Source organism: Taudactylus pleione, unplaced genomic scaffold, assembly GCF_031769625.1.
Source record: "Taudactylus pleione unplaced genomic scaffold, aTauple2 ptg000634l, whole genome shotgun sequence".
NCBI lineage: Eukaryota > Metazoa > Chordata > Amphibia > Anura > Myobatrachidae > Taudactylus > Taudactylus pleione.
Window position 1 is genome coordinate 3,920,807 of NW_028285036.1, and position 72,089 is coordinate 3,992,895.

The following is a 72,089-nucleotide window of genomic DNA, read 5'->3' on the forward strand; positions in this document are numbered from 1 at the left end:
TATTTAATGTATATTGTTTTTTAATTAATTTCTTGAGTCTTTTTACCAATCAATATATATATATATATATATATATATATATATATATATAGCAGGAAAAATGGAGCGCATTCCGTTCATTAATAAAGCAGCAGGTGCAGGGTCAAATGAAATCCATATACACATACAGTCCCAGATATTGGAAAAATGGGATCAGGACCAGCACACCACAAGTTTCAAAACATGGTAATTTAATGAACCATCTCAAAGTGATATCAAAATACAGCCATACAAGGTATAAGAACCGACTGGATTGAATACATGACGGGTAATCTCAGCCAGTGATACATGTACAGCATGGAGAACCTCAGATAGGGGGACATCGGTCTGTTACATAGAACATTACATGGATTAGTGATACAACATGTATGACAGTAATCAGGAGAGGCTGGGTATACATGACCTCAGATAGCATAGGCAAACGCAGGGGGGGGTTTCCGTCTGCCTGGAAACCCCCTCCCCAACACACACACGACCACAGTAGAAATAGTAACAGAATAGAATTTTGCTAGTGTTGCATGTTCTTCTCAGTGTCACAAATGAAATAATTAGCACCACCTGTGGATCTTTTAACATGTATCAGACAGTAATAAATAACCTGTGCACCAACTAGGAGATCTGGAAAACATGCACTATTAGGGATGCACTGATATAGAGCCCAATATGTACACATATGTCCAGGGCAGTGCTAGGTTCTTCTGCTGCTCCTCCAGGCTCCCGGACTTGCTCTAATGGTCTGGAATGGTGCTCACATCTAAAATAAAAACATCCAGCTCAGGAAGGATGGCCCTACAGGCGCATCTAATGGCTTATTGTGATCTCTGGTCCTGTATATGCTGGAATTATGATACACAATACACTTTGTATGACGCATATTAAAACTGGTTGAGTACTAATTCTGTCCTCTTCATGGACCAGCCACACTCACTCTAAAATCAAGCATTTGGAAACCCCCCTCTAGACATCCTGCGTTTGCCACTGAGATAGGGGGATATCAGTCTGTTACATAGAACATTACATTTATTAGTAATATAACATGTATGACAGTAATCAGGAGAGGCTGGGTATACATGACCTCAGATAGGGGGACATCAGTCTGTTACATAGAACATTACATTTATTAGTGATATAACATATATGACAGTAATCAGGAGAGGCTGGGTATACATGACCTTAGATAGGGGGACATCAGTCTGTTACATAGATCATTACATTTATTAGTGATATAACATGTATGACAGTAATCAGGAGAGGCTCGGTATACATATTATCAGATAGGGGGATATCAGTCTGTTACATAGAACATTACATTTATTAGTAATATAACATGTATGACAGTAATCAGGAGAGGCTGGGTATACATGACCTCAGATAGGGGGACATCAGTCTGTTACATAGAACATTACATTTATTAGTGATATAACATATATGACAGTAATCAGGAGAGGCTGGGTATACATGACCTTAGATAGGGGGACATCAGTCTGTTACATAGAACATTACATTTATTAGTGATATAACATGTATGACAGTAATCAGGAGAGGCTCGGTATACATATTATCAGATAGGGGGATATCAGTCTGTTACATAGAACATTACATTTATTAGTAATATAACATGTATGACAGTAATCAGGAGAGGCTGGGTATACATGACCTCAGATAGGGGGATATCAGTCTGTTACATAGAACATTACATTTATTAGTGATATAACATATATGACAGTAATCAGGAGAGGCTGGGTATACATGACCTTAGATAGGGGGACATCAGTCTGTTACATAGAACATTACATTTATTAGTGATATAACATGTATGACAGTAATCAGGAGAGGCTCGGTATACATATTATCAGATAGGGGGATATCAGTCTGTTACATAGAACATTACATTTATTAGTAATATAACATGTATGACAGTAATCAGGAGAGGCTGGGTATACATGACCTCAGATAGGGGGATATCAGTCTGTTACATAGAACATTACATTTATTAGTGATACAACATGTATGACAGTAATCAGGAGAGGCTCGGTATACATGACCACAGATAGGAGGACATCAGTCTGTTACATAGAACATTACATTTATTAGTGATATAACATGTATGACAGTAATCAGGAGAGGCTCGGTATGCATGACCTCAGATAGGGGGACATCAGTCTGTTACATAGATCATTACATTTATTAGTGATATAACATGTATGACAGTAATCAGGAGAGGCTCGGTATACATGACCTCAGATAGGGGGACATCAGTCTGTTACATAGAACATTACATTTATTAGTGATATAACATGTATGACAGTAATCAGGACAGGCTCGGTATACATGACCTCAGATAGGGGGAAATCAGTCTGTTACATAGAACATTACATTTATTAGTAATATAACATATATGACAGTAATCAGGAGAGGCTCGGTATACATATTATCAGATAGGGGGATATCAGTCTGTTACATAGATCATTACATTTATTAGTGATACAACATGTATGACAGTAATCAGGAGAGGCTCGGTATACATATTATCAGATAGGGGGACATCAGTCTGTTACATAGATCATTACATTTATTAGTGATACAACATGTATGACAGTAATCAGGAGAGGCTCAGTATACATATTATCAGATAGGGGGACATCAGTCTGTTACATAGATCATTACATTTATTAGTGATACAACATGTATGACAGTAATCAGGAGAGGCTCAGTATACATGATCTCAGATAGAGGGACATCAGTCTGTTACATAGATCATTACATTTATTAGTGATATAACATGTATGACAGTAATCAGGAGAGGCTCGGTATACATGACCTCAGATAGGGGGACATCAGTCTGTTACATAGAACATTACATTTATTAGTAATATAACATATATGACAGTAATCAGGAGAGGCTCGGTATACATATTATCAGATAGGGGGATATCAGTCTGTTACATAGATCATTACATTTATTAGTGATACAACATGTATGACAGTAATCAGGAGAGGCTCGGTATACATATTATCAGATAGGGGGACATCAGTCTGTTACATAGATCATTACATTTATTAGTGATACAACATGTATGACAGTAATCAGGAGAGGCTCAGTATACATATTATCAGATAGGGGGACATCAGTCTGTTACATAGATCATTACATTTATTAGTGATACAACATGTATGACAGTAATCAGGAGAGGCTCAGTATACATGATCTCAGATAGAGGGACATCAGTCTGTTACATAGATCATTACATTTATTAGTGATATAACATGTATGACAGTAATCAGGAGAGGCTCGGTATACATGACCTCAGATAGGGGGACATCAGTCTGTTACATAGAACATTACATTTATTAGTGATATAACATATATGACAGTAATCAGGAGAGGCTGGGTATACATGACCTTAGATAGGGGGACATCAGTCTGTTACATAGAACATTACATTTATTAGTGATATAACATATATGACAGTAATCAGGAGAGGCTCGGTATACATGACCTTAGATAGGGGGACATCAGTCTGTTACATAGAACATTACATTTATTAGTGATATAACATGTATGACAGTAATCAGGAGAGGCTCGGTATACATATTATCAGATAGGGGGATATCAGTCTGTTACATAGAATATTACATTTATTAGTAATATAACATGTATGACAGTAATCAGGAGAGGCTGGGTATACATGACCTCAGATAGGGGGATATCAGTCTGTTACATAGAACATTACATTTATTAGTGATATAACATATATGACAGTAATCAGGAGAGGCTGGGTATACATGACCTTAGATAGGGGGACATCAGTCTGTTACATAGAACATTACATTTATTAGTGATATAACATGTATGACAGTAATCAGGAGAGGCTCGGTATACATATTATCAGATAGGGGGATATCAGTCTGTTACATAGAACATTACATTTATTAGTAATATAACATGTATGACAGTAATCAGGAGAGGCTGGGTATACATGACCTCAGATAGGGGGATATCAGTCTGTTACATAGAACATTACATTTATTAGTGATACAACATGTATGACAGTAATCAGGAGAGGCTCGGTATACATGACCACAGATAGGAGGACATCAGTCTGTTACATAGAACATTACATTTATTAGTGATATAACATGTATGACAGTAATCAGGAGAGGCTCGGTATGCATGACCTCAGATAGGGGGACATCAGTCTGTTACATAGATCATTACATTTATTAGTGATATAACATGTATGACAGTAATCAGGAGAGGCTCGGTATACATGACCTCAGATAGGGGGACATCAGTCTGTTACATAGAACATTACATTTATTAGTGATATAACATGTATGACAGTAATCAGGACAGGCTCGGTATACATGACCTCAGATAGGGGGAAATCAGTCTGTTACATAGAACATTACATTTATTAGTAATATAACATATATGACAGTAATCAGGAGAGGCTCGGTATACATATTATCAGATAGGGGGATATCAGTCTGTTACATAGATCATTACATTTATTAGTGATACAACATGTATGACAGTAATCAGGAGAGGCTCGGTATACATATTATCAGATAGGGGGACATCAGTCTGTTACATAGATCATTACATTTATTAGTGATACAACATGTATGACAGTAATCAGGAGAGGCTCAGTATACATATTATCAGATAGGGGGACATCAGTCTGTTACATAGATCATTACATTTATTAGTGATACAACATGTATGACAGTAATCAGGAGAGGCTCAGTATACATGATCTCAGATAGAGGGACATCAGTCTGTTACATAGATCATTACATTTATTAGTGATATAACATGTATGACAGTAATCAGGAGAGGCTCGGTATACATGACCTCAGATAGGGGGACATCAGTCTGTTACATAGAACATTACATTTATTAGTAATATAACATATATGACAGTAATCAGGAGAGGCTCGGTATACATATTATCAGATAGAGGGACATCAGTCTGTTACATAGATCATTACATTTATTAGTGATACAACATGTATGACAGTAATCAGGAGAGGCTGGGCATACATGACCTTAGATAGGGGGATATCAGTCTGTTACATAGATCATTACATTTATTAGTGATACAACATGTATGACAGTAATCAGGAGAGGCTCGGTATACATGACCTCAGATAGGAGGACATCAGTCTGTTACATAGAACATTACATTTATTAGTGATATAACATGTATGACAGTAATCAGGAGAGGCTCGGTATGCATGACCTCAGATAGGGGGACATCAGTCTGTTACATAGATCATTACATTTATTAGTGATATAACATGTATGACAGTAATCAGGAGAGGCTCGGTATGCATGACCTCAGATAGGGGGAAATCAGTCTGTTACATAGAACATTACATTTATTAGTGATATAACATGTATGACAGTAATCAGGACAGGCTCGGTATACATGACCTCAGATAGGGGGAAATCAGTCTGTTACATAGAACATTACATTTATTAGTAATATAACATATATGACAGTAATCAGGAGAGGCTCGGTATACATGACCTCAGATAGGGGGAAATCAGTCTGTTACATAGAACATTACATTTATTAGTAATATAACATATATGACAGTAATCAGGAGAGGCTCGGTATACATGACCTCAGATAGGGGGAAATCAGTCTGTTACATAGAACATTACATTTATTAGTAATATAACATATATGACAGTAATCAGGAGAGGCTCGGTATACATATTATCAGATAGGGGGATATCAGTCTGTTACATAGATCATTACATTTATTAGTGATACAACATGTATGACAGTAATCAGGAGAGGCTCGGTATACATATTATCTGATAGGGGGACATCAGTCTGTTACATAGATCATTACATTTATTAGTGATACAACATGTATGACAGTAATCAGGAGAGGCTCAGTATACATATTATCAGATAGGGGGACATCAGTCTGTTACATAGATCATTACATTTATTAGTGATACAACATGTATGACAGTAATCAGGAGAGGCTCAGTATACATGACCTCAGATAGAGGGACATCAGTCTGTTACATAGATCATTACATTTATTAGTGATACAACATGTATGACAGTAATCAGGAGAGGCTGGGCATACATATTATCAGATTAGGGGGTACGTAGTATAAACAAACACATATAAATGGGTACATGGTAATACTTTATCATCACACAGGGGAACAGACTAAACAAGCACAAATAATAAAAGACTGATTCCACTTTTAATGCCACATAAAATATTTATACTGTAAGAAGCTTAGACCATAAGGATCAGTAATATAAAACATTGGATATTTGGCATTATTTGGTTACATTCCCTAGTAAGGCCTATATAACAGCTGCCGGTACCTCCTCAGTGACCTGTGACTCCCATCATAAACCAGTATAAATTATACGGGGGCCACACTCAGCGGCATCACTCTCCCTACAGCGCTGCGCACTATCGGCGCTTCCAGTCTATGCCCATATTCATTTCTACATCTTATTGTAAAGTTTACATGTAATTATATATATATTATACACATATATATATATATATATATATATATATATATACACTGACACCATCCAGCATAGTGTACACAGTGATGTCCTCTTACTGATATATTCACAATGGTCACTTGTTATAATTACATACAGGCCATAATGTGGTGTCATAACGAGGGTGGATTATAATGTTATTATTACATTATAAAGCACAGATATGCTGGTAATAAGTAGAGATGTGCACGGACCCCTGTGTTTTGGTTTTGGCAAAAACCACCCTCAAATTTTTTAGTTCGGATTCGGTTTTGGATTTCTGTAAAATCGATAAAAACAGCGAAAATAATGTCATTAGGACCTGTCTGCATGCAATCCAAAACCTAGATACGGTATGTAGATCCGAGGTCTGAACTTACACAGACCTGAGCCGGGACTAGATTCGACCTGGAACATCTATAGTTGTGTTTGTTTGTTTTTAAAGGGATAAAAGAAAGGGACATCTTTAGTAATAAGGGATAGTGGTGTTATAACTTATAAAGGGGGCTGTATATAGAGGGGGCACTGTATAATAATCCCCTTTTCCCATTAGAGTGAAAGCTCTGCCATGAGCAGGACCCTTTCTGTTCATGTCTGCATCTACATTGTCTACATCAGAGGTTCTCAAACTCGGTCCTCAGGACCCCACACAGGTCAAGTTTTCCAGGTCACCTAGCAGGTGCACAGGTGTGGTCATTACTCACTGACACATTTTAAAAGATCCACAGGTGGGATAATTATTTCACTTGTGATTCTGTGAGGAGACCTGTAAAACATGCACTGTTTGGGGTCCTGAGGACCGAGTTTGAGAACCTGTGGTCTACATCAGAGGTTCCCAAACGCGGTCCTCAAGGCTCCCCAACAGTTCAGGTTTTAGAGCTATCCCTGGTTGAGCACAGCTGACTTAGGCCCTGATTCAGAGCCGGACGCTATTTGCGGTCGTTCGTTCAGAAAAAGGGGGTGGCTATTCAAATGAACCGTTCGCTCTTTGCGGTCTGTTCACGCCTCTAAGTCTGAACGAGCGAACAAAACTTGCGGTCGAAATTTTGAAAAATATGCCCCTTGGCCGCTCGCACCATACGTCATGTCCACTATTTAATAGATTAATCGAGTACATCGAACAGCGTATGAACTGCTCGCTATTCTTGTGGCTGGTTTTTCCTACCGCTATATTGCGAGCAGTTCAGCCTTTAAAACAACCAAGTGACGTGGTCAATGACGCTGCTGTATTAATTATGCACACCCATAAAACGCCCGTTTTGACCTTTAAGCACGCCTGCGTTCTGATTTCCACTCCCCGTTTTCAAGCACCTTCCTCTGTTACCACCCACATACGCCTCCTTCTGTCACTCAAAATAGCAGGCATTCGCTATATAACGAACAAACGTTTTTCGGCCGCACTGACTGGTTCGCGCATGCGTATTACAACCCGTACGCATGCGCAGATGTGCGAACATCGCTCAGAACAAGCGAACGGCCGCTTACGAGCGGCTCTGAATGAGACCCTTAATTAGTACCTCAGTCAATTTGATTTTGTGCTCAACCAGGGATATCTCTAAAACCTGAACTGTTGGGGAGCCTTGAGGACCGCGTTTGGGAATATCTGGCCTATATTGTACATCCCTGTTATATATATTCCCTGCTTTCTCCCGCTGCCCTGCACTGCAGAGAACTGGGGCACCTTATAAATCAACTTTAATAATAACAACATACAAGAAATTTGTAATTATTGTTATTACTGTGGATTCTGACAAATGTCAAGTTAATACAGTAAAGCAATAATGCTGTGAATTGTAGTCCAACTCATCTTGTATTAGGAGGAAAAACATAGCTGGGGACTACAATTCCCAGTAGGAGGAGACCTCATAACAATATACATCACAGCCAATAGAAGCAAGCGTAGTACTGATACAGCAAATGGCTGATAGACATATTGCAGCCAATCACAGCTCTCAGTGAGTCAGAGATGAAAAAATCCCACAGACATGTATATTTATATATACTGTATATATAATGACAGTGTCTATGGCAACAGATTTCTTATGGCAGTTTCTCCCAGCTCCTGACTCCCCCAGATATAGTTATACTACCGTCCCCTACCCATAATGCAGCATGAAGGGGCTCAGTGAAGGTGGCAGTGTAGATGTGTAAGTGTCTGATGGGGTAACACAGAGAATAAAAGGACATCTGTCCTGCCTCATAATCCAGATATATCCTCACTCTGTCACCGGGGATATTGTCAGGTAACCGGATCACTGTACTGTCATGTATCACTGAGTACTGATTATTATTATACCACTTACACACACTCCAGGACTTGTTATTATTACCAATGACTGACTGCAGTCCTCTCCTGTCTATACTGGGATAACACATCCCCACCTTCCACTGCTCTGATTTACTGACATCCACTTCCCAGTAATGTCGCCCTGAGGAGAATCCCCTGGTGCTTATTACCTGAGGACACTGAAATCTCTCTGGTGTTACTGGGTGATTCTCGTTTATATGTGACAATGATGCAGTTTTCCTGTCACCTGATATCTGTATATAATTACCAGCTGTGGTTACATCCAGTAATATGTCTGTAGGTTCCTGCATATAGATCCCTGTATTTATACCTGTTATTATATCAGATAATGTGTGTAATGTCCCTGAGATGAGACCCACACCTAGATCTCCTGCACCATGGACCTGGTTATCATGTCTCTCTGTGTCCTCAGTATCACACAAGTCACCGGTGTCTGGTTCCTGTAAGACAGTCACTGGGTCACACATGTTACAAAGCTCCTCAATGTGACGCATCTTCCTGGACAGCTCATCCTTCTTTATTTCCAGCTGCTGGATCAGATCAAAGATTGAGAGTAAAACGCGCTGTCCCTGCCTGGAGATCTCACTCAGGACTCTCTTCTCCAGGTCTTCCAGCTGTCTCCTGATGTCTCTAAACAGGGCAGTGACTGTCTCTGTTACACCCATTGCTTTTCTATGATCTACTCTCCTGCGCTCCTGCAGACTCTGGATGCTTTTCTCAGTATCTGCTTTCTTTTTGGTCATTTTCTGCAGAAAATTTCTCAGGTTTTCCTTCTTCTTCTCAGATGCTTTATCCAGTGTCTCCACCAAGTGCCCCCGATGTTCTCCGGCCAAACTGCAAGACACACAGATACAGACATCGTCCTCAGTGCAATAATACTCCAGGATCTTCTTATGGACGGAGCATTTCCTGTTCCCCAGGGAAGTGGTGGGATCAGATAAGACATGTTCTGCTGACTTGCTGTGTACTCTCAGGTGTTTATCACACAGAGAAGCCTCACACAGCAGACAGGATTTAGCAGCAGGTACAAGAGAGTCCACACAGTAAGTGCAGAAGATCCCAGTCTCCTCCTGATCTGGCCGAGTAGACAGGAAACTCCCCACAATGTTACACAGAGTTATGTTCCTCTGCAGTGCAGGACGCTTCTGACACTCTGCTCTGCATTCAGGACAGGTATAAACTCCAGACCCCTCCTGTGTATCCAGCACATGATCAATACAGACCTGGCAGAAGTTGTGGCCACATCTCAGGGTTACAGGATCTGTATAAATGCTCAGGCAGATGGAACAGTCCAGCTCCTGTCTCAGATCAGCAGACGCCATCGCTGTCAGCAGGAGAGAGAAATGAAAGCGAAGTCTCTGACACTCAGATACCAGTGAGGTCACATTCTGCACACAGGGTGAGGCTGAGCTGTCACTGAGATTATATCTACAGGCTCATTTATTCTAAGGGACACAGCCAATATGTAAAGGGCCACCATGCAGGTAATGTACTTTGAGGTGCCAAAAGTCATGTGATCGGTGCCTAGTACACTGTAGATCTTCCTCTAGCTCGTCAAAGTGCAGCAACTCACAGTGGCATCGATTCTACAAGTGGCAAGTGGACAGAAGACCTCTGGAAAGATGTTGACCCATGCCATCTGGATAGCTTTCCACATATCCCTGATATTTGTAGGTGAATGCAGGGTCAGACTTGCCCACAGGGGTACAGGGGAATCCCCCGGTGGGCCCCACTGCCTGAGGGCCCACACCCTCCTCTATTGATCAGGTTCAAGACTGTGCACTTGAACTATACATTATACATATGTTACATTATACTGCACAGGACTATGGTGTATTTTCTATAATGCATGGCTGTTATTGATCTGGTACATTATCATACATGCACTAGTAGTATTTACTATATATAACGTTTTAAGGGGCCCAGTCCATGCACTCTCTAATGGTTAGCCAAGCCTCTGTGGAGGCTGCCCACACCCCCTCTAGAGGCTGGCCACACCTCTATATATGGGCCCCTATCACTGCCTTTCCCTGGTAGGCCCTTCATTCCCCAGTCCGACACTGGGTGAAGGATCTTGAGTGCAAATGGACCTCTTCACCACATCCCATAAATGCTCTATTGGGTTCATGTTGGGTGAATGTGGTGGCCACACCATTCGTCGGAACTCTCCGGAATGCTCCTCTAACCAATTCCAGGTAACTTGGGATAAATTACATATTTGTGCTAGTAGTGTAATTGATGCAAAGCGACCTGCGTGTTTATAATATATGCGTATATAATAGTGATATTCAGAATAAAGTGTAACAATAAGAAATAGAATAAATATATAAAAAATAATAACAATTTATTATGGGTGAAAACATAAAAAGTGAATAAAAACATTTATGACCAATTTGATTGACTATGAACTCACATAAATACAATAGCAGCAGAAAAATAAAATAAAGAATGTTTATTTGAGTTTCAAAAGTTCATGAAGCAAGTAATACAGGCTCCCAATGCACTTAGGCCCTGATTCAGAGCCGGACGCTCTGACCAGAGCGCTCGCTCTGAATCAGGGCCCACCTCCATAATTATGGAGCGTCCTCCTGGACGCTCGTATAGCTGTGGGTCACCACCCACAGCCTATACGAGCGTGCAGGGTGATGGTCGCGATGGTCTTGACCATCGCCACTGCGAACCGAAGCCTGCGGTTGAGTTTCTCAACCGCAAGGCCAGGAGTGATTTTGGCTCTATCAGAGCCAAAATCACTCCCACTGACATCACTAGTGATGTCAGTGGGGCCGGCTTCTGACGGTAGGTGTTCCCTTGGGAACGCCCCCGTCTGGGAGGCACGCCCCTGGCACACCCACCAAAGGGGGCGTGCTGTCAATCAACATCGACAGCACGCCCCCTTTGATCAGACACAACGAGCGAAGGAAAGTCCTTCGCTCGTCGCGTCTCGCGCATGCGCACGACGAAGCTCCCTCCGTCGTGCGCATGCGCAGTGCACACCATCGACCCACTTGCGAGTCGACAGCCGCTCGCGAGTGGGTCTGAATCAGGCCCTTAATCTCATATAGACTTCATCAAGGAGATACTGTTCATTGGGGTATCTCTACTTATATACCCCATGAAAAGGGACTGACTGGATCCATATTTAGGCATCACTTCCAGTTCCCGTCTCCATCCCAATCACCCAATGTTAAAAACACATGTTAATATGGTGTCATACATATGGGAACAAGAGAGCAAGTGGCTGCTATAACTATAATGGCAAAAATCTCATTAGAAGCTTGTATCTGGTGAAAGAACCCGGTGAACTTGTATTCTGGGTCCCAATGTCACTTCTGTCCATGTGTCTCGCTACATACGCCCGGTCCCCTCTCCGGCCACAGCGTCTCTTCCGCATATGCGTCTCGCTATATCTGCCCGGTCCTCTCTCTGGCCGCGACGTCACTTCCGCCAGGATGCTCTACGTAGGTCTCTTCCTCCATCCGACTCATCATTTCCTGTTGTCATCTCGGTTATTCGCGCACGCGCACTCGTCATCCTCGTGTTTTAGTCTCCGTGCGCAGGCGCCACATCAGGCGCCATCTTTACTTCTCCATATAATCAGCACGATGGAGATTGTTATGGACGCCATATCCGCCCATCCGGTCCATGAACGTCATCAGGATAGATGTTTTTAGTGGAGGTTATTTAGGAATCTAATCAAATAATAAAAAGTCATTAGTTCACCTGTGTTATTATTAATTATAGCTAAAAATCGGTGATTTACATCATATTATCATGGGTGTATAATGCTTTACATAGAAAGTAGCTGGAGCATAAATAAGTGTATAATTTGGAAAATACTGTAATTATAATCCATATAAGGTATTATTCACATAAATATATTAGTGCATCTAACCTTGGGGCACAACATAAAAATTAATAGGATAATTGATTAAAGCACAGCATAAAACTAGTAAAATTATCAAAAGTAATAGAATAATGTTCATAAAATTAATTAAAAGATGATATACCGGGTAGCCACGCCCTCTATAAATGATTCAAAAGGTAGCAGTTCTTTCAGGATAAAGTTAAGTGTAGTTTATCAGCAAGGTACGTAAGTATATAGTCTTTGCACTGAATGTTCAAGGTTAAAGATTCCCTTTTTAGGTCTTCTTCACTGGGTGTTCAAGGATAAAGGTTCCCTTTAGTTTATCTTCGCCAGACTGTTTCACTCACATGTGGGTTATAACATCTACTGTACCTGGTATTCCTAGGAGGTCTACCATCCCAGTACTAACCAGGCCCAACTACGCTTAGCTTCCAAGATTGGACAAGATTGGGCATTAACACAGTGGTATGACTGTAGACGTTATACTCTTACCTCATGTTGCCACCTTCCTCCTCGTCCGTGTTCTGTTGGTCCTATAGGAAGGGAGCTATCTCATAATTTTCATTGAAGCCCAAAGGGGCCAAGGTATTGAGTTAAAGAATCCAGTACATTTCACGTCTTGATAGTAGATTGCTCACATCTACTCCTCTTTCTCCCAGTTTAACGTGTTTGATAGCCTTGAACATAATTTCCTCCGGTTACGAATGATGTACTGTTGTAAAGTGCTTTGAGATGGCATGTCCTTCTACCTTGTTCTTAATATTCCTGTATCCTTAGTTTTAAGTGTCTCTTAGTTTTCCCTACATATTTCATCTTGCATGTACATTCCAGAAGGTAGACGATGGATGTGGAATTGCAGTTCATATATTCTCTAATCCCGTATTCTTTAGAACTGTTAAAATTGGTAAAGGTTTTCCTTTGTGGGTGTACAAATTTGCAGATGTTACATTGGCCGCATTTATAACATCCCACACAACTTGGAAGTGAATCTTTTTGTTTGGGACTGTCATTGTTTAACCTACTTGGGCCAAATTTTCTTTTAGGTTTTTGGATTTCCTGAAGATAATCTGCGGTTTAGGGGGTAACACTTCTTTCAGTATGGGGTCCATCAGGAGAATAGTCCAGTGTTTCTTAAAAGCTTGTCTGATTTTATTCTCATGTCCGTTGAATGCCGTTATAAAGGGGACCATTTGGTTTTCTGGTTTATTTTTAGTTTTATATTCCAATAAAACTTTCCGGTTCAATTGTTTTATTCGATGCTTCAATCAGGAGGTTTTCTGGATACTCCTTCTCTCGAAATCTATCCACTTATTTGTTCTTCACAGTTTCGGCATTACTGCAGTTTCTTTTTATCCTGTGAAATTGGGAGTATGGAATGTTATGTTTCCACTTATTAAGATGACAACTTTTAAAGTGCAAATAACTGTTGGTGTCTTCTCCTTTGATGAAGTTTTTTGTTACAATCTTGTCATCTTCCCCTATTAAAATCAGATCTAAAATTTCAATGGTTTTAGCTTTAAAATTGGAAGTAAATTTGAGGTTCATATTATTGTCAGAGATAAAAAATAAAAACTGTTTAAAAAGTTATTCTGATCCTTCCCAAATAATTAAAATGTCATCAATATATCTTTTATAGAATTTAATGTTTTACTTGAATGGGTTGTTATTATAAATATAGTTTTTTTTCCCAACATCCCATAAAAAGATTAGCAAAACTAGGGGCAAAAGTGGTCCCCATTACAGTCCCACAGATTTGCTGATAAAACTGGTCTAAAAATATAAAATAGGACTTCCGGTGGGCGGGGCATCTAGTATGGCCGCTTTTTAGTCTGGCTCCCTGCAGTAGGCCCTAAATCTTGAGAAAAAGGAAAACTATAAATATAGCCTTAGGCGCTGACTGGAGACACTTAGTAGATTATCCCCCTGCAGCTGTTAAAAAATGGTAGCAAACCAACAAGAAAAAAAAACAAATAAACTGAATCGATGAACAGCGCTGGAGTGATGAATAATGTGATGAAAAAATGTGTGTTCTAGAAAAATGCCCAAAAGCAATGCAATAAATCACATTTAATAATCAAAACAATCAAAAAAATATAAAGACATTAATCAAATTATACCATAAAAAACTCTAAAAATAAAAAACAAGTGAAATATTATAAAAACACATATATAAACAACACAATTGCTGTGTCCACTGTGGTTAAATGTGGACAAATAGAGGGCTGCAATCTGCAATGTTAATCTCTTGATATCCCAATATTAAAAGCGAACATAGATGAATAGTCAAAGTGTCGCTGACAGCACAGAAATTGTAGTTATGAAGATGTGGTCCACTTAAGAGTGGATATAATAATTGATTGTCCCGTACGTGAAAAAATGCAGTCAGCTTGCAAGGATACTTAGTTGGCTGAAAAGGGATACAATATTCAGCATATAATTGTATCTCACCCTTGTTGGAGTCAGCTGGAAGAAATCCACAGAATGTATAAAGATGGAATCAGCGTGGTGCAAATACCTCAATCCCCATGGATAGCCCCCTGTGGGGCTTCTAAATCTAAATCTTGAGACATCCTTTCACACAATACCAATTTAAGGCTTGTTGGTATCTTCCTAGTGTTCCCGGGAGTCTGGGGATACCAATATTACCTGGGAGCGATAGTTATTTCCCCGGAGTCTAGCCATCAAACCAGATGGCCTGCATGACCACCAAGAGCCTGTTTGGCATGAATTCACCCTGAATGTTGCTAGCTTCACTTGAGAAGTATCCCTTGTGTGGATTCTGAACTTGGGGTGTTACCTACCTGTTGCCCATTGGATTGTTGCGGTCCCAGCACTGTTGACACCACCTAGGATCTGTGGGGATCTCCTGGCACTAGCAGGACCCCGTGGCACGGATGAGCACTTAAGTTTTCGAGCACGCCTTGTGTGTCCTGGTGCTTCCAAGCTGCGGGAAGATTATTGGCTGCTACTGGCTTTGGTGGCCGGTCCCTGCTGTGGACACGCTCTCCCTGGGCTCACTACAAGTTATCCGGATTGTGCCTCATTTACTTACCAGCGGATGAGCGCTGAAGATTCCGAGTGTGCCTTGTATGTCCAGACACCTCCAAGCTGCAGGAAGACTATTGGCTGCTACTGGCTTCGGTGGATGGTCTCTGCCATAGAAGCCTGCTATCTGCACTCACTCCTAGACTGAGCATCCTTCATTTATCAACGTGTTCTTCTAATCCTGGGGTGGCTGGTGACTCTCCTCCTCCGCTGGATCAGCTGTGCCCCTGCTGCAGGCCTTGGTTGCTGGGGCAGTCCCTCCAAGCCTCCTCACCTGGCATGCTGGTCGGTGAGTCGGGGGTGTGGTTCCTCATCTGCTGCCACAGGTCATTGCTGTCGCTGGCTGATTCGGTGCTGCGGATTCTGGTCTCCTGCAGGATCTGCTACGCAGAGGGGGTCATCGAGAGCTGCACTTGGCCATCCTACCGGTCTGCCTAGCGCTACTCAGGAGGCTGCTGCTGAAGATAGGGCTCTATACATGCTGGCCGCACCTCTGGGATACCCGTATGGCTGGCTGAGACAACCTGATTGCCAGGACTGTGGAGACGGTCGCTGATTATCCCTATCTTGGTACTAACCTTATGTGTCATACCCCACTTTTGTTAATGCCTTTTTAATTTCTATTTTCTCACTCTAATCCCTTCCCTCCTAGTATGTTATCCCTGCTTTCCCAGCCTTTCTCTTTTCCACCCCTGGTCTTCTTAAACCATTTTCTCTATCTCCATTCCCATTACTCCTTTTAGTCTGAACACCTTCTGCAGTTCCTTGAGAACGGAGGAATATATACCGCTGGGATGCTAATACAGTCTGTGACTTTTTTTTTTTTTTAAGTTGCTAGCTCAGTCTGTGCTGCAAAGATTTTTCTATTTGTAATCCTGCATTGCCATCTAGTGGTGAGATATGTAATTGCAACTTTCTTCTCTGTATTTGCTTGTATTGTACTGTTTAATAATACAATCTTCTTCTTTTGAGAACCCAGCTTTACTAAAACTGTTGTAAGATGTGAGATATATATTTTTTTATGTGAGGGTTTGTCATTTTCACTAACAATAAGCACAGATTGATCTACGTTTGGGAGGTGCGTATCTTAAATTGCCTTGACCTGTTCTTTGTCAAATACAAGGCACTTTGAAAAATCGGCCCCACCTATAAATTCACCCTCAGTCACGATGGAGTGAAACAAGGCTAATGTCAATAAAAATTCCTCTGCTTCTACTCCAAGCGGCTCCGAGGACCCAACAGGACTGTCTGGTTCTCCTTCTCTACCGGTTATTGCTTTAGAGTGCCTTCCTCTTGAAGATATGTCCAGAAAAATTACCCAAATCATGATGCCTCTAATTGTCAAGCATTTAGATGATATGAATGCAAAATTAGACGCAACTCTGGCCAAAATAGATACTCATACAGCTCGTATAATTACATTGGAGCAAAGCACTAGTGATGTGGAGGATAGGTTACAGGAGGTACACCAACAGGGCTCCTCTCACCACACTCTCATACAGGAGATGCATGATAAAATAGACAACTTGGAGAACCGTCATAGATGGAACAATCTCCGATTCATTGGTATTCCAGAGTCTATTACTGGTGCCCAGCTCCAGTAATAGCATAGATCTCCCTATAGCCTTGGGTATCACAGCAGAGTTCTCTACACCTCAAATTGAGAGAGCCCACAGACTAGGTTCAGATAATCGTCCAATGCAAGGCAGACCTAGGCCAGTGATTGCAAAATTCTTGGATTATAGGGCAAAAGAGAAAATTCTCTACCATTACCATAGAGCACAATCCCTCACAGTAAAGGACCACAATGTCCTGACATTCCAGGACTGGCGGCAGTGTCACAGACAGTGCCAGATTAACGTCCACATGGGCCTGGAGCTGAAATTCATGAGGGGCCTATTGTGTGCCACTGTTGGGGGTGTGACAAGTGCCACAGCAGTGTGACTGGTGATGTGGGGTCATGACCAATGTGGTGTAGGTGCGGTTTACATAGGGGTGTGGCCTGTGCTGTGGGTGTGTTTAGTTCCATGGAAGGTATTGCTGGCGCCTACCTTAAAACTAAGCGGCCACTGTTGGAAATCTGCCACTCTCTGTCCTTCCCTCCAAACACCACTCTCAATTTATATATATACATTATATATACACATTGGGCTCAATTCTATTAAACGCGAAGTGAATAGCGCGGGGAATCAGCTTCTGGAGCTATTCAATTCATCGTGCTGCTAAACCCGACCAAGGATCTCTTCTCACATCCCTCCTGGGATGCGAGCAGAAATCCGACAAAAGTCCAATGCTGTTTTCTGCCCTTAGCGCCAGGAAAACAGCATCGCAACGGGAAGTTTAGTCGGAGAATGCCCATTCTCGCGCCTAAACACGCCTAAATCTGCTAAATACTGATGCCAAACTACTTGCTAAGATAATGGCGGATCGCTTGCAGGTGATGCTGCCGGATTTGCTTACCTCACATCAATTGGGATTTGTGTGGGGTCTCCAATCTGTGAGGGGGATGCGGACAGCTATAGCGGCGGTGGCGGCCATCTCGGGTGTGGCTAATACGAGGGCGTTCAACACCGTTTTATGGCCGCACCTATTTGCTATACTGTGCTCAATGTCATAAACGACATTGAGCACAGCCTGCTGGGGACACACTAGACGATATCGCTCAGGGAGCATATCGTCTAGTGTGTATGCACCTTTAGATCTACCATATAAGCTCTTATGAATTAACAGAATTGGAAAAAAAATTGTTGAATAGCCCCAACAAATAATATGAAATCCTTGGAAGTGTTGATTGATATACAAATTGCGCAAATTGTCCTTGAAAAGGTTCTTGCATAAAAAAAAAAACAGAGAAGGAAGAGTCCCATAGCAAGAAAGAGAGAGGGAATTCCAGAGAAAGTCCACTTTTAACCCTATAGGCAGCAGGGGGACTTTTGTAAAGACAAATGCGAAATTAATTAAAGAAGATTTAGCAAAAATATGTGATACTACAAAAAAAAGAAAAAAACAGAAAGTTGATATCTAACATTTCTAAAGCAGAGAGAGATGCAATATAAACATTTAAGGATAGAAAAGAGCTTACCATTAAAACAGCTGATAAGGGAGGGGAGTAGTGGTATTATGGTGCACACACACGGTCAGATTTCTTTAATTCTAGAGGGTATTACATTTATTTTGGTAAATGATCACTTTACCTTTAAGGATTGCCATTACATTCAGTGCTATGGTACAGCGATGGGGACTAGGATCGCCCCCAGTTTCATGAACATTTTCATGGGCTTGTGGGAGGAGTCCCATGTATGGCAGGAAATGGGGGTGGGCCTTCTCGCGTACCATGGATATATAGATGATATTATATTACTATGGAGCATTGGTAAAAATAAATTCTATGCCTTCCAGGAGAGTCTGGACAATAATGCCTTTGGTGTTGTATTGACTTATATTATCAGTGAGGTACAAGTTAATTTTTTAGTTTTAACTGTATACTGTATATTAAGGATTTGAAGATTTGCATAAAAAAATTTTTAAGCCCACTGATAGTAATTCTTTTAGAAGCATTGACAGTAGCCATCACCCAAGTTGGTTAAGGGGAGTACCCAACTGTCAATTCTGTCAGATTAAACATAATTGTACCAATGAGGGGATTTATAGGGAACAGATACAGTGTTTGAAGGAACAATTTCTGGAGAAGGGATGTAAAAAGGATGTAATAGATAAGACCCTTCAAAACATAAATAAGATTAAAAGGGAAGATATTTTAGTAAAGAAGTTGAAGAAACAAGAAAAAGATTTCTCCATTTCCTTCGTATCCACTTTTAATAAGGATTATAGAGAGTTGGAGGCTATTCTAAATAAGTATTGGCATATTTTGAAGGTGGATTCGATCCTTAAATATGAATTACCAGAAAAAACAGTGGTGATTTATAAACGAGCACCAAATTTAAAAAACTTGTTGGTTAAAAGTGTCATGTCACCACCAAACAGAATGGGTATGAGAATCACCTCTAAAGCTTTTTTTTAGATGTGGCACATTTTTGGAGTGTAAAAATGTTGCGAGCAGTGAAGGGAGTAAAATAGAAAGGTTCACATCACGTGTCACTAAGAAGATTTATAAAATTAACCAATTTTTAACTTGCAACAGCAGTGATATCATATATGTGATACAATCTAGCTGCAATAAGCAGTACGTTGGCAGAACTAGCCGTCCTTTTAAGATTTGGATTTCTGAACATCTAAGGAATGTTCGCAAGGGGCTAGAAACTCGCCATACAGTCTTCACACTTCACACGGTTGTTCAATCAATGATAGAGGGGCCTACTAATCATTACTAAAAAAATTGATGGAGGTAATTAGGTTTAAACTCGCATGGAGTTCTATCTAATTACCCGAGGAATTAATCATTCCTCCTCTCCATAACTATCTATTTAGAAAAGCAGCTGGATACAGTGCTGCGCATGCGCTGTTACATTCACAAAATTGCCCCCTCCCATCCCCTCCGCTCACCTCCCTGTCCCCCACCTACCTGGCTGCTGCAGCCGCCTCCAGCTCCGTCTGCTGTTCTGACACTGTGTTCTCCCGGCAGAACACAGTAAAGTTTAACCACTTGCCTGGCATGGACGTAATTTACAGTCCACACCAGACATTTCTTTATCTGTACTGGACGTAAAATTTCATCCAGGCAGATAAACATGAGGGCTGCTGCAGGAAAAGCATCTTCCCGCAGCTGCTGCTCTCAGAGGGACCTTCCGGTCCCTCTGCTTGTCAGCACCCTCTCCCCCTCTGTCTGCTGTGCTGCCGATCACTGCTGATCGGTCAGCAAAGCAGGACCCCCTACCCAGCGCCTGCAGAACTGGGTAACCGCTGGGAAAAGTAAGTTATCCCCCCCTCACGCCCCTGACATACTTGGTTCCTGTATCCGGTCTCAAATTGAACGTCACAATGGTCGCAATGTTTCTGATGTTTCCGATATTCCGATGTTCAGTTATTTTAAAAAACGATTTATTTTTTTTACATATCTTAAAAAAAAAAAAAAAATTTTAATTAAACCATTTTGGATAAGTTAAAATGGATGCTCCTCACCTAATTCACTCATTAAAAAAACACGACAATTTTGGAGCGTTTTTTTTTTTTTTTTTTTAAATAGTCAGTTAAGTGGTTAAAAAAAAATGTTTAAAAAAAAAAAAACTTTACTGTGTTCTGCCGGGAGAATACAGTGTCAGAGCAGCAGACGGAGTTGGAGGAGGGAGTAACCCGCTATACGCCACCTGGGAGTGGCGGATAGTAACACCATCAAATTCCGAAAATAAATAATTTTCGGAATTTGATGAATAGCCTAATTTCCATATCTCCATACTAATGTAATTATGTATGGGAGTGTGGAAATTAACGCAGGGGGACTTAACCAGGAGAGATCAGTGATATCTCCTGTGTTAAGTGTGTTCATGAATACTAAAATAACGGTAATTAAGGAAAATGTCCTTAAAACCGTCATTTTAGTGTTGATGAATAGGCCCCATAGTAAGTTTTAAAGTAATCGAATGTGTTGAAAAAAACCGGAAACAAGGTCATTTAAAAACCATGTTTGCTATGGCTGAGATGAAGTGGAATCATGAACTTAAAACCTTACAACCGAGAGGGTTGAATGGGGATTTTGAGATGAAGTGGTTCATGTAATACTTTGGGGCCTATTCATCAACATAAAATAACGGTTTTGAGGACATTTTCCTTAATTACCGTTATTTTAGTTTTCATGTCCGCCTGCATTAATTTCCACACTCCCCATACATTAGTACATTAGTATGGGGAAATGGAAATTAGGCTATTCATCAAATTCTAAAAATTATGTATTTTCGGAATTTGATGGTATTGCTCTACACAACTCTCAGGTGGCGTACAGCAGGTTATACTTATCTGCTGTCAGCTGGACGGGTCCTCTGCCGGCTCCCTTCTTCACTCTGGTCACTTCTCAGGCTCCGTCTGCTGTTCAAACACTGTGTTCTCCTGGCAGAACACAGTAAAGTTTAGAAAAAAAGTTTTTTACTTTCTAAACTTCACTGTGTTCTGCCGGGAGTGTCAGAACAGCAAACGGAGCCGGAGGCGGCTGCAGCAGCCAGGTAAGTGGGGGACAGGGGGTGAGGGAGGCGGGGTGGGTTTGGGGACACACACATGCGCGTTCTAAACCTAATTACCTACAGAGAATTTTTAGTAATGATAAATAGGCCCCTCTATTATAAATGTGTTGGTATGTTTACTGCATCAACAATTGCCTATAAAAATGATTGGATACTAGGCTGAGGTCCACTTTGTAATAATTAAGACACGTATAGTGTCACCTATGTATAAAGCTGGAGGTGTAATTAGTAGTACATATGAGATGCTTTTGTGCTAGAATTTTAATATGTATTATATGTCTTTCATTGAAGATTGCTTAGTAATATGCTTTGTGCAATATACAGGATATCTTCTCCTAGGATTTCAGTAGGTGTTTTGCATGAAGGACTGCCCTGTAATATGCATTATGTAATAGATAAGATATATTTCTGCTATGGTTTAAGTTATACAGTATATGAGGAGGTTTCCAATGGGGTGTCCCTGTAATATGCATGTTGAATTGATACCAGGAACAAGCATAGCAGATCTGTAGGGAACATAAATGGAGGGGGCAGTTTCAACTCAGCTGTGCCTTGACAAAGACCCATGGAGTGTAGAAACGCTTCTTCATGCAGCTGACTAGAACGGTGGCTATACACAATTTTCTTTTATTACTGTATGATCATCATCTGAGGGGAGACAAGTGGAACGAAAAGCCGGAGCTGACAGGTGGCAGCTGTCGGATGAGAGCCGTAGCGTGAAGGACCTTCATACTAACTGTTGCACATGGAGCAGGAGCTTCCTAGACATCAGCCGAGTGCGCGTCATTGGGAGTGCTGGCAGTGATGGGTAGGTCCTGGGTGAGAGCCATGACCAACAGGACATCTACCATCCAGGTGAAATACCATCCCTGTTATCACCAGGTGCTATAGGATTTCTCCTGGAGCAGGCACTCGCACCGCTAGACTATATTCTTTGTGCCATGTATGTTGGGTCCCCACAGGTCCGGTAAGCTTTTTCTTTTCATGCAGCGACTTCCATTTGGGATATAATAGAAGCATCATTTTTAAGGATGATATATTTTAGGTTGTTTTATCAAAGACTATTTTTTATTGAATATCATCATCTTGAAGTTTTTTCCGGTTTTGAGTATATATCTCCTTGATATTAAAATATATTGGTGTCATCATCCTTTTTGCATTGGGGAGTTTTTCCAGTCCCATATGTTCAGAAGGAGTATTTGTTCATATACATAGAATACCGCCTAAGACTATTTGGACATTAGGATCTCATTGCTGCAAGACTGATACAGTGTGTATATATTTTGTGTTCGGAATCTTGATTGCTGTAGCTGAGCACCGAGCCTCCCTGCTTTCTGAAACTGTGATGATTGGCTGTTCAGCCTTTTTAGGGATTTACCTTTCACTTTGTGGGTTGTAATCAGTCTGATCCTGTCAGTCCTGGCATTTACGTGCATAACTGCTCTGTGCTGCTTAGTGGAGCTCATTTGTCTGTGCTATTTGAAAGATCTGTGAGCATTTCTCCACAGTGCAATTCATCTGGGTTATTAAGTTTTCATCTGTGTATTTTGAAGATCTGACTAAAATTTCTCTACAATACTATTACCTTTGCTATGCAGGAAACCTGCTGTCTGTTAATATTTCTCTATTGTGCTAATTATTGTGCTATTTGGAAGATCTCCCAGCATTTTTCCACAGTGCAATTAATCTGGGTTATTTAGAAGACCTGTCCAGCATCTCTTTACAGTTTAATCATCTGTGCTATTTAGGAGTCCAGAGCCCTGTCAGTATGTCTCTACAGTGCAACTAATCTGGGCTATTCAGAAGATCTGCCCAGAATCTCATGTGTAAATCATCTGTGCTATTTGGAAGATCTGACTGACAGTGCTATTATCTGTGTAATGCAGAAAACCTGCTATTAATATTATTATTATCCTTTATTTATATGGCGCCACAAAGGTTCCGCAGCACCTTACACTGTACATAAATGAGCACACAAGAAAACAGTTAATAGTAATACAAAACAATGTAGGATAAGGATATGGTTTATAAACATAGCTGCATAACAATCAGCAGGACATGAGCAACCAGGTGTTAGGTGTCATTGTGGGGAGTTAGGAGTAAATTATACTATAACTAGGGGGAGGAGAAGCACGTGAGGGATGAGGGCCCTGCTCGTTAGAGCTTACTTTCTAAAGGGGAAGGGCAGACAGACAAGGGTGACACAGATGGGGTAGATAGTGAGGAAGGAGCATGGAGCAGTGGGTTAGGATATGTACTGCGGTATGTGTGTGTTTAAGATAACCTGATGTTATGTCAAGATTAAGTCCTTCATACATCTATCCCTATGACAGAAAATAGATTTTGTTTATGTGTTATTCACATGAGAGATGTACAAAATAAAGTTGTAGCACTTTAATTATTGTGTGTTACATTTTAGCATCTACATACATCCTGATAAAAAATGGATATATTATGGGACTGTCCCGCCATCCTAATACAGTAGTGACTACTTTAATCCCAGCTGCTGGATGCTATGCCATGCTCCAGTGAGTGGGTGCGTCTTCTGTGCAAATTACTTGTGTTACTTAGAAGACCTGTCTAGTATATCTTTACTGTGCAAATTACCTGTTCTGTTTGGAAGTTTTGGCCAGCATTCCTCTAAATTGAATTTATTTGTACTACGGTATGCAGAAAATCTATTAACTGTTAGCATTTCTCCACTGTGCAAATTACCTGATCTATTTGAAAGATCTGCGCGCTATTCTCCTGCAATGAATTTATCTTTGCTATTTAGAAAACATGCTAGCATATTCTTCATTGTAATTACCAGTGCTATCCTGAAGAGTTGGTTAGCTATTTCCTATATGTAGTTTTAATATAATATTGTTATTCTTATTTAGTTGGCATTTTCAGAGTGCATTTAGTTCCTTGTGTTGTCTAGTTTAATGGTACATCTAGCTGGTGCTTTAGTTTTTTTTGCCGTTTAGTCAATTAAGTGAGGGTTCCCTTTAAAGATAAGTGTCTGTGATATTCAAGTTATGTCAACTTAAACATAATATGGGTATTAATTTCCACATATATTGCAATATAATGATGCGGCTTTGTTTCATTATTTAAAGGACTGGTTGACGGCACACCAAATTTATACTAATACCTCATTGGAGCAAAAAAATTTTACCTCAAACTTCTTTGTTTGCCTTCTTACACGTGGCAGATCAAGATATCCCTTCTGATGTACTTGATAATCCACTTCTTATGACCACAAGGAAAATATGGTTGTTATTGTGACATAAATTCAAATTGAAACTATTCTATTCTATACATTTATCTTTTTTTGCAAAATAATTTTTTTTTTTTTAATGGCCAGACTTCACATACCTTCCTCACATGGGATGCAGAAGGTCTCCTCACAGTGGGTCAACTTATTGATCCTGACTAGCCATGGCTCATTCTGAAGTTGTGGTAAAATTCCCCATTATAGGTGCTTTTGTTTTTTCTTTCTTTCAAGCTCAACATTATATGGATAAAGTCTCTAAATCAATCCATGCCGGGGATTGGGGCAACCCTCTGGATGAATTATAACTACAATCTCCTTTATCTAGAGGAGCTATCTCTTCATATTATACATTTCTTAGGCCCTTTGTGGAACATCCCTCCTCACAAACAGGTACGGTCCAATCGTTGGAATGTTTTTCTTCCCTAACTATAGATAGTCTCTTTGGTATGTTGACATACTATGTTAATACTTTGCTAGCGGCCAAATATAAAGAGATATACCTCAACATTTTTCACTGTTCATATATCTCTCCTCATAGGGGATCTCTAATGGGCATATTACCTATGTTTGGCTCGGTTCCAGGCTCTCTTTATTACATGTATGACTCAATGCAGTGATCTTGTTAAGATTTGTATTCCAAGTTATTGAAATATGTATGGACTCCAATATATTTGTATATCTGTGTTTATAATATTTTGTATGCATCTGTTACTTTTATTTAATGTTGATGCTTCAATAAAGAAATCATTAATAAAATAAGATATGTATCTGTGATCTTGAGCCTGTACTGCTTTAGGTCCTGGCAGCAGCCGAGTACTAGTAAATTATCCTGTGAAAGCGGGTTGTTATCTCAGCAAGCTGGTTCTGTAAACTCTGGATCACACGCACTGTGACCAATTTAGTCTAATAAATTTTGTCTGTGCCCCATTCAGACTAATGATAATCTGTGGTCAAATTAGTAGAAAAATAACAATCCTTGCCAATCTTAGGGCCCGATTCAGACCCGGTCGCTAAACTGCACTTGCACGCAGCAGAAAGGGGCCGGGTATGCAAATTCCGCAATCGTATGGCATGGCTTAAGGACGCCCAATATGTCTTAGAGTGTGTCGGCCGCGTGATCGCAGGCAAGTCTAATGCCGCCCCCTTTACCTTCCCAACACACGTCATCTCCAGGAAGTGTTTAAGACCATCGGTAACATCGAGAACCATCGGGGACATACGCAGTGCTTGAGGTAGACCCTACCCTACCGCAAGCACTGCGATCACTGCAGGCTGAAATACAACCAGGTGACTTGTACAATGACGCTTCTATGCTAATTATGCACGACCATTAAACACTGTTTTGATGCCAGAAACGCCTGCATTCGCAGCACCACTCCCCCATTCACAAGCACCTTCCCTATTACCACCCACAAACGGCACATTCTATCACTCAAAGTAGCGTCCTGTCTGTGTACTAGGAGCGCACAATTCCCGAGCGCAGTGAGTGACTCGTGCATATGCATATTGATGCATATGCATGTGCAGATGGGCAACAATCACCCAGAGCGGCTTAGCGAGCGTTTCTGAATCGGGCCCTTAGTTCTTTATTCTAATATTAATAATGTGTGACCCCTTTAGTCTAATCATAATGTGTCCTGCTTTAGTTTAATAAAGTGTCCCCTTTTAGTATAATAATAATAAGTCCCGCTTTAGTATAATAATAAGTCACAATTAAGACAACAGAATGCCGATGAGGGATTTATGACAGGCATCGAGATACCGACGCCTGTCATAATCCTGATGCCGGATCCAGGACGACGCAGGACCGAACGAGGTAAGTCCGGCCCGCCCGTCCTCTTAGCTGCGGGTGGGGGAGGGTTAGGTTAGGGGGCTCCCGGGGGGACTTAGGGTTAGGCACCCCCCCAAGAGGGTTATGTTAGGGGAAGGGAAGGTTAGGCACCCACGGGGGGAGGTTAGGGTTAGGCACCTCCTCGGGAGGGTTAGGTTTAGGGTGCGGGGAAGGGGTTAGGTTTAGGCACCCCTGGGGGGAGGTTAGGGTTAGGCACTAGGGGGGAAGGTTAGGGTTAGGAACCCCTAAAGGATTGTTAGGGGGGAAGAGGTGAGGGTTAGCTATACTTACCTTCGTTGTCTGGATTTCAGCCTTTCTGCCTCATGTTGTCGGGATTTGAACCGGCGGCAAAGCAGCTGTTGGCAATACATTCCCATTCCATAAGTGTCAACTTTAGTATAATAATTTGTTTATTGTTTAATTTGATAACAATAATCTGCGCACTTTTAGACTACTTATAATATGTGCCCTATTTGAAAGAATAATAATAGTAATAATATATGTGCCCTTTTGGTAGAATATTAAGAATAATAATGTGGGTCCTTTAACAGAAAAATAATAGTAATAAATATGTGCACCCTTTGGCAGAATAATAATAGTAATAAATATGTGCCCCCTTAGAATAATAATAATAATATTAATGTGCCCCAATTAGAAGAATAATAGTAATACATTTGTGCCTCTTTAGTAGAATAAAATAGTAATAAATATGTGACCCCTTTACTATAATGATAATATTAATAAATATGTGCCCCTTTAGAAGAATAACAGTAAAAAGTGTCCCACCTTTAGTAGAATAATAATAGTAATATATATGTGCCGCCTTTAGTAGAATAATAATAATAAATATGTGCCCCTTAAGTAGAATAATAATAGCAATAAATATGTGCACTCTGTAGAAGAACAATAGTAATAAATATGTGCCCCTTTATTAGAATAATAGTAATAAATATATGCCCCTTTAGAAGAATACTAGTAATAAATATGTGGCCCTTTTAGTAGTATAATAATAGTTAAAAAATATGTGCACTCTTTATAAGAATAGTAATAATAAATGTGCCCCCTTTAGTAGAACAATAGTAATAAATATGTGACCCCTTTAGTAGAATAATTATAGTAAGAAATATGTACCCCTTTAGTAGAATAATAATAGTAATAAATATGTGCCCCCTTTAGTAGAATAATAGTAAAAAATATGTGGGCCCTTAGTAGAATAATAGTTGTAATAAATATGTGCCCCCTTAGTAGAATAATAATAGTAATAAATATGTGCCCCTTTAGTAGATTAATAATAGTAATAAATATGTGCCCCTTTAGTAGAATAATAGTAATAAATATGTGCTCCTTTTAGTAGAATAACAATAGTAATAAACATGTGCCCCCTTTAGTAGAATAATAGTAATAAATATGTACCCCTTTTGTAGAATAGTAATAAATATGTGCTCCTTTTAGTAGAATAATAATAGTAAAAAATATGTGCCCCATTTTGTAGAATAATAATAGTAATACATATGTGCCCCCTTTAGTAGAATAATAATAGTAACAAATGTGTGCCCCTTTAGTAGAATAATAATAGTAATAAAAATGTGCCCCCTTTAGTAGAATAATAGTAATAAATATGTGCACCTTTAGTAGAATAATACTAATAAATATGTGCCCCCTTTAGTAGAAAAATAATAGCAAGAAATATGTGCCCCCTTTAGTAGAAAAATAATAATAATATGTGCCCCCTTTAGTAGAATAAAAATAATAATAAATATGTGCCCCCTTTAGTATGATAATAATAGTAATAAATATGTGCCCCCTTTAGTAGAATACTAATAGTAATAAATATGTGCCCCTTTAGTAGAAAATTAACAATAAATATGTGCCCCCTTTAATATAAAAATAAAAATAATAAATATATGCCCCTTTAGTAGAATAATAATAGTAATAAATATGTGCATTCTGTAGAAGAATAATAGTAATAAATATGTGCCCCTTTAGTAGAATAATAGTAATAAATATGTGCCCCCTTTAGTAGAAAAATAATAATAAATATGTGCCCCCTTTAGTAGAATAAAAATAGTAATAAATATGTGCCCCCATTAGTATAATAATAGTGATAAATATGTACCCCTTTAGTGGAATAATAATAGTAATAAATATGTGCCCCTTTCGTAGAATAATAATAATAACTATGTGACCCCTTTAGTAGAATAATAATAGTAATAAATATGTGCCCCAAATAATAGTAATCAATATGTGCACTCTTTAGAAGAATAATAGGAATACATATGTGCACTCTTTAGAATACATATGTGCACTCTTTGGAAGATTGCACCAGCCCTATGGCAGGTGCAGTTTCTTTGTCTAAGTATGGTGTCCTGGGTGAGCGGATGTACATCTCTGCACTTACCATCACACACACCCCCTCCCACTCACCCTTTACCCTCCCAAATTCCTTCTCCATATGTAGTATTCCCTAGCTATAATTAGGGAGAGTTATGGGATAGGTAGCATACCAAGAATACAATGGAGCACAGCACCCTTATAATCATGGGCATATTTATAAAGTGTGCAGGGTGTGACCCTGGGTACAGCTGGGCCCACACCACACACCCTGTACCCAACAATGATACTTACCTGTCCATTGGCACTACAGTAATCACTGGGAAAATGGCGTACATGCCATTTTCCCAGAGATCTGCTTATATGCGCAAGGGCGTACTTAGAGAGGAGGGGACCCGTGTTCACTCACCATCTGGGGCCCCCTCCTCTCTGGCAGCTGAGACATACTGACAGGTTCAGTAGATTCTGGGCACTAGTCTGTGCCCGAAGTATACTGCACATGCGCAGGATACCAAGAAAATGGCGCGGCAGCCATTTTCCCAGCGATTTTCCTACTGTGCATGTGCAGAACACTGAGAAAATGGCCGCTGTGACCATTTTCCAGGCGTTCTGTGTAGCGCCTCTCCAGCTAATGTGTGACTTCGGTGAGGTAATCATAAGGAAGTATGGGTGCAAGGTGGGCGATGTGGGCCTCGCAGACCCTGCACCAATTATAGATACGTCCCTGCATGCACTGTAGACTCTGGTACAAACCTTGACAGTGCCAGAGGCCAGAGCCGGCTCTAGCTTATTTGGTGCCCTAGGCAAAATTTGGACTGGTGCCCCGTAGCAGATAATCCCACCAGCAATCTTATGTCTGGTACATAGTGTACCCGACCTCATCAGCGACTGGTCCCGGTGGGGGAGCCGGCAACGCCAAGTGCAATACACACTTTCAGATGCCGGCAGTGACGGCGGAGGCCATGCTGCATTCAGCAGCATGGCCCTCACTAACAATATCCTCCGTCGGCCCTGCATACAGGGTCGATGGAGGATGTCTTTTATGACATATGGCTATCAAATACATATAAAAACAATCTATTATGGATGGTGTTGTGGCTCTGTGTCAGGCTCCTTGGGAAATTGCACCCCGGACATTGGACAAGTATATTTGTAAGTATGTATGTATATAATATACATACACACTCAAACATATATACACATATATATATATATAAATATATATATATGCCCCCAGTGCCTGCCCCTGATGCAGCTAATGCTAATACCTTGATGCAGCTAATGCTGCTGTTGAAAATTCAGCCTGTTCCGGTCTTCACTGCTGGGCGACGGGCCAGGCGGCTATTATGTTTTATATAGAGGCAGAGACGTCTCTGCTCCACAAAGGCCCATTGGAGGAGTGGCCGCGGCTGGGCATGCTTTTTGTTGTGGCTTCCTGTAGCCTAGACAGAATGAGCTTCTGTGCAGAAGCTCATTCTGACCTGGCTCATGCTACACTGCCCGATGGGAGCTGAGCTCCGATAGTAGCAGAGGCAGGAGAGGGGCAGCTGCCGCCGGCGGGGAGAGTGTTTAAAAACCATCCAGGGCCGGCAACAGAAATCCTGGGGCCCGGTACACTGATGTCTCTGGGAAACCCCTTGAATCCCTCACACCACCACCCTCAATCCCCGCAACTATGCATCCCTCCACTGCATGTGCTAATCCATGCAGTAACAAATATAAGTCACTGTAATACTGCACTGAACTTAGAACCCAAGAAAGATGGGATGGATGTGTAATTGTATATATATATATATATTTTATTTTTTTTATTATTATTTACATTTTTATTTTTTTACACGCGCATACAGTACTATATAGTCAGTTTCCTTGCCTACTTGATGACTGCTGACACGCAAGTATAAAATAAACTTACCACACACTTGACACTTCCAGAACTTCTTGTTCATTGACAGTGCTGCTGAGGCTGCCTCAGGGGTGGGGTTTGCAGCCAGTTCACGCCGCAGACTTGCACTCGTCTCCTGCTTCTCTCCCTAGGTGGCCACATGACAGAAGAGCCAGCGCCATTGTATACAGGCGCAGCTGCAGCACGTAGCCGGGCCAGTAGGTTGTCGGTAAGAGGATTACCCTGGCTGCTGGCCGGATTCATTGTTTGGTTGCACGGTGCCAGCTGGTGTGGTGCGGTCAGAATGTAATGCACAGTTAGGTACCTTGCCGCAGCCCCATTTTGTGCCCCTCTAAACATCGGGGCCCCTCCAACGTCAGTGAACACTTTGTACCCCCCTGTTGCCGGGCCTGAACCATCACGCGATAGGGGGGCAGTGGCAGACGGGGGGGACTGTGTAGCTGCAGAGCCCTGGATGCCCCCTAGGCATTCAAGTCGCCCCTAGGCATTTGCTTCTAATGTCTATGCCTAGGGCCGGCTCTGCCAGAGGCTACTCTGCGCATGGGTTGGGTATGGGATGCTGGCGTTTGAGATCCCGGCAGTAAGAATCCCGACACTGGCATCCCAACAAGGTTAGGATACCGACACTTGTCGATCAGTATCCTAACCCTCCCCCCAGGCCCGCCAAGAGCCGTGGCGGGCCCCGGTAATAGGGGGTGTGGCCTAATCGTGGGGAGGGGGCGCTCTGAGCCCCCTCAGCCCGGCGCAAAGCCAGGGGGGTGCGATCAGTGTGATCACCCCCCCCCACAGGCATAGGAGACTGCTCCGGCTGCAGCTCAGCACACGCTGTGTCCTGGGCTGCTGTGAGGGGGGGAGGGGCACAGGACCCGGGTCCCCACAGGGCCCCTCAGGAAGTCCGGGCCCGGGTAATCTGTACCCGCCCCCCCCCCCCCTCTTGGCGCCCCTGCCTCCCCCTCTTCCTACCCGTAACCCTAACACCCCCTTCCTGGTGCCTAAACCTAGCATTCCCCCTAGTGACTAAACTATACCTCCCTCTCCTGCACCCTAAACCTAGTCCTTCCCCCTTAGTACCTAACCCTAACCCTCCCCCCCTCCCGCTAGTGCCTAAGCCTAATCCCTAACCTTCCCCCTAACCCTAGTACTTACCATTGAAATGCTGGCGGTCGGGATGTCGGCTCCAGGATCCTGGCAAGCCAGGGTTTTGACCGGATCCCTGGCGCATACGCTCATGTGGGAAGAGACTGCACACAAGCCCCCTCCTCTGTGAATATGCCCCTGCTTATAATAATCCAGGTTACAGTTATAAATCATACTCATACACTGTTCTCCAATTGTTGTAGACCCCAGGATCTCAGCCAGTGATACATGTACAGCATGGGGAACCTCAGATAGAGGGGCATCAGTCTGTTACATAGAACATTACATTTATTAGTGATACAACATGTATGACAGTAATCAGGAGAGGCTCGGTATACATGATCTCAGATAGGGGGACATCAGTCTGTTACATAGAACATTACATTTATTAGTGATACAACATGTATGACAGTAATCAGGAGAGGCTCGGTATACATGACCTCAGATAGGGGGACATCAGTCTGTTACATAGAACATTACATTTATTAGTGATACAACATGTATGACAGTAATCAGGAGAGGCTCGGTATACATGATCTCAGATAGGGGGACATCAGTCTGTTACATAGAACATTACATTTATTAGTGATACAACATGTATGACAGTAATCAGGAGAGGCTCGGTATACATGACCTCAGATAGGGGGACATCGGTCTGTTACATAGAACATTACATTTATTAGTGATATAACATGTATGACAGTAATCAGGAGAGGCTCGGTATACATGATCTCAGATAGGGGGACATCAGTCTGTTACATAGAACATTACATTTATTAGTGATACAACATGTATGACAGTAATCAGGAGAGGCTGGGTATACATGACCTCAGATAGGGGGACATCAGTCTGTTACATAGAACATTACATTTATTTTTAATATAACATGTATGACAGTAATCAGGAGAGGCTCTGTATACATGACCTCAGACAGGGGGACACCAGTCTGTTACATAGGACATTACATTTATTAGTGATCAGGGGTGTATCTAGGGGTCCGAGTGCCCTGGCAAACTAAGGGATTGGCGCCCCCCTCCAATGACTGCTTCTACTAAAAAATAAAAAAAAACACACACTGGGAGTAATTTAATTCACACATGTGAAGAAATAGGGAGAGTATAATTTTTATTTCTCTTTGTAATATATATATATATCTTTTATAGAACTTACTGCATTGCAAACCACTATATATAAATTTATTTATGCAAAAAAACACAGGTAAAGCTTAAAAACATTGAATCAAAAATAAACAAAAAGCATTATGGAAAACATAATTTACATATATTCAAACTGGGCTATCTATACTGCATTACGCTTTTTAACAACTGATACCTACACTCCACCTTTAATTTACCAGGATGATAGATCTTTCATATTTTCCCACATAAGAATGGAGACAGTCCATATGGATCATGTCTTATTCCCAACACGGTGTTAGCCACCACCTAAAAAGATCATAGCCAGTACCCCAAAATGAGGAAAACATAAACTTATTACACTTACACTGGGGGTAGTTCAATTTACATGCCTGTAGAAATAGGGAGACTATATATATATATATATATATATATATATATATATTAGGGGTGTGCACCGGCCACTTTTCGTGTTTTGTGTTTTGGTTTTGGATCTGGATCTTTCTTCGTGTTTTGGATCGTGGCCCATCTAGGAGTGACACTGCAGTGGCAGACAGGATGGCAGTTAGAAAAACTAGGCCCCAAACTGTACATAGTGCAAAGAAAAAAAAGAGGTGCAAGATGGAATTGTCCTTGGGCCCTCCCACCCAACCTTATGTTGTATAAACAGGACATGCACACTTTAACAAAGCAATCATTTCAGCGCCAGGGTCTGCCACACAACTGTGGCTGAAATGATTGGTTCGTTTGGGCCCCCACAAAACAAGCTGGCAATTAATCTGTCCCTGCACAAACTGGCTCTACGGAGGCAAGATGTCGTCCTCATCCTCCTCATCCACCAATTCCTCACCCTCTTCAGTGTTGTGTACATCCTCATCCTCACAGAGTATTAACTCGTCCCCACTGGAATCCACCACCACAGGTCCCTCTGTACGTTCTGGAGGCTGGTCTCCCTGGAAGAGTTGATAATTAATTTTTATGAACATCATCTTCTCCACATTTTGTGGAAGCAACCTCCTACGCCTTTCGCTGACAAGGTTCCCGGCTGCACTAAACACTCTTTCGGGGTACACACTGGAGGGGGGGCAACTCAGGTAAAATAGAGCCAGTTTGTACAGGGGCCTCCAAATTGCCTCTTTTTCCTGCCAGTACAGGTATGGACTGTCTGACATGCCTACTTGGATGCTGTCACCGATGTAATCCTCCACCATTCTGTCAATGGTGACAGTATCATATGTAGTGACAGTAGACATGTCAGAAATTGTTGCCAGGTCCTTCAGTCCGGACCAGATGTCCAAACTTGGTCCTGCCTGCCCTGCATCACCGCCAGCGGGTTGCTTAGGATACCTAAGTTTTTTCCTGGCAGCCCCAGTTGCGGGAGAAAATGAAGAAGGAGCTGTTGACGTGTCACGTTCCGCTTCAGCTGACAGTGTGTTCACCAGCAGGTCTTTGCACCTCTGCAGGCTTAGAGACACCACATAGGCTTTAAACCTAGGATCAAGCACGGTGGCCAAAATGTAGTGGTCTGATTTCAACAGATTGACCACCCTGGAATCCTGGCAAAGCGAATGAAGGGCTTCATCCACAAGTCCCACATGCCGAGCGGAATCGCTCCGTCTTAGCTCCTCCTTCACTTACTCCAGTTGCTTCTGCAAAAGGCTGATGAGGGAATGACCTGACTCAAGCTGGCAGTGTCTGAACTAACTTCACGTGTGGCAAGTTCGAAGGGCTGGAGAACCTTGCACAACACGGAAATCATTCTCCACTGCGCTTGAGTCAGGTGCATACCCCCTCCTTTGCCTATGTCATAGGTGGATGTATAGGCTTGAATGGCCTTTTGCTGCTCCTCCATCCTCTGAAGCATATAGAGGGTTGAGTTCCACCGCGTCACAACCTCTTGCTTCAGGTGATGGCGGGTCAGGTTCAAGAGTGTTTGCTGGCGCTCCAGTCTTCGGCACGCAGTCGCTGAATGGCAAAAGTGGCCAGAAATTTTTTGGGCCACCCAAAGCGTCTCCTGCACGCCCCTGTCGCTTTTCAGAAAATTCTGCACCACCAAGTTTATTGTGTGAGCAAAACATGGGACGTGCTGGAATTTGCCCAGATGTAATGCCCGCACAATATTGGTGGCGTTGTCAGATATCACAAATCCCCAGGAGAGTCTAAGTGGGGTAAGCCACTGGGCGATGATTTCCCTCAGTTTCTCTAAGAGGTTGTCGGCGGTGTGCCTCTTACTGAAACCGGTGGTACACAGCGTAGCCTGCCTTGGAACGAGCTGGCGTTTCTGAGATGCTGCTACTGGTGACGCTGCTGCTGTTGCTGCGTAAGGGGATACATTTACCCAGTGGGCTGTCACAGTCATATAGTCCTTAGTCTGCCCTGTTCCACTTGTCCACATGTCCGTGGTTAAGTGGACATTGGGTACAACGGCATTTTTCAGGACACTGAGGACACTTTTTCTGATGTTTCTGTACAGTCTCGGTATCGCCTGCCTAGTGAAGTGGAATCTAGACGGGATTTGGAACCGGGGACACACTACCTCCATCAATTGTCTAAATCCCACTGCACTAATGGCGGATACCGGACGCACGTCTAACACCAACATAGCAGTCAAGGCCTCAGTTATACGTTTTGCTTCAGGATGACTGCTGTCGTACTTCATCCTCCTCGCTAAGGACTGTTGGAGGGTCAATTGTTTAGTAAAAGTAGTGGTGTTCCTACTTCCTCTCTGGGATGATGAACGACTCCCAGCAGCAGCAACAGCAGCAGCGGCAGCAGGAGGCATAGCAATGCAGGATCCCCCGGAGGAATCCCGGATAGGAGAGTCAGTCATGCCAGTGACATGGCCTGCAGGACTACTTCTGATCCTGACTAAGGAGGAAATTGACAAGGAGGGAGTTGACGGTGTGGTTTGCAGGCGCTTGGAAACAACAGGACAACGGGATTTAGGTATCCCTGGACTGCTTACGGTCTTAGCCAAAGTTTCTGAACTTGACAGTAACTTTTTATGAACGCGCTGCAGGTGCCGTATAAGGGAGGATGTTCCTAGATGGTTAACGTCCCTACCCCTACTTATTCCACCTTTACATATGGTACATATGGCAAGACAGTTGTTGTCCGGATTTGGATAGAAATATTGCCAGACCAAAGAGGTGGAATGTTTGGTCTTCTGCCCAGGCATGACCGTGATGGGCTTTTTCATCCCACGGACAACAACTGTCTCCCCCGGAGCATGATTTAAACAAACCACATCACCATCAGAATCCTCCTCGCCAACTTCCTCCTCAGCGCCAGCTACACCAGTATCCTCATCCTGTTGTACTTCAACAGTGACATCTTCAATTTGCATATCAGCAAGTGGACTGTGGGTGCTCCTTTCAGCACTTGCAGGGGGCGTGCAAATGGTGGAAAGAGCCACCTCTTCCCGTCCAGTGCTGGGAAAGTCAGGCATCGCAACCACCACCACACTTGGACTCTCCTTGGGGATTTGTGATATCTTCTTAGAACGCACAGTTCTTCGCTGTGCTTTTGCCAGCTTAACTCGTTTGATTTTTTTAGTGGGAGGAGAGCTTCCATCGTCATGTGAAGCTGAACCACTAGTCATGAACATAGGGAAAGACCTTAGCCATTCCTTGCCACTCCGTGTCGTAAATGGCATATTGGCAAGTTTACGTTTCTCTTCAGATGATTTAAATGTTTTTTTCAAGGTCATTTTCCTGAACTTTGTCATTTGGGATTGTATGTGCCCTCTACTATGACATTGGGCATCGACCTTGGCAGACGACGTTGATGGCATGTTATCGTCTATGTCATGACTAGTGGCAGCAGCTTCAGCACTAGGAGGAAGTGGTTCTTGATCTTTCTCTATTTTATTTTTATCGGAGAAAGTTTGGTCCTCCATTTATGTTATATCGATTTGATATATACGTGCGGCTAAGGCGCACACAAACACAGAAAATATTTTTTTATTTTTGCTGGAGAGTAGTGCACTTTGTGGGTTACAGCACCCTTTAAGAAATGAGCCAGCCGGCTCTTTACTTATGGGACACAGGCGCACGCTTGGCGCTGCTCCTTTGTTGATGCACGTGCGGCTACTGCGCACACAATTCACAAACACAGAAAATATTTTTTTATTTGGTTTGGAGTGTACTTTGGGGGTTACAGCACCCTTTAACGGTCAAGCCAGCCGGCCCTTTACTTATGACACAGGCGCACGCTTGGCACTACTTTGTTGATGCACGTGCGGCTACTGCGCACACAATTCACAAACACAGAAAATATTTTTTTATTTGGTTTGGAGTGTACTTTGGGGGTTACAGCACCCTTTAACGGTCAACCCAGCCGGCCCTTTTACTTATGACACAGGCGCACGCTTGGCACTACTTTGTTGATGCACGTGCGGCTACTGCGCACACAATTCACAAACACAGAAAATATTTTTTTATTTGGTTTGGACTGGAGTGTACTTTGGGGGTTACAGTACCCTTTAACGGTCAAGCCAGCCGGCCCTTTACTTATGACACAGGCGCACGCTTGGCACTTCTTTGTTGATGCACGTGCGGCTACTGCGCACACAATTCACAAACACAGAGAATATTTTTTTATTTGGTTTGGAGTGTACTTTGGGGGTTACAGCACCCTTTAACGGTCAACCCAGCCGGCCCTTTTACTTATGACACAGGCGCACGCTTGGCACTACTTTGTTGATGCACGTGCGGCTACTGCGCACACAATTCACAAACGCAGAAAATATTTTTTTATTTGGTTTGGAGTGTACTTTGGGGGTTACAGCACCCTTTAACGGTCAAGCCAGCCGGCCCTTTACTTATGACACAGGCGCACGCTTGGCACTACTTTGTTGATGCACGTGCGGCTACTGCGCACACAATTCACAAACACAGAAAATTATTTTTTTTTTGGTTTGGACTGGAGTGTACTTTGGGGGTTACAGCACCCTTTAACGGTCAAGCCAGCTGGCCCTTTACTTATGACACAGGCGCATGCTTGGCACTACTTTGTTGATGCATGTGCGGCTACTGCGCACACAATTCACAAACACACAAAAAATATTATTTTTTTAGCACTTGGGGGGAGCACCCCTGATGGACAGAGCACCCCCTGGACAACACTACAGCACCCCTTTAGGAATGGGACACTGCACAGGACCTATGGACAACTGACTGCACAACACAGTCCAGCCAGCCCCTATGGACTTTGAAGTAGTGGACACAGCCCCTATGGACAACAGCAGCACAGCGCAGCACAGCCAGCCCCTATGGACTTTGAAGTAGTGGACACAGCCCCTATGGACAACAGCAGCACAGCGCAGCACAGCACAGCACAACACTACTCTGCACTACACTACACAGCCCAGCCAACCCTAACTCCCACCCTCCCTCTTCACTGTCCACAGCCGAGTGTGAAAATGGCGCCGACGCGGGTACCTTATATAGGATACAAAACCCGCGAGATCCGGAAGGCGGGATGATGACGTTTTGCCTCGATTTCAGATCCGAGTCAGGTGGGAAAAGTCGAGCCTGACTCGGATCGGCCTCGGATCGGGGGGGTTCGGATTTCTGAAATCCGAACCCGCTCACCCCTAATATATATATATATATATATATATATATATATATTTTTTTTTATTATTATTTTTTTTTTTTTTCAGTTATAACACTTACTACATGATAAGCACTGTTTATTAATTTCTATATGTCAACAACACAGAAAAAAGGGCATCAATAACAAACAAGATGCATTGTGGCAAGATAATTTGCATATATGCAAATTACCTTGCGAATAGAGCCTTGCGATTGATGTGGTGCTTGCACTCTTTTTCTGCACAGTTGACATATTGGAATTAGTGAGTGGTGATTGGTATGTGTTGGGTATTGTGGGGGATGAAATATATTAGGGATATATTAGGGATAAAAATAAAAAAAATGTACTCTCCCTAATATTAAATGTTTCTGATATAAAGGGACATATAAGAAGGCTAATACATAGTAACAATGAATGGAGAACACTGATAAGAGCAGACTGCAGGAGAACATGTACTAGTGATGTTGCCGGCACCCCTGGCAAGGGCCATCCAGGCCAATAGGAAGATACGCCCCTGTTAGTGATGCAACATATATGACAGTAATCAGGAGAGGCTGGGTATACATGATCTCAGATAGGGGGACATCAGTCTGTTACATAGAACATTACATTTATTAGTGATACAACATGTATGACAGTAATCAGGAGAGGCTCGGTATACATACTATCAGATTAGGGGGTACTTAGTATAAACAAACATATAAGTGGGTACATGGTGATACTTTATCATCACACAGGGGTACAGGCTAAACAAGCACAAATAATAAAAGACTGATTCCACTCTTAATGCCACATAAAATATTTATAATAGAAGCTTATACCATAAGGATCGGTAATATAAACTTTGGTTACATTCTCTAGTAATGCCTATATAACAGCTGCCGGTACCTCCTCAGTGACCTGTAGCTCCCATCATAAACCAGTATAGAGTATACAGGGCCACACTCAGCGGCATCACTCTCCCTACAGCACTGCGCACTATAGGAGATTCCAGTCTATGCACATATTCATTTCTACATCTTATTGTAAAGCTTACATGTAATTATATATATATTATACACATACACATATATATATATATATATATATATATATATATATATATATATTAGGGGTGAGCGGGTTCGGATTTCTGAAATCCGAACCCCCCCGAGCCCCCCCGATCCGAGTCCGATCCGAGTCAGGCTCGACTTTTCCCGCCTGACTCGGATCTGAAATCGAGGCAAAACGTCATCATCCCGCCTTCCGAGTCTCGCGGGTTTTGGATCCTATATAAGGTACCCGCGTCGGCGCCATTTTCTCACTCGGCTGTGGACAGTGAAGAGGGAGGGTGGGAGTTAGGGCTGTGTAGTGTAGTGTAGTGTAGTGCTGCTGTTGTCCACTACTTCAAAGTCCATAGGGGCTGGCTGTGTTGTGCTGTGCTGCTGTTGTTAATAGGGGCTGTGTCCACTACTTCAAAGTCCATAGGGGCTGGCTGGACTGTGTTGTGCAGTCAGTTCTCCATAGGGGCTGTGTCCACTCCAAAGTCCTGTGCAGTGTCCCAGTCCTAAAGGAGTGCTGTAGTGTTGTCCAGGGGGTGCTCTGTCCATCAGGGGTGCTCCCCCCAAGTGCTAAAAAAATAATATATTTTCTGTGTTTGTGAATTGTGTGCGCAGTAGCCGCACGTGCATCAACAAAGTAGTGCCAAGCGTGCGCCTGTGTCATAAGTAAAGGGCCGGCTGGCTTGACCGTTAAAGGGTGCTGTAACCCCCGAAAGTACACTCCAGTCCAAACCAAAAAAAAATTATTTTCTGTGTTTGTGAATTGTGTGCGCAGTAGCCGCACGTGCATCAACAAAGTAGTGCCAAGCGTGCGCCTGTGTCATAAGTAAAGGGCCGGCTGGCTTGACCGTTAAGGGTGCTGTAACCCCCGAAAGTACACTCCAGTCCAAACCAAAAAAAAAATTATTTTCTGTGTTTGTGAATTGTGTGCGCAGTAGCCGCACGTGCATCAACAAAGTAGTGCCAAGCGTGCGCCTGTGTCATAAGTAAAGGGCCGGCTGGCTTGACCGTTAAGGGTGCTGTAACCCCCGAAAGTACACTCCAGTCCAAACCAAAAAAAAAATTATTTTCTGTGTTTGTGAATTGTGTGCGCAGTAGCCGCACGTGCATCAACAAAGTAGTGCCAAGCGTGCACCTGTGTCATAAGTAAAGGGCCGGCTGGCTTGACCGTTAAGGGTGCTGTAACCCCCGAAAGTACACTCCAGTCCAAACCAAAAAAAAAATTATTTTCTGTGTTTGTGAATTGTGTGCGCAGTAGCCGCACGTGCATCAACAAAGTAGTGCCAAGCGTGCGCCTGTGTCATAAGTAAAGGGCCGGCTGGCTTGACCGTTAAAGGGTGCTGTAACCCCCAAAGTACACTCCAGTCCAAACCAAAAAAAATATTATTTTCTGTGTTTGTGAATTGTGTGCGCAGTAGCCGCACGTGCATCAACAAAGTAGTGCCAAGCGTGCACCTGTGTCATAAGTAAAGGGCCGGCTGGCTTGACCGTTAAAGGGTGCTGTAACCCCCAAAGTACACTCCAGTCCAAACCAAAAAAAAAATTATTTTCTGTGTTTGTGAATTGTGTGCGCAGTAGCCGCACGTGCATCAACAAAGTAGTGCCAAGCGTGCGCCTGTGTCATAAGTAAAGGGCCGGCTGGCTTGACCGTTAAAGGGTGCTGTAACCCCCGAAAGTACACTCCAGTCCAAACCAAAAAAAAATTATTTTCTGTGTTTGTGAATTGTGTGCGCAGTAGCCGCACGTGCATCAACAAAGTAGTGCCAAGCGTGCGCCTGTGTCATAAGTAAAGGGCCGGCTGGCTTGACCGTTAAAGGGTGCTGTAACCCCCGAAAGTACACTCCAGTCCAAACCAAAAAAAAATTATTTTCTGTGTTTGTGAATTGTGTGCGCAGTAGCCGCACGTGCATCAACAAAGTAGTGCCAAGCGTGCGCCTGTGTCATAAGTAAAGGGCCGGCTGGCTTGACCGTTAAGGGTGCTGTAACCCCCGAAAGTACACTCCAGTCCAAACCAAAAAAAAATTATTTTCTGTGTTTGTGAATTGTGTGCGCAGTAGCCGCACGTGCATCAACAAAGTAGTGCCAAGCGTGCGCCTGTGTCATAAGTAAAGGGCCGGCTGGCTTGACCGTTAAAGGGTGCTGTAACCCCCAAAGTACACTCCAGTCCAAACCAAAAAAAATATTATTTTCTGTGTTTGTGAATTGTGTGCGCAGTAGCCGCACGTGCATCAACAAAGTAGTGCCAAGCGTGCACCTGTGTCATAAGTAAAGGGCCGGCTGGCTTGACCGTTAAAGGGTGCTGTAACCCCCAAAGTACACTCCAGTCCAAACCAAAAAAAAAATTATTTTCTGTGTTTGTGAATTGTGTGCGCAGTAGCCGCACGTGCATCAACAAAGTAGTGCCAAGCGTGCGCCTGTGTCATAAGTAAAGGGCCGGCTGGCTTGACCGTTAAAGGGTGCTGTAACCCCCGAAAGTACACTCCAGTCCAAACCAAAAAAAAATTATTTTCTGTGTTTGTGAATTGTGTGCGCAGTAGCCGCACGTGCATCAACAAAGTAGTGCCAAGCGTGCGCCTGTGTCATAAGTAAAGGGCCGGCTGGCTTGACCGTTAAAGGGTGCTGTAACCCCCGAAAGTACACTCCAGTCCAAACCAAAAAAAAATTATTTTCTGTGTTTGTGAATTGTGTGCGCAGTAGCCGCACGTGCATCAACAAAGTAGTGCCAAGCGTGCGCCTGTGTCATAAGTAAAGGGCCGGCTGGCTTGACCGTTAAGGGTGCTGTAACCCCCGAAAGTACACTCCAGTCCAAACCAAAAAAAAATTATTTTCTGTGTTTGTGAATTGTGTGCGCAGTAGCCGCACGTGCATCAACAAAGTAGTGCCAAGACTGCGCCTGTGTCATAAGTAAAGGGCCGGCTGGCTTGACCGTTAAAGGGTGCTGTAACCCACAAAGTACACTCCAGTCCAAACCAAAAAAAAAATTATTTTCTGTGTTTAGCCGCACGTATATATCAAATCGATATAACATAAATGGAGGACCAAACTTTCTCCGATAAAAATAAAATAGAGAAAGATCAAGAACCACTTCCTCCTAGTGCTGAAGCTGCTGCCACTAGTCATGACATAGACGATAACATGCCATCAACGTCGTCTGCCAAGGCCGATGCCCAATGTCATAGTAGAGGGCACATACAATCCCAAATGGCAAAGTTCAGGAAAATGACCTTGAAAAAGACATTTAAATCAGCTGAAGAGAAACGTAAACTTGCCAATATGCCATTTACGACACGGAGTGGCAAGGAACGGCTAAGGTCGATCCCTAGTATGTTCATGACTAGTGGTTCAGCTTCACATGACGATGGAAGCCCTCCTCCCACTAAAAAAATCAAAAGAGTTAAGCTGGCAAAAGCACAGCGAAGAACTGTGCTTTCTAAGAAGATATCACAAATCCCCAAGGAGAGTCCAAGTGTGGTGGTGGTTGCGATGCCTGACCTTCCCAGCACTGGACGGGAAGAGGTGGCTCTTTCCACCATTTGCACGCCCCCTGCAAGTGCTGAAAGGAGCACCCACAGTCCACTTGCTGATATGCAAATTGAAGATGTCACTGTTGAAGTACAACAGGATGAGGATACTGGTGTAGCTGGCGCTGAGGAGGAAGTTGGCGAGGAGGATTCTGATGGTGATGTGGTTTGTTTAAATCAGGCTCCGGGGGAGACAGTTGTTGTCCGTGGGATGAAAAAGCCCATCACGGTCATGCCTGGGCAGAAGACCAAACATTCCACCTCTTTGGTCTGGCAATATTTCTATCCAAATCCGGACAACAACTGTCTTGCCATATGTACCATATGTAAAGGTGAAATAAGTAGGGGTAGGGACGTCAACCACCTAGGAACATCCTCCCTTATACGGCACCTGCAGCGCGTTCATAAAAAGTTACTGTCAAGTTCAGAAACTTTGGCTAAGACCGTAAGCAGTCCAGGGACACCTAAATCCCGTTGTCCTGTTGTATCCAAGCGCCTGCAAACCACACCGTCAACTCCCTCCTCGTCAATTTCCTCCTTAGTCAGGATCGGAAGTAGTCCTGCAGGCCATGTCACTGGCATGACTGACTCTCCTATCCGGGATTCCTCTGGAGGATCCTGCATTGCTACGCCTACTGCTGCCGCTGCCGCTGCTGCTGTTGCTGCTGCTGGGAGTCGTTCATCATCCCAGAGAGGAAGTAGGAACACCACTACTTTTACTAAACAATTGACCCTCCAACAGTCCTTAGCGAGGAGGATGAAGTACGACAGCAGTCATCCTGAAGCAAAACGTATAACTGAGGCCTTGACTGCTATGTTGGTGTTAGACGTGCGTCCGGTATCCGCCATTAGTGCAGTGGGATTTAGACAATTGATGGAGGTAGTGTGTCCCCGGTTCCAAATCCCGTCTAGATTCCACTTCACTAGGCAGGCGATACCGAGACTGTACAGAAACGTCAGAAAAAGTGTACTCAGTGTCCTGAAAAATGCCGTTGTACACAATGTCCACTTAACCACGGACATGTGGACAAGTGGAACAGGGCAGACTAAGGACTATATGACTGTGACAGCCCACTGGGTAGATGTATCACCTTACGCAGCAACAGCAGCAGCGTCACCAGTAGCAGCATCTCAGAAACGCCAGCTCGTTACAAGGCAGGCTACGCTGTGTATCACCGGTTTCAGTAAGAGGCACACCGCCGACAACCTCTTAGAGAAACTGAGGGAAATCATCGCCCAGTGGCTTACCCCACTTAGACTCTCCTGGGGATTTGTGATATCTGACAATGCCACCAATATTGTGCGGGCATTACATCTGGGCAAATTCCAGCACGTCCCATGTTTTGCTCACACAATAAACTTGGTGGTGCAGAATTTTCTGAAAAGCGACAGGGGCGTGCAGGAGACGCTTTGGGTGGCCCGAAAAATTTCTAGCCACTTTCGCCATTCAGCGACTGCGTGCCGAAGACTGGAGCGCCAGCAAACACTCTTGAACCTGCCCCGCCATCACCTGAAGCAAGAGGTTGTGACGCGGTGGAACTCAACCCTCTATATGCTTCAGAGGATGGAGGAGCAGCAAAAGGCCATACAAGCCTATACATCCACCTATGACATAGGCAAAGGAGGGGGTATGCACCTGACTCAAGCGCAGTGGAGAATGATTTCCGTGTTTTGCAAGGTTCTCCAGCCCTTCGAACTTGCCACACGTGAAGTCAGTTCAGACACAGCCAGCTTGAGTCAGGTCATTCCCCTCATCAGGCTTTTGCAGAAGCAGCTGGAGAAAGTGAAGGAGGAGCTAAGACGGAGCGATTCCGCTCGGCATGTGGGACTTGTGGATGAAGCCCTTCATTCACTTTGCCAGGATTCCAGGGTGGTCAATCTGTTGAAATCAGACCACTACATTTTGGCCACCGTGCTTGATCCTAGGTTTAAAGCCTATGTGGTGTCTCTCTTTCCGGCCGACACAAGCCTGCAGAGGTGCAAAGACCTGCTGGTGAACACACTGTCAGCTGAAGCGGAACGTGACACGTCAACGGCTCCTTCTTCATTTTCTCCCGCAACTGGGGCTGCCAGGAAAAAACTTAGGTATCCTAAGCAACCCGCTGGCGGTGATGCAGGGCAGGCAGGACCAAGTTTGGACATCTGGTCCGGACTGAAGGACCTGGCAACAATTTCTGACATGTCTACTGTCACTGCATATGATACTGTCACCATTGACAGAATGGTGGAGGATTACATCGGTGACAGCATCCAAGTAGGCATGTCAGACAGTCCATACCTGTACTGGCAGGAAAAAGAGGCAATTTGGAGGCCCCTGTACAAGCTGGCTCTATTTTACCTGAGTTGCCCCCCCTCCAGTGTGTACTCCGAAAGAGTGTTTAGTGCAGCCGGGAACCTTGTCAGCGAAAGGCGTAGGAGGTTGCTTCCACAGAATGTGGAGAAGATGATGTTCATCAAAATGAATTATCAGCTCTTCCAGGGAGACCAGCCTCCAGAAGGTACAGAGGGACCTGTGGTGGTGGATTCAAGTGGGGACGAGTTAATACTTTGTGAGGATGAGGATGTACACACTGAAGAGGGTGAGGAATCGGTGGATGAGGAGGATGAGGATGACATCTTGCCTCCGTAGAGCCAGTTTGTGCAGGGACACATTAATTGCCAGCTTGTTTTGTGGGGGCCCAAACGAACCAATCATTTCAGCCACAGTTGTGTGGCAGACCCTGGCGCTGAAATGATTGATTTGTTAAAGTGTGCATGTCCTGTTTATACAACATAAGGGTGGGTGGGAGGGCCCAAGGACAATTCCATCTTGCACTTCTTTTTTTTCTTTGCATTATGTACAGTTTGGGGCCTAGTTTTTCTAACTGCCATCCTGTCTGCCACTGCAGTGTCACTCCTAGATGGGTCACGTGTTTGTGCCGCCCACTCGTGTCGCTTAGCATAGTCATCCAGCTACCTCGGTGCAACCTTTTGGACATGAAAACACTATTGTGAGGTGTGAGGTGTTCAGAATAGACTGGAAATGAGTGGAAATTAAGGTTATTGAGGTTAATAATAGCATAGGAGCAGAGAAACCTACAAATTCTGTGATTTTAGCTGTTTTTATGCTTTTTAAAAAAAAAATACAGATCCAAAACACAAAACCCAGAACCCAAAACACGGAAGGGTGGTTTTGGCAAAACCAATCCAGATCCAAAACACGAAGAAAGATCCAGATCCAAAACCAAAACACAAAACACGAAAAGTGGCCGGTGCACACCCCTAATATATATATATATATATATACACTGACACCATCCAGCATAGTGTACACAGTGATGTCCCCTTACTGTATATGCACAATGCTCACTTGTTAATATTACACACACAGGCTATAACTGATGTCATAGCAAGGGTGGATTATAATGTTAATATTACATTTAAAGCACAGATATGCTGAGCAGATGCCTGGTAATACATAAAGATGTTCACGGACCCCTGTGTTTTGGTTTTGGCAAAAAACACCCTTAAGTTTTTTGGTTCGGATTCGGTTTTGGATTTTTGTAAAATCGATAAAAACAGCGAAAATAATGTCATTAGGACCTGTCTGCATGCAATCCAAAACCTAGATACGGTATGTAGATCCGAGGTCTGAACTTACACAGACCTGAGCCGGGACTAGATTCGACCTGGAACATCTATAGTTGTGTTTGTTTGTTTTTAAAGGGATAAAAGAAAGGGACATCTTTAGTAATAAGGGATAGTGATGTTATAACTTATAAAGGGGGCTGTATAAAGAGGGGGCACTGTTTAATAATCCCCTTTTCCCATTACAGTGAAAGCTCTGCCATGAGCAGGACCCTTTCTGTTCATGTCTGCATCTACATTGTCTACATCAGAGGTTCTCAAACTCGGTCCTCAAGGCTCCCCAACAGTTCAGGTTTTAGAGATATCCCTGGTTGAGCACAGCTGACTTAATTAGTACCTCAGTCAATTTGATTTAACCATCTGTGCTCAGTCATGGCTATTTCTAAAACCTGAACTGTTGGGGAGCCTTGAGGACTGCGTTTATATATATATTATATTCCCTGCTTTCCCCCACTGTCCTGCACTGCAGAGAACTTTATAAATCAACTTTAATAATAACAACAGAGAATACATTTTTATTGTTAATACTGTGTTAATACAGTAAAGCAATAAACCATGCTGGGAATTGTAGTACAACCCATCTTGTATTAGGAGGAAAAACATAGCTGGGGACTACAATTCCCAGTCGGAGGAGACCTCATGCAATATTCATCACAGCTAATAGAAGCAAGCGTAGCACTGATACAGCAACTGGCTAACAGACATATTGCAGCCAATCACGGCTCTCAGTCAGAGATGAAGAAATCCCACAGAGATGTATATTTATATATTTATAATGTCAGTTTCTATAGCACCAGCATGGACAGATTTCTTATGGCAGTTTCTCCCAGCTCCTGACTCCCCCAGATATAGTTATGCAACCATCCCGTACACCTACTACAGCATGAAGGGGCGCATTGAAGGTGGCGGTGTAGGTGTGTAAGTGTCTGATCCGGCCACACAGAGCATAAAAGGACAGCTGTCCTGCCTCATAATCCAGGTATATCCTCACTCTGTCACAGGGGATATTGTCAGGTAACTGGATCCATTTATTGTCATGTATCATTGCGGATTTATTACTAAACCTACACACACACCAGGACTTGCTATTACTTCCAAGGTTAGATGAATCTCCTCTCCTGTCTATACTGGGATAACACATCCCCACCCCTGACACCACTGATTTACTGATATCCACTTCCCAGTAATGTCGCCCTGAGGAGAATCTCCTGGTGCTTCAGGATGATTCTGGTTTATATCTGACCATGATGCAGTTTTCCTGTCACCTGATATCTGTAAATTATTACCAGCTGTGGTTACATCCAGTAATAAGTCTGTAGCTTCCTGCACATAGACCCCTATACTTATACCTGTTATTATATCAGATAATGTGTGTAATGTCTCTGAGATGAGACCCACATCCAGATCTCCTGCACCACGGACCTGGTTATCATGTCTCTCTGTGTCCTCAGTATCACACAAGTCACCTGTGTCTGGTTCCTGTAAGACCTTCACTGGGTCACACATGTTACACAGCTCCTCAATGTGATGCATCTTCCTGGACAGCTTGTCCTTCTTTATTTCCAGCTGCTGGATCAGATCAGAGACTGACAGTAAAACGCGCTGTCCCTGCCTGGAGATCTTACTCAGGACTCTCTTCTCCAGGTCTTCCAGCTGTCTCCTGATGTCTCTAAACAGGGCAGTGACTTTCTCTGTTACATCCACTGTTTTTCTCTGATATTTTCTCCTGTGCTCCTGCAGACTCTGGATGCTTTTCTCAGTATCTGCTTTCTTTTTGGTCATTTTCTGCAGAAAGTTTCTCAAGCTTTCCTTCTTCTCAGATGCTTTATCCAGTGTCTGCACCAGGTGTCCCCGATGTTCTCCGGCCAAACTGCAAGACACACAGATACAGACAGAGTCCTCAGTGCAGTAATACTCCAGGATCTTCTTATGGACGGAGCATTTCCTGTTCCCCAGGTAGGTGGTGGGATCAGATAAGACGTGTTCTGCTGACTTGCTGTGTACTCTCAGGTGTTTATCACACAGAGAAGCCTCACAATGCAGACAGGATTTAGCAGCAGGTACAGGAAAGTCCACACAGTAAGTGCAGAAGATCCCAGTCTCCTCCTGATCTGGCCAAGTAGACAGGAAACTCCCCACTATGTTACACAGGGTTATGTTCCTCTGCAGTGCAGGACGCACCTGACACTCTGCTCTGCAGTCAGGACAGATATAAACTCCAGTCCTCTCCTGAGTATCCAGCACACGTTCAATACAGACCCGGCAGAAGTTGTGCCCACATCTCAGGGTTACAGGATCTGTATAAATGTCCAGGCAGATGGAACAGTCCAGCTCCTGTCTCAGATAAGCAGACGCCATCGCTGGCAGCAGGAGAGAGTTGATGAAAGTGAAAGTCTCTGATACTCAGATATCAGTGAGGTTACATTCTGCACACAGGGCGAGGCTGTGCTATCACTGAGATTATATCTACAGGCTCATTTATTCTAAGGGACACAGCCAATACATAAAGGGACATCATGCAGAACATGTACTTGTGTATAGGTCAGTGGTTCCCAAACTTTTTTGAATCACAGCGCCCTACAGTATCAGTATTGCATCCCTAAGCCAAATGTTTGTTATTGAGAAATTCAGAAAAAGATGTAGTAAAGTAAATTGTGCTTACCTGTCATATTTAGGCTCAGTTATGTGGTGTTGGACAGGTTTGCGCTTATGTTTGTCCACATATTTAAATTACATTGACCATAAATTATTTGATTTTGTGCTAGACCACCAAGCTGAGGCACCCCTGCAAGTGTCCCGAGGTACCCCAGGGTGCCTAGGCACACAGTTTGGGAACCACTGGTATAGGTCTTCCTCTAGCTCGTCAAAGTGCAGCCACTCAAGGTGGCATCATTTCCACAAGTGGACAGAAGACCTCTGGAAAGATGTTGACCCATGCCATCTGGATAGCTTTCCACAGATCCCTGATATTTGTAGAGAAAGGATCTTGAGTGTGAATGGACCTCTTCACCATATCCCATAAATGCTCTATTGGGTTCATGTTGGGTGAACGTGGTGGCCACACCATTTGTTGGAACTCTCAGGAATACTCCTCTAACCAATTCCAGACAACTTGGGAGTAATGACATAGAGCATTATCCTGCTGGCATATTCCATCATTGTGGAGGTGCATGAAGGGCTTCAAATGGCCATTAAGCAATGCAACATAGCGGTTACCAGTCAATGTTGTGTTCAAATGGACCAGCAGACCCAACCCATGCCACATGAATACTCCCCACACCATTATAGAGCCACCACCAGCCTGTATGGTTCCTTGTTGATAACTAGGGTCAACGGCCTCATGGGGTCTGTGCCACACCCAAACCCTACCATCAGTCCAAACCAACTGGAACTGTGAGTCACTGAACCACACAACATAATGCTGTGTCCGGTGTCATAGTGTTAACAGGGGCACACTGGTGGGTCTTCTGCTCCCATATCCCATGGAAGTTAAAAACGCTGCACTGACCTGCTGGATATGCAACTGGTACCTCCCGCTTCCAATGTTGATGTCATTTGAGCCAGTTTCACTTCTCAGTTACCACCGACAATTCTGGTCTAGATGCCGCTGGTCACGTTTATTAAGCACCCGTTGTGCTGTCCACGGTGAGTGATAGTGCCTTCCATGGGATATTCCTGGTACAAACCTGACACAATTGATTGAGGAACGTTGAATGTCGGCACAACTGGAAATTAAATGACGCATCTGTTGGGCACCCACCATCATGCCGGATTCGAACTCTGATAATTCACATCGCATTGCCATGGGCAGCCTAGCCAGTGTGCAAACTGATTCAAGAGATGTCATATTAAAACTGATGCAGGTCTTGGCATTTCCAAAATGTCACAGTTTGTTGGCACGACCTACCATAACCTTTACATACTGCTATCCCACAACTTTCTTCTTCCTCCACTAGGGGGTACAGGGATGACACTGTGTATAGCCTGGACAGGAGAGTATGTGCACCAAACAGTTAGTTAAAATTACCCACAAGCCCGGGCTCCTCTCCTCTATACCCTGTCCTCAGCCACTGGACTTCAGTATTGAGTTTGGTGCTGGCAGGAGCTGGGAACCATTTTTAAGGGGGGGCTGCTTTAGCTATTCCCCCGCAGTTATTGTATTTCTTTTATTTTACTATTTTGTGTTTACTTGAGTGAGCAGTGCTACTCCAGTGCCGATGGCCGCAGCACTGGCGAATGGGTCAGTGACTTCGGCCGCGGACTCCAGACCATCCGGAGCCGCGGATGGTGCTTAGCGGGATCAGGTAAGGTGGCTCCCTGCATGTTTGCAGCTTTACTGCCGGGGTAGGATACGTTTTCCCACGTTTCCCAATAGACCACCAGGGCAGCTATATGTAACAGGGTGCTTCTTACTAGCAGTGACAGACATTATCCCTGGGGTCCAGCCAGACGGGGGAGACGGGATCCTCCTTTTAGTTCCTCTCCCAACCCTGGGGTGCACTTTACCTACACCACCAGCAAACCCCAGGCAGGATATTCCCATTTCTCCTTCTACTGAACGCTGAGCAGCCATTTTCTCTGATAACCTGCCTCAGCACCGGAGAGAGAAGGTGGGCTCTGGTCTCCTCTCATAACCTGCTCCCAGCAGCTGTGTTAGACATATTGCTCCTTTCTGCTATATCGGCTGGTTTGTGAGCACCATTTTGCCCACATTTCTGTATGTAGTGGTCTGTGTGCATGTGTGTAGTTGTACGTGTCTTTGTACCTGCTGCTGGTCACCTGGGGAACATCCCTTGCAGGGGTGAGTACAGCTCCCAGTATATTTTATATACTGTCAATATAGGCAGCACTCCACGGAATAAGCAGCTCCAGACAATTTGCTTAACGGGCCCGTTAAGCATATTGTCTGGAGCTATTTATTCTGTGGAGTGCTGCCTATATTGACATTGTATGTGGAATGTCCTTCCCCTCTGCCAGGCTCTTTCAGGATTCTGTGCAACCCGGTGGCTGAATTATTATTAGGAGTGCCGGTCTCCGAATTGTATGTGTATATATATATATATATATATATATATATATATATATATATATATATATATATATTAGGGGTGTGCACCGGCCACTTTTCGTGTTTTGTGTTTTGGTTTTGGATCTGGATCTTTCTTCGTGTTTTGGATCTGGATTGGTTTTGCCAAAACCACCCTTCCGTGTTTTGGGTTCTGGGTTTTGTGTTTTGGATCTGTATTTTTTTGAAAAAAATCATAAAAACAGCTAAAATCACAGAATTTGTAGGTTTTTCTGCTCCTATGCTATTATTAACCTCAATAACCTTAATTTCCACTCATTTCCAGTCTATTCTGAACACCTCACACCTCACAATAGTGTTTTTATGTCCAAAAGGTTGCACCGAGGTAGCTGGATGACTATGCTAAGCGACACGAGTGGACGGCACAAACCCGTGACCCATCTAGGCGTGAAACTGCAGTGGCGGACAGGGTGGCAGTTTGAAAAACTAGGACCCAAACTGTACATAATGCAAAGAAAAAAAAAAGGTGCAAGATGGAATTGTCCTTGGGCCCTCCCACCCACCCTTATGTTGTATAAACAGGACATGCACACTTTAACAAACCAATCATTTCAGCGCCAGGGTCTGCCACACAACTGTGGCTGAAATGATTGGTTCGTTTGGGCACCCACAAAACAAGCTGGCAATTAATCTGTCCCTGCACAAACTGGCTCTACGGAGGCAAGATGTCATCCTCATCCTCCTCATCCACCGATTCCTCACCCTCTTCAGTGTGTACATCCTCATCCTCACAGAGTATTAATTCGTCCCCGCTGGAACCACAGGTCCCTCTGTACGTTCTGGAGGCTGGTCTCCCTGGAAGAGTTGATAATTCATTTTATGAACATCATCTTCTCCACATTTTGTGGAAGCAACCTCCTATGCCTTTCGCTGACAAGGTTCCCGGCTGCACTAAACACTCTTTCGAAGTACACACTGGAGGGGGGGCAACTCAGGTAAAATAGAGCCAGTTTGTACAGGGACCTCCAAATTGCTTCTTTTTCCTGCCAGTACAGGTACGGACTGTCTGACATGCCTACTTGGATGCTGTCACCGATGTAATCCTTTAACAGACAGATGCACGCTTGTCGCTGCTGCTTTGAGGATGCAAGTGCGGCTACAGCCCACACAATTCACAAAGACAGAAAAGAAAAAAGAATATTTTTATTGTTTGTGGAGCGCACTTGAGGGTTACACCACCCTTTAACAGACAGACGCACGCTTGTCGCTGCTGCTTTGAGGATGCAAGTGCGGCTACAGCCCACACAATTCACAAAGACAGAAAAAAGAAGAAGAATATTTTTATTGTTTGTGTAGCACACTTTGAGGGTGTCACCACCCTTTAACAGACAGACGCACGCTTGTCGCTGCTGCTTTAAGGATGCAGGTGCGGCTACAACCCACACATTTCACAAAGACCGAAAAAAAAAGAACAATATTTTAATTGTTTGTGTAGCACACTTGAGGGTGTCACCACCCTTTAACAGACAGACGCACGCTTGTCGCTGCTGCTTTAAGGATGCAGGTGCGGCTACAGCCCACACAATTCACAAAGACAGAAAAAAGAAGAAGAATATTTTTATTGTTTGTGTAGCACACTTTGAGGGTGTCACCACCCTTTAACAGACAGACGCACGCTTGTCGCTGCTGCTTTGAGGATGCAAGTGCGGCTACATCGCACACAAGTCACAAACACATTAAAAAAATAGTTTTTTATTTTTTGGAGCACTTTGAGAGTTACACCACCCTTTAACAGACAGATGCACGCTTGTCGCTGCTGCTTTGAGGATGCAAGTGCGGCTACAGCCCACACATTTCACAAAGACAGAGAAAAGAAGAAGAATATTTTTATTGTTTGTGTAGCACACTTTGAGGGTGTCACCACCCTTTAACAGACAGGCGCACGCTTGTCGCTGCTGCTTTGAGGATGCAAGTGCGGCTACATCGCACACAAGTCACAAACACATTAAAAAAATAGTTTTTTATTTTTTGGAGCACTTTGAGAGTTACACCACCCTTTAACAGACAGACGCACGCTTGTCGCTGCTGCTTTGAGGATGCAAGTGCGGCTACAGCCCACACAATTCACAAAGACAGAAAAAAAAGAACAATATTTTTATTGTTTGTGTAGCACACTTTGAGGGTGTCACCACCCTTTAACAGACAGACGCACGCTTGTCGCTGCTGCTTTGAGGACAGTATCATATGCAGTGACAGTAGACTTGTCAGAAATTGTTGGCACGTCCTTCAGTCCGTACCAGATGTCCAAACCAGCCCTTGACTTATGACACAGGCGCACGCTTGGCGCTGCTATTATGTTAATGCACGTGCGGCTACATTGCACACAAGTCACAAACACATTAAAAAAATAGTTTTTTATTTTTTGGAGCACTTTGAGGGTTACACCACCCTTTAACAGACAGACGCACGCTTGTCGCTGCTGCTTTGAGGATGCAAGTGCGGCTACAGCCCACACAATTCACAAAGACAGAAAAAAGAAGAAGAATATTTTTATTGTTTGTGTAGCACACTTTGAGGGTGTCACCACCCTTTAACAGACAGACGCACGCTTGTCGCTGCTGCTTTAAGGATGCAGGTGCGGCTACAACCCACACATTTCACAAAGACCGAAAAAAAAAGAACAATATTTTAATTGTTTGTGTAGCACACTTTGAGGGTGTCACCACCCTTTAACAGACAGACGCACGCTTGTCGCTGCTGCTTTAAGGATGCAGGTGCGGCTACAGCCCACACAATTCACAAAGACAGAAAAAAGAAGAAGAATATTTTTATTGTTTGTGTAGCACACTTTGAGGGTGTCACCACCCTTTAACAGACAGACGCACGCTTGTCGCTGCTGCTTTGAGGATGCAAGTGCGGCTACATCGCACACAAGTCACAAACACATTAAAAAAATAGTTTTTTATTTTTTGGAGCACTTTGAGAGTTACACCACCCTTTAACAGACAGATGCACGCTTGTCGCTGCTGCTTTGAGGATGCAAGTGCGGCTACAGCCCACACATTTCACAAAGACAGAGAAAAGAAGAAGAATATTTTTATTGTTTGTGTAGCACACTTTGAGGGTGTCACCACCCTTTAACAGACAGGTGCACGCTTGTCGCTGCTGCTTTGAGGATGCAAGTGCGGCTACATCGCACACAAGTCACAAACACATTAAAAAAATAGTTTTTTATTTTTTGGAGCACTTTGAGAGTTACACCACCCTTTAACAGACAGACGCACGCTTGTCGCTGCTGCTTTGAGGATGCAAGTGCGGCTACAGCCCACACAATTCACAAAGACAGAAAAAAAAGAACAATATTTTTATTGTTTGTGTAGCACACTTTGAGGGTGTCACCACCCTTTAACAGACAGACGCACGCTTGTCGCTGCTGCTTTGAGGACAGTATCATATGCAGTGACAGTAGACTTGTCAGAAATTGTTGGCACGTCCTTCAGTCCGTACCAGATGTCCAAACCAGCCCTTGACTTATGACACAGGCGCACGCTTGGCGCTGCTATTATGTTAATGCACGTGCGGCTACATTGCACACAAGTCACAAACACATTAAAAAAATAGTTTTTTATTTTTTGGAGCACTTTGAGGGTTACACCACCCTTTAACAGACAGACGCACGCTTGTCGCTGCTGCTTTGAGGATGCAAGTGCGGCTACAGCCCACACAATTCACAAAGACAGAAAAAAAAAGAACAATATTTTTATTGTTTGTGTAGCACACTTTGAGGGTGTCACCACCCTTTAACAGACAGACGCACGCGTGTCGCTGCTGCTTTAAGGATGCAGGTGCGGCTACAGCCCACACATTTCACAAAGACCGAAAAAAAAAGAACAATATTTTTATTGTTTGTGTAGCACACTTTGAGGTTGTCACCACCCTTTAACAGACAGACGCACGCTTGTCGCTGCTGCTTTGAGGATGCAGGTGGAATCTAGACGGGATTTGGAACCGGGGACACACTACCTCCATCAATTGTCTAAATCCCACTGCACTAATGGCGGATACCGGTCGCACGTCTAACACCAACATAGCAGTCAAGGCCTCAGTTATACGTTTTGCTTCAGGATGACTGCTGTCGTACTTCATCCTCATCGCTAGAGACTGTTGGAGGGTCAATTGTTTAGTAAAAGTAGTGATGTTCCTACTTCCTCTCTGGGATGATGAACAACTCCCAGCAGCAGCAATAGCACTAGGAGGAAGTGGTTCTTTATCTTTCCCTATTTTATTTTTATCAGAGAAAGTTTGGTCCTCCATTTATGTTATATTGATATATACGTGCGGCTAAAGCGCACACAAACACAGAAAATATTTTTTTATTTTTGCTGGAGAGTAGTGCACTTTGTGGGTTACACCACCCTTTAAGAAATGAGCCAGCCGGCTCTTTACTTATGGGACACAGGCGCATGCTTGGCGCTGCTCCTTTGTTGATGCACGTGCAGCCACAGTGTACACAAGTCACAAACACAGAAAATATATATTTTTTTGGTTTGGAGTGTACATTGGGGGTTACAGCACCCTTTAACGGTCAAGCCAGCCGGCCCTTTACTTATGACACAGGCGCACGCTTGGCACTACTTTATTGATGCACGTGCGGCTACTGCGCACACAATTCACAAACACAGAAAATTATTTTTTTTTTGGTTTGGACTGGAGTGTACTTTGGGGGTTACAGCACCCTTTAACGGTCAAGCCAGCCGGCCCTTTACTTATGACACAGGCGCACGCTTGGCACTACTTTGTTGATGCACGTGCGGCTACTGCGCACACAATTCACAAACACAGAAAATTATTATTTTTTTGGTTTGGACTGGAGTGTACTTTGGGGGTTACAGCACCCTTTAACGGTCAAGCCAGCCGGCCATTTACTTATGACACAGGCGCACGCTTGGCACTACTTTGTTGATGCACGTGCGGCTACTGCGCACACAATTCACAAACATAGAAAATTATTTTTTTTTTGGTTTGGACTGGAGTGTACTTTGGGGGTTACAGCACCCTTTAATGGTCAAGCCAGCCGGCCCTTTACTTATGACACAGGCGCACGCTTGGCACTACTTTGTTGATGCACGTGCGGCTACTGCGCACACAATTCACAAACACAGAAAATTATTTTTTTTTTGGTTTGGACTGGAGTGTACTTTGGGGGTTACAGCACCCTTTAACGGTCAAGCCAGCCGGCCCTTTACTTATGACACAGGCGCACGCTTGGCACTACTTTGTTGATGCACGCGCGGCTACTGCGCACACAATTCACAAACACAGAAAATTATTTTTTTTTTGGTTTGGACTGGAGTGTACTTTGGGGGTTACAGCACCCTTTAACGGTCAAGCCAGCCGGCCCTTTACTTATGACACAGGCGCACGCTTGGCACTACTTTGTTGATGCACGTGCGGCTACTGCGCACACAATTCACAAACACAGAAAATTATTTTTTTTTTGGTTTGGACTGGAGTGTACTTTGGGGGTTACAGCACCCTTTAAATGGTCAAGCCAGCCGGCCCTTTACTTATGACACAGGCGCACGCTTGGCACTACTTTGTTGATGCACGTGCGGCTACTGCGCACACAATTCACAAACACAGAAAATTATTTTTTTTTTGGTTTGGACTGGAGTGTACTTTGGGGCTTACAGCACCCTTTAACGGTCAAGCCAGCCGGCCCTTTACTTATGACACAGGCGCACGCTTGGCACTACTTTGTTGATGCACGTGCGGCTACTGCGCACACAATTCACAAACACAGAAAATTATTTTTTTTTTGGTTTGGACTGGAGTGTACTTTGGGGGTTACAGCACCCTTTAACGGTCAAGCCAGCCGGCCCTTTACTTATGACACAGGCGCACGCTTGGCACTACTTTGTTGATGCACGTGCGGCTACTGCGCACACAATTCACAAACACAGAAAATTATTTTTTTTTTGGTTTGGACTGGAGTGTACTTTGGGGGTTACAGCACCCTTTAATGGTCAAGCCAGCCGGCCCTTTACTTATGACACAGGCGGACGCTTGGCACTACTTTGTTGATGCACGTGCGGCTACTGCGCACACAATTCACAAACACAGAAAATATTTTTGGGGGGGTTTGGAGTGTACTTTGGGGGTTACAGCACCCTTTAACGGTCAAGCCAGCCGGCCCTTTACTTATGACACAGGCGCACGCTTGGCATTACTTTGTTGATGCACGTGCGGCTACTGCGCACACAATTCACAAACACAAAAAATATTATTTTTTTAGCACTTGGGGGGTGCACCCCTGATGGACAGAGCACCCCCTGGACAACACTACAGCACCCCTTTAGGACTGGGACACTGCACAGGACTTTGGAGTGGACACAGCCCCTATGGAGAACTGACTGCACAACACAGTCCAGCCAGCCCCTGGATTAGTGGACACAGCCCCTATTAACAACAGCAGCACAGCACAACACAGCCATCCCCTATGGACTTTGAAGTACTGGACAACAGCAGCACAGCACAGCACAACACTACTCTGCACTACACTACACTACACAGCCCAGCCAGCCCTAACTCCCACCCTCCCTCTTCACTGTCCACAGCCGAGTGAGAAAATGGCGCCGACGTGGGTACCTTATATAGGATCCAAAACGCGCGAGACCCGGAAGGCGGGATGATGACGTTTTGCCTCGATTTCAGATCCGAGTCAGGCGGGAAAAGTCGAGCCTGACTCGGATCGGTCTCGGATCGGGGGGGCTCGGGGGGGTTCGGATTTCAGAAATCCGAACCCGCTCACCCCTAATATATATATATATAAATGTATATAATGTATATATAGGTACAGATAATAGAAGCACTCCGGCGCCTTTGCAAAGTTTAGTGAAACAACATTGAGTTTATTTTCAACGTTTCAGGGTGCGGCAACTCCTTCCCCAGGATACACAATTAATAGTGACAATACTCAATACGTGCATTTACATACCTTACCCCTCCAGTGCCCTCAAGCAGCCTCCGACAGCAACATCACCCAGCGTCCGGATTACCCACTTCCGGTTGCGGCAACCCCCGATACCCGGAAGTGACGTCATCTGGCCCCGGTCAGTTGCTATAGGAGCACTGTAAACAAAACTGTGCATGATCAGAAAATACATATTAAAAACGGATACAAGCATTTGATTTTCCACATTTTGATATGAGTTAGTATCCTTAATGGAGGTGTATATCAGCTCATTATGATTAAGTTATAGTGGCCAAGCAAATATGACCATCATATTAATTTATGATCTGGTTTGCCTTTTTCTCATAGATTCTTAATACTACTATATTTTATGCACTTATACTTCAAATATTATCACATTTTTACACTAATGCACTTTATACATATATTTATGGCACATATGATTATCATTACACTTGTAACATATTTTTAATGTGTCTTTTTTCACTTTGACCACTAGATGGTGCTATTAATTTTTTCACTGAAAAAAAATCTGTGTTGGTCCTGATTTACATTTTCTGGTGATAATATCACTTTTTTGCAAATCGGGAATTTACTATCATTAAAATCTGATTTGTTCATTTTTTTCTGGTTGAAATTGGGTGGTTCAATGCCGCAAGTTTGTCCGTGTTGAACAATAGATCACCACCGGCTCAAATCGGAAGTACTTTTCACTTGTTTAATACAAATGCGGAATTTACCATTATTCATTTTGCTAAAGTAACCCATTTTACACTCAAATTGGGGACTCAATAGAAGTTTTAAATGCACCACCTCCTGAGCTGCGAGTTGCCATCGAACATACACAAATCAGTGGGATTTGAGTATGTTTCTGTATGTCAAGTGTGTTGTAATGTAAGGGTTAATTTGACAGAGGGTCCACCCCCCCTCCCCAAAAGGCTAACCAGCCACAGACTTGCCAGCCTGTCCTGGTACCTAAAATTACGGGGTACAAAACGTGTAGGGTTCCACCGTAAGTTAGATACCAGTACCAGGCTGCAAGGCCAGTCCTGATTTTAATTATAGTGGGGAAAAAATTGCATAGGGGTCCCCCTATAATTAAAACCAGCACCAGACCCTTTCTAGTGGGGGCCTGATGCCACAGCCGGGAGCCTTTTCACCGTGCCTCCCAGCCGCAGCATTAGTCTTGACCTCTAGTCAGCCCTGGCCAGGCATCCCTGGGGAGTTGGGGACCCCCCAATAAAGGGGTCCCCCTCTCCAGGACACTCTTGGCCTAGGCTGATAGCCCGGGGCTATCCCTGCCACCCTAGGGCGGTGGGTGGCAGGTTGATAGTGTGTAAAAAATAGAATTATCAACATTGTCTTTACAGTAGAACTGCAGGTCCCAGCAAGCCTTCACTTCATGCTGGTACTTGGAGAACCACAAGTGCCAGCATGCAGGGCATTAAGGGCCCTCTGGTACCTGTAGTAAAACACACACCGTGAAAGTAGTTTTATTACTTACATACATATACACACACACACACACACAAACATACTCACCTTCAATACCAGGAGTGGTCCTCTTGTCCAAAGTAGGCATCCAAGGTCCTCAGAAAACAAAAAAAAATGCAAATACCAACCCACGCAACTGATACCAATCAGGATGGTTGATATCTCCCGAATTAAATGCTCAGACACAGCTTCTGCCTTTACAGAGACGTATCTGAGCTTTCATTGGCTGAGAGAGGTGAGCCCCCGCCTCTCTCAGCCAATGAACGACTCCTCCATTGAAGTCAATGGAGAGCCGCAGGTTATTAAAGTTTATTCTGTGCTTCCCAGGACGGGCTGGCAAGTCCGGGGCTGGTTAGCCTCTTGGGCGGGGACCACACGTCAATTTAAAAATGTAACCCTAAAAATAAAAAATAAAAAGAACAAAAACAGTCTGCACAAATATTTCACTGATATGTGCAGGCTGCTTGTTCGGGAGGCAAATTCGGCCACTTTAGTCGGGACTTCAAATTGGACAGGATCGACCAAATATACCATCAATCAAAACGATCCTGTCATCACCGGGACCTTGGTAAATTCTCGATTGTAAAAGAGAAAAAAATGGCTGTTTTTTATCGATCCAGGCCGATTTGAAAAACGGGACAAATTGGGTCCAAATCGATTCTTAATAAATTTACCCTAGTGACTCACACAGAGTTTTTACATACAACATTTTAAAGTTTTCTATATTTATAGTTAAAACAAAGGTACCACACATTTGATGTTTGCATCATATCTATACACTGTGGGCCTGATTCAGAGCCGCTCGTAAGCGGCCGCTCCTTCGCTCTGAGCGATGTTCGCACATCTGCGCATGCATATGGGTCGTAATGCGCATCGCCAACCAGTCATTGCGGTCGGAAATAGTGTGCTCGCAAAACAGCAAGGGCCTGCTAATTTGAGTGACAGAATGAGGCGTTTGTGGGTGGTAACAGGGGAAGGTGCTTGAAAACAGGGAGTGGAGATCCGAACGCAGGCGTGCCAAATTGTCAAAACGGGCGTTTAATGGGTGTGCATAATTAACAAACCAGCGTCCACGACCACGTCACTTGGTTGTTTCTTAGCCTGAACTGCTCACAGTGATTGCGGGAAGTAAAACCTACCACAAGCACTGCGAGCAGTTCAGACGCCTTTCGATGTACTCGATTAATCTAATAAATAGCGGAGATGACGTATGATGCGAACGGCCAGTGGGCGTCTTTACAAAATAGCGAGAGCATGTTTCGTTCGCTCGCTCAGACATAGAGGCGTCAACAGACCGCAAAGAGCGAACGCTCAATTTTCATAGCCGGCCCCTTTTTCTGAACGACCGTTCGCAAATAGCATCCGGCTCTGAATCAGGCCCTGTATTCACATGCTTGTATCCATTTTTATATGTATTTTATGATCATGCACTGTTTTGTTTACAGTGCTCCTATACAGGGCCGGATTAAGATCTGTGGGGGCCCCTGGGCAACAATCTTGTGGGGGCCCCTATATACCACCGTTTCTCGTCACCCTAGGATTTTTTTTTCTTTCTATTCACCTTAATGCCCCTCTTGTCCCCCCTATGCAGTGCCCCCTGTAGTAGTCCCCCTTATGCAGTGCCCCCAGTATTGGTCTTCCCTATGCAGTACCCCTTATATAATGCCCTCAGTAGTAGTTCCCCCCTATGCATTACCCGCAGTAGTAACCCCCCTATGCAGTGTCCTTTATATAGTGCCCCAGTAGTATTCCCCCAGTAGTAGTCCCCCCCATACAGTGCCCCAGTAGTCCCCATGCTCTGCCCCCAGTAGTAGCCCCCCCCTATGCATTGCCCCCAGTAGCAAACACCCCCCTATACAGTGCCCTCATGAAGTGGCCCCCCTATACAGTGACCCTTGTAGCTATACAGGGATGCCTGTAACGCTCCGCCCACCCCCTATGCAGTGACAGTGCCCCACACACACACAAAAAAAAGCTTACCTGAATCCCCGCTCCTGACGCGAGTCCCGTCTCTTCTGTTGCACAGTTGTGACGCTGACGTCTCTCCCATCATCACCAGCTGCGGGGGGTGTAGCTGGCTCCCTCCAATGTGCAGCAACCGATGAGAGTCTGTGTGACTCATCGGCTGCTGTAACATACACACAGCTGCCGCCGGCGGCTGTGTGTATGTCACTGTGAACTGTGGCCGCGCTCACTGCTCGGTCTACACTACACTAGTAGAGGGGACACTAGCGGTGGGCGCAGACAGTGCACCGCTGCTAGAGGGAGCCCCTCCATGTGTGGGGGCCCAGGGACGACCACCCCTGTCGCCCCCCCTAAATCTGGCCCTGCTCCTATAGCAACTGACCAGGGCATCACTTCCGGGTATCGGGGGTTGCCGCAACCAGAAGTGGGTAATCTGGACACTGGATGATGTGGCTGTCGGAGGTTGCTTGAGGGCACTGGAGGGGTAAGGTATTTAAACTAACATATTGAGTATCATCACTATTAATTGTGCCGGATTGTTTTGTGTGAAAAAAAATAAAATAAATAATATATATATATATATATTATATATATATATATATATATATATATATATATATAGTACTGTATACATTATATGGACAAAAGTATTCGCACACCTGACCATTACACTAACAGGGACTGTAATGACATTGTATCCAAATACATATACTTTAATATGAAGCTGGTCCCCCTTTTGCAGCTATAACACTCTTCTTGGAAGGCTTTCCACAAGATTTTGGAGGGTTTCTGTGGGAATTTCTGCCCATTCATTCTGTATGCGGTCAGGCACTGATGCTGGACGAGAAGGGCTGGCTCACAATCTCCGTTCCAGTTCATCCCAAAGGTGCACGATGGGGTTGAGATCAGGGCTCTGTGTGGGCCTGTCAAGTACTTCCACACTGAACTTATCAAACCATGGACCGCATACAGAGCCGCTCGCAAAAAGCCAGTGCTCGCTCTGAATGAGGGCGGATGCTTTTTTTTTTTTTTAAAAGCCAGCCTCCTGGCTGCTCGCTAAGCTGCGGGCTTTCGTAGAGACCCTTTCGGATGTTCTCGTCTGCCGAAAGCCCCAATGAGCTTCCTGCTCTAATAGAGCAGGAAGATCACTACTGACATCACGAGTGATGTCAGTAGGGCCGCCACCAAATGACAGGCGTTCCTTCAGGAACGCCTCCATTTGTCCAGCCACGCCCCCTCCCCGCCTACAAATTGGGGCGAGCTGTCGATCAACATCGACAGCCGCTGCGTTTGTAGCAAGCCCCGGAGCGAGTTAATTTCTCACTCACTCCGAGACTCACGCAGCACGTGCGCAGTGCCACAACATCGACCCACTTGCGAGCGCATAGTGCTTGCGAGCGGGTCTGAATGAGGCCCCATGTCTTTATAGTCCTTGTTTTGTGCACTGGGGCACAGTCATGTTGGAATAGAAAAGGGCCTTCCCCAAACTGTGGCCACAAAGTTGGAAGCATAGCATTGTCCAAAATGTCTTGATATGCTGAAGCATTAAGATTGCCTATCACTGGAGATAAATGGGCCTAGCCCAAACCCTGAAAAACAGCCCCATACCATTGTCCCTCCTCCACCAAACGTCAAAGTTGGCACAATGCAGTCAGGCAGGTAACATTCTCCCGGCATCCGCCAAACCCAGACTCGCCCATCTGGCTGCCAAACAGAGAAGTGTGATTGGTCACTCCACAGAACACGATTCCACTGCTCCACAGTCCAGTGTCGGTATGCTTTACACCCCTCCATCCGCCGATTGGCATTGGACTTGGTGATGTGATGCTTGCATACAGCTGCTCGGCCATGGAAACCCATTCCATTAAGCTCCCGCCAAACTGTTTTTGTGCTTACCTTAATGCCAGTGGACGTTTGGAACTCTTCAGCTATGGAATCAGCAGAGCGTTGGTGACTTTTACGCACCATGCACCTTAGCAGTTGTTGACCCCGCTCTGTGATTTTCCGATCACAGTACCATGCATCCTATCACAGTACCACGCTTCCTATCACAGTACCACGCTTCCGATCACAGTACCGCGCTTCCTATCACAGTACCACGCATCCTATCACAGTACCACGCTTCCTATCACAGTACCACGCATCCTATCACAGTACCACGCATCCTATCACAGTACCACGCTTCCTATCACAGTACCGCGCTTCCTATCACAGTACCGCGCTTCCTATCACAGTACCAGGCTTCCTATCACAGTACCACGCATCCTATCACAGTACGACGCTTCTGTCATAGTTGGTGCTAGTGAGTTACCTGTATCAGGTGATGAACTGGAATCACTGGAGGCCGGCTGGACTGGAACCATGGTTGACATGAATAGCTCTTTTATTATAAGAAGTGGGTAGCAGTGAGAACTGCCTTTGGTGAGGAGTGACTGGAACTGGAAACTGGAGACGTTGGAATGAGGCCAGAAGGAACTTGGAGGGACCGGACTGGGACCGGCAGGCAGGCTGACTGAGCTGGTCGGGGTACCAGTAGATGAGCTTGCAGGTGGATGGTAGCACGGAAGCTACTTGGTGCAGCTAATGAGCCGTGAGGTGAGTGGACTTGGAGGAACCTGACTGGGACCGGCAGGAAGGCTGACTGAGCTGGTCGGGTTACTAGTAGATGGGCTTGCAGACGGATGGTAGCGAGGAAGCTACTTGTTGTGGCTTGGGAAGCCGTGGGTAGACGTTGGTAGCTGGGTGGCTACGTGGAGCGGCTGGATAGCCGTGGGTAGATGCTGGTAGCTGGGTGGCTACGTGGAGCGGCTGGATAGCCATGGGTAGACGCTGGTAGCTGGGTGGTTATGTGGAGCGGCTGGATAGCCATGGGTAGACGTTGGTAGCTGGGTGGCTACGTGGAGCGGCCGGATAGCCGTGGGTAGATGCTGGCAGCTGGGTGGTTATGTGGAGCGGCTGGATAGCCGTGGGTAGATACTGGTAGCTGGGTGGCTACATGGAGCGGCTGGATAGCTGTGGGTAGATGCTGGTAGCTGGGTGGCTACGTGGAGCAGCCGGATAGCCGTGGGTAGACGCTGGTAGCTGGGTGGCTACGTGGAGCGGCCGGATAGCCGTGGGTAGACACTGGTAGCTGGGTGGCTACGTGGAGCGGCCGGATAGCCGTGGGTAGATACTGGTAGCTGGGTGGTTACGTGGAGCGGCTGGATAGCCGTGGGTAGATGCAGGTAGCTGGGTGGCTACGTGGAGCGGCCTGGGAGCCGTGTGGAGAAGCTGGTAGCATGGAAGCTACTTAGTGCGGCCTGGGAGCCATGTAGAGAAGCTTGTAGCGTGGAAGCTACTTGGAGTGGCCTGGGAGCTGTAGGTGAGAGGCTGGTAGTGTGGATAGCTGAATGCAGCAGGCTTACGGATAGCACTGGTCTAGGAACCAGCAGGAGCCTGGGACATACTGGTACTCAGAGGTACAGCTATAGCATAAGTTGTACACCACGGAATGTAACAAGATGTTCAAGCACTGAGTGCTATTAGAGGAGGATCTATATACCTAGAGTCTGGCAGCGATTGGTGGATACAGACAGGTGGTCTGGCAGTGGCATTCAGAGTGGAGCAAGGCACAGCATGCAGAGGGAGTATTCATCTCTGCAGCCCTTGAGAATCAGGACCACACCTGTGATTCCAATTAAGACTAGCAATGCTCACAGACAGAGCAGGGTCCAGGTGTTTAATCAGTGTGGGGAGGTGAGAGCTCTGCACACACAGAGATGTAACAGCCAGCATGATTCAGCCAGAGCAGATGTCCCAGGAGAATTACAAACACAGATCCATGGAGCAGCTGGCACAGGTAAGTCACAAGGTAAAAACTAGCCGGGATTGTGACAGCTTCCTATCACAGTACCACGTATCCTATCACAGTACCACGCTTCCTATCACAGTACCGCGCTTCCTATCACAGTACCACGCTTCTTATCACAGTACCAGGCTTCTTATCACAGTACCAGGCTTCCTATCACAGTACCACGCTTCCTATCACAGTACCATGCATCCTATCACAGTACCACGCATCCTATCACAGTACCACACCTGAAGTCACTGAGCTCTTCAGAATGACCCATTTTGTATCACATATGTTTGCAAATGGTAGACTGGATGGCTAGGTGCTTCATTTTATACACCTGTGGCAATGGGTCTGATTGAAACACCTCAATTCAAAATTAACAGGTGTGAGTAAATACTTTTGTCCATATAGTGTATATTAGCACTGTGAGACCCTTTTTGCAATTGTTTAATTTGGTGATTTCTGTAACTCTCATGATGTCCAGAAATAAGACTGCCGAGGAGGTGGGTGCTACAGTGTTGCTCAGCTGTAAGAAATGTGTTAATGTCATTTCTCTTCAGAATCCGGAGCATGATGGCCTTTGTGTCGGTTGCTTTATGGACCTGCAGCAGGCGACTTCGCCCATTGAATCCAGTCAGGAACCGGCTTGGGCATCCATATTAACACAGGTAATGTCGCCGTTTGTAGACCGGATGGCAGTCCTCGTGCCCCCTGTCCCTGCCACTGTACCTTAGCCAATGTCGGAGCAACCTTGGATGTAATCATTTGCTCAGTCAGTCCAGGGATTAGCTCAGGTGTCTGCATGTTTTCAGCAAATGCTAGATTAAGTCACCCATTGTTTGATTCTTACATTATGTTAATTCATTCACTTAACTAGTAACCAGAAATAACCACACGGACACCTATGTGGAATTAAAAGAGGACACAGCCGAAATGTATTGATCAATTTGTAATTAGAAAGATGGTGGCAGTAAAAAGCAGTGCTCTAAGGCCACAGCCAAATATATGTGACCAAATAAAGAGGCGGATCCTCGCCCCGCGCAAACTGGCCTGAGGTAGAACCATTCTCCCTTAATGGGCACAGCATTGACCCCTCCCTAAGATGATGGCCCGGTCTCCCCCTAAGGCGAGTGACCAACTCGTCGCTATCAAAAGGCAAATGCTACCCAGGCACTCTTACGCTATAATAGGCCGCCTAGGAGCACTGCTTCCCGCCAAAGCTTGGCTTGAAGAGCTGAGCCCCGCCACCCATGAGGAAATAATCGCACACCAAGTAAGACTGCAATATAACATTCTAGACTTGCGCCCGTGAGGTGTATCCCATCGGGTCTATAAAAACTCCTCTCCTCATAAGGCAATCGAAGGTACCAATACAACACATCCGTCCATTAGTGACAGGACTAGAAATTATCGCCAGCCTACCCTACTGCTGGCCATCTCTAGTAGACTATTTGCAGGTCCTTCCTAATAGCAAGAATAAGTGCAATGCAATTGCAAGTACCCCGATCGTTGACCCGCAAATGTACCACCATTCGAGGTCCCAAATCTGGTTTCCACTGTCCATAAAGATCTAATAAAGGCCACCCTAGTGCATGCCCCTAAAACCTAACCACTGATTCTTATTAGTACCTAATAAATGCGGGGCCTGAAATGCTAAAAGATGCTCATTAGCCCAATAGATACCTGAATGTCCCACGAACCACACCCGACAGTTAGCATTGTTATAAACCTGCAAAAAAGGGGTTATTCCTGCCCGGATAGGCTAATAAAATTTATAGAAACACAGCCTAGCCAAGGGAAGGAAAACAATAGTTGGGTGATCCATCTGAAGGTGAAAAACAGCAAAACCTCTTTGAGGGCAAAAGCTGAAAAGCCCTTCAAAATCCCTAGCGGCAGAACTCGCAAGAAGCGCAGCTCACTATGCAACTTATCGCCGCGCAACTAATTCTCTTAGGCTGACGATTACCATCGACCTAAATGCCTTAAGGTGTCAACGGGAGCACCTGCAGCTGCCATGCCGGTTGCCGCCCTAATCCTGAAAAATGTGTGCCACGCTGATCTAATTATCAAACGTACGGCCAACCAACTAGTTTTGGTGAAAGGGTGTGCTTGAGCTGGGAATTGAGGTCCATCGCCCTTTAGCAAGCTGATCAGTTTATTAATCAATGTATATGACACAATTACATGTTATACTGAAAACTTAATTCTCAAACAATAACCCGTTGATGTCTGACTCATTTTATTTGATAACAACCCGCCAATTATAAAGATCCCTAAATAAGCTAACCAAAATGCCAAATTAAAGAGTTGTGCTTCTTAATTAACCAATGTGATCCCTGACCTTGTAACTTTTGGCCCCTTTAAAATTGATAGCTCAACAGGTCTTCGCAAAATCACTTAGAATGAGGCGCTCCACCCATGACCTCTCGACTGACAGACCAGAAAACTTTGTGAAATAAGAAAAAACGCTAGACCGAGCTGACGACATGGACGTTCCGGTACAACTTTGGGCCTGATTCAGACCTGCTCGCTGCCAGAGGCAGCTCGCAGGTCTGATGGGCTTGTTTTTTATTTTTTATTTTTTTATTTCTTCCCCCAGCCAGCAAAGCTGTGGGTGATAGAGCAGGAAGTCCATTACTGACATCACTAGTGATGTCAGTAGGGCCGCCCACAAACGCCAGGCATTCCTAAGGGAACGCCTGCATTTGCCTAAGCACCCCCCCTCCCCGCCTTCAAAACGGGGCAGCTGTCACTCACCATCGACAGCCGCCCCGTCTTGTAGCGAGCCCCGGAGCGACTGAACTTCAGTCGCTCGCTAGGGCTCGTGCACGCGCACGCCGGAGACGGCGCATGCGCAGGGGCCAACCATCGAACCGCTTGCAAGCGGGTCTGAATCAGGCCCTTTGTTCGCACCACTTCCAAATAACTCTAACAGGTATGCATGGAATGGTGAACCTCCCTTGCCCTCATAAGCCAAGAAGCCTTGTTAAAACAGCCGTCAATGAAATCCTCAGCGTACGCGGAGCCAATGACATCAAAACAACTACTTAAAATTCCGTCGCAACTGCCAGCCGATATTAACAGGACCAGGGTAAGCCGTGTAACTCAGCAAAAAAGGGGAGGAGGCCAAGCCCCTGAAACCCAATCCTTGTACAACGAGACAAAGACCTCTGCAATACCGTACCCCACTCTCAGAAGGTGATGTGCCCTAATGTCCATGCTCCTGCGCAAACACAAAGTGGTGAAAAAACTCCCAAGCAAACTCAAAATCGAAAGGGACTCAGCCCCACAAATGTTGATATCAAGAACTACACCTAAAAATATCACTGCGTAACATAAACCTCCTGCTGCCGAGTCTGGTAGCCCAGATTTCGGCTGCAACTATGATCAGAAAACTTCCAAAAAACAGCATTCTGTCAGTTAGATCTTACTGCATCCAGGAATCCAGCCAAGTTCTCGCGTACAGCCGCCCTCCAATTACTCCCTTAAAAACTACGGAACTAGACGCGTCCTTAAACAACTGAAAACCGTAATTGTCAACCTGAGCAGGTAGCCAATTCTAACTCCGATGAAATCCAGAAACCTTACTAACCAAACAGTAGTAATCCCCCCTATGCATTGCCCCCAGTAGTAGTCAAACATGCAGTGCCCCCAGTAGTAGTCCCCCTATGCATTGCCCCCAGTAGTAGTCCCCCCTATTCATTGCCCCCAGTAGCAATCCCCACTATGCATGCCCCCAGTAGTAGTCCCCACTATGCATGCCCCTAGTAGTAGTCCCCACTATACATTGCCCCCAGTAGTAGTCCCACTATGCATGCCCCCAGTAGTAGTCCCCCATATACAGTGCCCCCAGTAGTGGCCACCCCCTCTATACAGTGCCCCCAGTAGTGCCCCCCCCATACAGTGCCCCCAGTAGCAGCCCCCCTGTGCAGTGCCAGTGTCAGTGCCGCTGGCGGCAGTGTGTTTGTTACTGTGTAGTGCGGACCGCTCTCACTGCTGTCTGCACAACACTTAAATACTGGGGGGCCCAGGGGACACTGGCGGTGGGTGCAGCGGCACTGTTGGATGCAGGCGGCTAAGGGCCCCTGCACCACAGCGGGCCCCGGTGCAAGCCACCGGCTGCACGCGCCGCTAGTTCCGCCACTGATCTGTGGGCCTCATTAAGCAGTGCACTTCTGAAACTAGATTACTGATTAACAAGAATCTGTGCATGCGCTGGACCCATTCTGTGATCGTACACTGAAGTAGCAGCAGACTGTCAGTGATTGACATGCTGCTGACGTTTGTGGGTGGTGAGGGAGCGGAGATAGCCTCAGTTTCCCAAAATGGAGGCGTGTCGCCACCATTGGAGGGGAATGAAGAAGTCATGATCTCCGTTGTCTGACAGATATTTCCTGGCCTCTTTCCCTCAGCTGCATCTGTTGGTTTGCATGACCCTATGGTCACTAAGCCAGTTGAGGACCACGCAGATGATCCGATGCTGCTCCAAGGTTACAGGCCTGATCATTAACGCTTGGTGGAGGTATGAGACGCCCCCTGCTGCATTCAGGCCCGCCAAGAGCCGTGGCGGGCCCCGGTAATAGGGGGCGTGGCCTATTAGCGGGCGGCGTGGCCTCGCCCCCTTGCCGATAAGAGAAAAAAAAGATTTGCAGCGCGCTGGGGAGGGGGGGGGCGCTCTGAGCCCCCTCAGCCCGGCGCAAAGCCAGGGGGGGCGCGATCAGTGTGGTCGCTCCCCCGCACAGGCATAGGAGACTGCAGATGTGAGGGGGGGGGCGGTACCCGCTCCCCCCCCCTCTCGGCGCCCCTGGCTGCATTGCCATATTGTGCAATCCATCCTTTGCTGAATCAGGCCCAGTGTTCACAATTGAAAAGTGTGACCTGTAAAATGTACCCCCCATATATATTTATGAATACACATGTGAAAAACACTCTTCATAATAAGACTGTTTGACGTTTAAGAAAGTGGAAAACTGCATGTTTTACATGTTTTCAGGATGTTACTATTCATTACAAATGAAATTGTTTTTAGATTGGTGCACAATCCTTATATACAGTAATTAACATATTTGCAATTATTGACTGTGATTAGTGGATATACCGTATTTATATATGTACCTGTAACAATATATCTTATAATATACAGTAACAATCAGTTATTTCTATCTCCTGAGGAATATTTAGTGATTCCCAAAAATAATATCTAAGTAACTAATAAAAGTGCCTTTTTATTTTCGCCCTGTTACTTGATTTGAATAATGTATGCTCTAAATTCAGTTATTTACTAAGAGCAATGGACGCTTTGTTAAACTTTTTTGTTGTAGTTTGTAGTTTGGTGTTATATCCTGTGCTGCTATTTATTTAAATGATTATTAATAAAAGTTAGATGTTATAAACACAATTTACAATAAGAGTGCCCTCAAAAAAGAACGACCAGTTTCACAAATCCCCAGTATCATACTTGCCCACTTTTCTTCATCTCCTCTCCAGGA

The 72,089-nt window shown here is 44.4% G+C and overlaps 1 protein-coding gene and 1 pseudogene across 2 annotated transcripts; both read right to left on the reverse strand.

The window, feature by feature from the left end:
- Positions 1-8,615: 8,615 nt before the first annotated feature.
- Positions 8,616-49,668, reverse strand: LOC148479191 (E3 ubiquitin/ISG15 ligase TRIM25-like). Of its 2 annotated transcripts, none has more exons than XM_088454875.1 (2): positions 48,597-49,668; positions 8,616-10,207 (listed from the first exon to the last, which is right to left on the reverse strand). In XM_088454875.1, exons 1-2 carry the CDS (start codon positions 49,666-49,668, stop codon positions 8,616-8,618), a joined length of 2,664 nt encoding a protein of 887 aa, XP_088311001.1. The 2 variants fall into 2 exon arrangements, with proteins under 2 accessions (XP_088311001.1, XP_088311002.1); XM_088454876.1 differs by lacking the exon at positions 48,597-49,668 and adding an exon at positions 17,396-17,405 and having other exon boundaries at positions 8,616-10,234.
- On the reverse strand, positions 13,109-13,227 carry LOC148479192 (5S ribosomal RNA; annotated as a pseudogene).
- Positions 49,669-72,089: the final 22,421 nt, after the last annotated feature.

Excerpts from the sequence above, each read along its gene's own strand:
- LOC148479191 (XM_088454875.1), bottom strand. The coding sequence starts at position 49,668 with ATGGCGTCTGCTTATCTGAGACAGGAGCTGGACTGTTCCATCTGCCTG. Across the intron at positions 10,208-48,596 it reads ACTGGATGTAACCACAGCTG|CGATGGCGTCTGCTGATCTG; the intron begins GTAATAATTTAC and ends TCCTGCTGACAG.